This window comes from Triturus cristatus, chromosome 5_1 (genome assembly GCF_964204655.1).
Source record: "Triturus cristatus chromosome 5_1, aTriCri1.1, whole genome shotgun sequence".
Lineage (NCBI taxonomy): Eukaryota > Metazoa > Chordata > Amphibia > Caudata > Salamandridae > Triturus > Triturus cristatus.
Genome location: NC_140587.1, coordinates 917,285,922 through 917,358,010, shown reverse-complemented (window position 1 = coordinate 917,358,010; position 72,089 = coordinate 917,285,922). Strand labels below are relative to the sequence as shown.

Genomic DNA, 72,089 nt, shown 5'->3' with positions numbered 1-72,089 from the left:
AGTTTGTTATTTGGTACTAACTCCCTTAGGTTATTGGAATCATGAATTATTTAATTGATATGTTCTTAACCTATTTATTCTTCTATTTATGGATATTTCTTCTATATATTTATGTATTTATACTATTATTCTTTTTTAATGCCAGTACTGTATGCAGAACTTTGCACATGGGGACATGGTTCCTGTCCCATTCTTCGTGCATTTAACTCTAGCCATTATTCAACGGGGGACTTGGGTTACAACTTCTGCCTCTATTCTTTGTAGTCTTATCTCCTTTTTGCTTAGCTCAACTGTTCTTCTTTTTTAAGTGAGATTTGTACAGGCTTGTACATTTTGATGCCTGAACTGTCCAGTCTTTAGTGACGCGTGTTTATAAATTTAATAATTAATTTTCTTTTTATTTTCACTTTAGCACTTTATATTTATCCACAGTTGGGAGATGTTGATTGTCCGTATGAACCAATATACACACTATATTTACATGGAATTTGATATATGTAGGCTGCTAGTCAACTAGCTATTATGTATACTAGTCATTGTTAAAAGTATTTTATGTTTTTAGATCGAGCATTTAGGCATTGATTGTAATATGGGCAGCTATTTTGCATCCACTTTCTGCCACCACCAGCAGTCTTGAATATCTAATATTCTAATGGTTATTTTCTGAGATTACCAGGCAAATGTTAATATTGACTATATTATTCTGCTTCACATCTTTTATGCTTCTAACATTGCAAAATGTCATTGGTTCATATATGTGATATATAGTATTTCATCAGTTTCACTGACCGTGTCTCCCACATGATGTTCAATCAATTTGATTTGTCACTTTGAAAGCTGCACTCATTGGTAGGTACATTGTCATGTGAGCAAGGCTCAGAGGAGCCGAAACGTTATGGCTGTTTGCTGTCAATAAAATTTAATTTGCACTTACCTGAGGCCCGTGTCCCACGTTCGCTGATGTTTGGAGGATTCCTGTAGTCTCGACGCGGTAAAAAGGAGATGTGTGTATATATATATATATATCAAAGCTCCTGTCTCTCAGTTTAGACAAACAGCACTCACGGGGTACTTTTAAAAGATTTTATTGCGAGGACGCGTTTCGGCATATCTGCCTTCTTCCAGCTCGCTTTAACAACTGGCAGCAACTTCGTGTTGGTACTTTTAAAATCACAGCTTTGTTCCCATTGGGCGCAGCAGGTAAGAGGAGGAAGGGGATTGGTCAGTCCCATATCAATGTCTTTTTTCTCTGTACTTATCAAGAAAAGATGGTAAAAGTACCCCGTGAGTGCTGCTTGTCTAAACTGAGAGACAGGAGCTTTGATATTTTACATGGATCCACCTCCATGCTACTTGTACCCGTCAAAGAAGAGTGCTGATGTTGCCAGAAGGTGGAAAAACGGAGCGAATATGTTATACATGCAACTTGCACCACCATGCTGTATTTTGTGGCAGCAGCGCCGATAGAATCGCCAGTGATACAGACTTGTGGAGATACGGATATTCGCCGGCTCCAGCGCGGACCGCCATGCAGCAGTATGGTTCGACGAGGGGACTATCAGGCAGTGATTAAAACAATGTGTGGAGGTACTTTGGACATTGGTGGCAGACAAGGGGAGAGCGTAAGACTTTGGGAGTGTCCATTATACGGAACAACGAGTAAAGTTTTATGAAGCCATAAAGGCTAAGGATAACTTAGATTTAACTCCCAAAGTATACCATCTTTTCTTGATAAGTACAGAGAAAAAAGACATTGATATGGGACTGACCAATCCCCTTCCTCCCCTTACCTGCTGCGCCCAATGGGAACAAAGCTGTGATTTTAAAAGTACCAACACGAAGTTGCTGCCAGTTGTTAAAGCGAGCTGGAAGAAGGCAGATACGCCGAAACGCGTCCTCGCAATAAAATCTTTTAAAAGTACCCCGTGAGTGCTGTTTGTCTAAACTGAGAGACAGGAGCTTTGATATTTTACATGGATCCACCTCCATGCTACTTGCACCTGTCAAAGAAGAGTGCTGATGTTGCCAGAAGGGGGAAAAACGGAGCGAATATGTTATACATGCAACTTGCACCACCATGCTGTATTTTGTGGCAGCAGCGCCGATAGAATCGCCAATCATACAGACTTGTGGAGATACGGATATTCGCCGGCTCCAGCGCAGACCGCCATGCAGCAGTATGGTTCGACGAGGGGACTATCAGGCAGTGATTAAAACAACGTGTGGAGGTACTTTGGACATTGGTGGCAGACAAGGGGAGAACGTAAGACTTTGGGAGTGTCCATTATACGGAACAACGAGTAAAGTTTTATGAAGCCATCAAGGCTAAGGATAACTTAGATTTAACTCCCAAAGTATACCATCTTTTCTTGATAAGTACAGAGAAAAAAGACATTGATATGGGACTGACCAATCCCCTTCCTCCTCTTACCTGCTGCGCCCAATGGGAACAAAGCTGTGATTTTAAAAGTACCAACACGAAGTTGCTGCCAGTTGTTAAAGCGAGCTGGAAGAAGGGAGATACGCCGAAACGCGTCCTCGCAATAAAATCTTTTAAAAGTACCCCGTGTGTGCTGTTTGTCTAAACTGAGAGACAGGAGCTTTGATTCTTTACATGGATCCACCTCCATGCTACTTGCACCCGTCAAAGAAGAGTGCTGATGTTGCCAGAAGGTGGAAAAACTGAGCGAATATGTTATACATGCAACTTGCACCACCATGCTGTATTTTGTGGCAGCAGCGCCGATAGAATCGCCAGTGATACAGACTTGTGGAGATACGGATATTCGCCGGCTCCAGCGCGGACCGCCATGCAGCAGTATGGTTCGACGAGGGGACTATCAGGCAGTGATTAAAACAACGTGTGGAGGTACTTTGGACATTGGTGGCAGACAAGGGGAGAGCGTAAGACTTTGGGAGTGTCCATTATACAGAACAACGAGTAAAGTTTTATGAAGCCATAAAGGCTAAGGATAACTTAGATTTAACTCCCAAAGTATACCATCTTTTCTTGATAAGTACAGAGAAAAAAGACATTGATATGGGACTGACCAATCCCCTTCCTCCCCTTACCTGCTGCGCCCAATGGGAACAAAGCTGTGATTTTAAAAGTACCAACACGAAGTTGTTGCCAGTTGTTAAAGCGAGCTGGAAGAAGGCAGATACGCCGAAACGCGTCCTCGCAATAAAATCTTTTAAAAGTACCCCGTGAGTGCTGTTTGTCTAAACTGAGAGACAGGAGCTTTGATATTTTACATGGATCCACCTCCATGCTACTTGCACCCGTCAAAGAAGAGTGCTGATGTTGCCAGAAGGTGGAAAAACGGAGCGAATATGTTATACATGCAACTTGCACCACCATGCTGTATTTTGTGGCAGCAGCGCCGATAGAATCGCCAGTCATACAGACTTGTGGAGATACGGATATTCGCCGGCTCCAGCGCAGACCGCCATGCAGCAGTATGGTTCGACGAGGGGACTATCAGGCAGTGATTAAAACAACGTGTGGAGGTACTTTGGACATTGGTGGCAGACAAGGGGAGAGCGTAAGACTTGGGAGTGTCCATTATACGGAACAACGAGTAAAGTTTTATGAAGCCATCAAGGCTAAGGATAACTTAGATTTAACTCCCAAAGTATACCATCTTTTCTTGATAAGTACAGAGAAAAAAGACATTGATATGGGACTGACCAATCCCCTTCCTCCTCTTACCTGCTGCGCCCAATGGGATCAAAGCTGTGATTTTAAAAGTACCAACACGAAGTTGCTGCCAGTTGTTAAAGCGAGCTGGAAGAAGGCAGATACGCCGAAACGCGTCCTCGCAATAAAATCTTTTAAAAGTACCCCGTGAGTGCTGTTTGTCTAAACTGAGAGACAGGAGCTTTGATATTTTACATGGATCCACCTCCATGCTACTTGCACCCGTCAAAGAAGACTGCTGATGTTGCCAGAAGGTGGAAAAACGGAGCGAATATATATATATATATATATATATATATATATATATATATATATATATATATATATACACACACACACACACGTTTCGGGGTGATTCGTCGAGCAGGGGCCGAGAAAAAAGGGGGGGTCCCAAAACTCGTTTTCTCCATGTTAATTTCCATAGGAAACTTTAGACAAAGATACATCAAATTTGGCAAAAAGGTAGGTCTTGGTTCAGAATTTGTGCTTTTTTATAAATGGTTTAACTCCGTTCAGTAGTTCCTGAGAAATTAAAAAAATAAATATATCGATATCTGGTGGCCGGGAAGGATTTGCGAAACCTGCCAGTGTTGGCAGCCATCTTGTGACTCGATTAAACAGAGTCACAAGAAAACAGTAAAAAAAAAGATAAAAAACAAGAAAAGCTGGCAGGGTAGAAACACCCTGACCCCCAGGCCTACTCAGTGGGTCCCATAGGGACCCCCAGGCACCAAAAAAGCATTTTTTTAAAAAAAATTATTAATTAGCAGAAGTCACTTTGGGTGCGTGAATCACGGTGACATTTTTAAAAAAATGAAGAACGGTCTCCTGCGCTTTGTTTAATTAAGCCCCCGAGTGGGCCAGGTCCCAGGGGTAATCACAAAATATAGTGCGGGGGCCTGCGAGGGCCCCCGCAGCTCTGAGGAAAGCCGGGCCATGTATATTACTTGCGGGGTATGCGGCCCTACCCCACAGTCCCGGGGACGGACACCTCTCTGGGTCTTTTTTTTTTAATTAAAGGCATGGAGGGCTCCTGCCCCCACCACACTGTCCCGGGACCGCCACCTCCCTGGGGCTTCAATAATTAAATAAATAAGTGTGGGGGCCTTTATACATTAAGTTTGGGGGTCTATTGCAGACCTCTGGCCCTGGGGACCGCTACCTCTCCGGGGCTTTGCATACGAAAGGAGGGGGGCCGTGTGGCCCCCTCTTGGAGCCCTTCATGGCCCTGGGGACTGCCACCACCCAGGGCCGGCTCCAGCAATGTCCCGGGGTGCCGATCCCAGGGACATTGCAGTTTGCAATGACAAGGTGGGTGCACGGCTCCCGTCCTGTCATTGCAAATTCTGCTTCGCTTCATGGAAGCAAGAACAGAAAACCAGCTCTCGCTTCCATAATGTGAGGCTCCCCTTGACCAAAAGCAATGCCGGCTACTGCAGGAGGCGAGGAGCTGATTGGGACCATGGGGCATTGGGGATCCCTCATGTTCCCCAGAATTGAGGGCCAGCCCCGGTGGAAGGGGTTCCAGGGGCCATACTTGGCCCAGAAAATGGGGGCCACGTGGCCCCCCTCCCTGAATAAAAAAAAAAAATGAAAAAAAAGAAATAGGCAAAGCCCTCCTCCTTAAAAAAAATTATATTTTTAAAATTAAATATGTGGCCATGGGAGGTGGCCCCCTTCCCGTTCCAAAAAAGAAATGTTCAGGCCCTGGGGGATGGAGTGCCCAGGGCCAAAAATAATAAAGGGAAGGGGGGCCAGACAGCCCCCCTTCAAAAAAGCAAATTTTTAAAAAGCCGGCATCTCGCTGGAGGCCCCGCCCCCTTCTTGCATCAGTGTGTAAACGTGCCTCCAGGCGCGTTCTGGATTAGGGTATTAAGCCCCCTTGAATACTATGGGTCCATAGGGGCCAATTAGCCCACCAGGTACCTCCAGTAAGCCCCACACAGTGGGATTGTTGAGAGGTGGCCCGAGGCCATGCCCCTTTTTACACCACTCTGCAAACGCGCCTCTTGGTGTACTGCTGGTGAGGCAATGAGGTCCTTTTGTGTCCTGAGGACTTCAGGACTAAAGTGGACTTCATCCCCAAGCAGCAGTGTGCCAGGAGCTGCGTTTGCAGAGTAGTGTAAAAAAAAGAGGCGTGGCCTTTGACCACCTCTCAGCAATCCCGCTGTGTATGGCTTAGTAGAGATAACAGGAGGGTTAGTTGGCCCCCAGGAACCCTCAGGAGGGAAGGGGACTTCATCCCCTTCCAAGAGCACGCCACGGAGCACGTTTGCAGAGTGCTGGGCAAAGGTGGCATGGCCTGCGATGAGAATTTAGCAATCCTGCTGTGTGGGACTTACTGGAGGTAATAGAAGGGGTAGTTGGCCCCCAAGAATGTCCTTGGGGCGACTACCCGTCCTGTTACCTCCAGTAAGTCCCATAAAGTGGTATTGCTAAGAAGTCTTCGGAGCCCACGTAACCCTTTCTCCACCACTTTGCAAACGCGCCTCCTGGCACACTACTGGTTGGGGGATGAAGTCCACTTTACTCCTGAGGGACTTTAGAGGCAAGAAGCCTTCCTGGTACCTCCTGTAAGTCCTACGCAGTGGAATTCCTGATTCCTGAGCACTGGTCGGAGGCCCAGCCCCCTTTCTCCACCACTCTGCAAATGCGACTACTAGTTAAAGAAGCATTTGAAATGTAATAATTCTCTTATTCGCGAACGTTACGGCTATTGGCATTGTAAATGTAAAAGGTTTTTACTAATGTTTTTGGGAGTGGAGTGGATGTACGTTGTGTGTAGTGGAATTATGCAGTATGTTGTGCTGTGAAATTATGTGGATAGAAAGTATGTGGTATTTAGTGTTTAGGAATTATGTAGAGCGAGATTATGTGTTATGGAGAGTAATTATGTGGTATGTGCAGGGCCACTGGAATTATGCGACTGTTTTGCTGCATCGGCTTTTTCACAGTTATACATTTTCTACATTTGCCACATAATCCATCATCTGCTTCCTAATCTGCAGATTTGAACAAACTGCTCAAACTCTGCCACAACTGCAGCGACAAGTGTTATGGCATGGTGGAAGGACCTTTGCAAACCTAGAATGCTCACCTATTATTGGAAAATATGGGTATGAAATTGGTACTAATGGTCTGCAAACCACTCTTGCTTCTTTCTGTGCCTCCTTTGCCTCTTTCTGCATTTCTGTTGCTTCTTTCTGCACCTTTCTTTTTTCTGCATTTCTTTTGCCTCTTTCTGAACATCTCTTCCACTTTATGCACCTCTCTTGCCTCTTTCTGCACCTCTGTTGCCTCTTTCTGTACCTCACTAGCTTCTTCCTGTATCCCTCTTGCCTCTTTCTGCACCCTTCTTCCCTTTCTGCACATCTCCTGCCTATTTCTGCACCTCTCTGCCTCTTTCTACACTTCTCTTGCCTCTTTCTGCACCTCTGTTGTTTCTTTCTGCACTTCTCTTGCCTCTTTCTGCACCCCTGTTCCCTCTTTCAGCACCTCTTTTGCTTCTTTCTGCACTTCTCTTGCTTCTTTCTGCACCTATCTTGCGTCTTTCTGTACCCCTCTTGCAAATGCCTGCACCCCTCTTGCCTATTTCTGTACCCCTCTTCCCTCTTTGTCCACCTCTCTTGCTTCTTTCTGCACCTCTGTTGCTTCTTTCTGCACGTCTCTTTCCTCTTTCTGCACCCCTCTTGCCTCTTTCAGCCGCTCTTTTGATTCTTTCTGCACTTCTCTTGCTTTTTTCTGCACCTCTCTTGCCTCTTTCTGTACCCCTCTTGCAAAAGTCTGCATCCCTCTTGCCTCTTTCTGCACCCCGATTTCCCCTTTCTGCACCTCTCTTGCCTGTGTCTGCACCCCTGTTCCCTCATTCTGCACCTCTCTCGCCTTTTTCTGCAGTTTTCTTGCTTCTTTTTGCACATCTTTTGCTTCATTCTGCACTGCACTTGCCTCTTTCTGCATCCCTCTTGCCTCTTTCTGCACCTCTGTTGGTGCTTTCTGCACCTCTTTTACAAATTTCTGCATCCCTCTTGCCTCTTTCTGCACCCCTATTCCCTCTTTCTGCACTTCTTTTGCCTGTTTCTGCAACTCTCTTTCCTCTTTTGCTGCAGTTCTCTTGCCTCCTTCTGCACCTCACTTGCCTCTTTCTGCATCTCTTTTGGTTATTTTGCACTGCTCATGCTTCTTTTTGCACCTCTCTTGCAAATGTCTGCATTCTTCTTGCCTCTTTCTGCACCCCTCTTACCTCTTTCTGCACCTCTCTTGCCTTTGTCTGCACCCCTGTTCCCTCTTTCTGTACCTCTTTTGCCTGTTTCTGCAACTCTGTTGCCTCTTTCTGCAGTTCTCTTGCCTCCTTCTGCACCTGTTGCTTCTTTCTGCACATCTCTTGACTCTTTCTGTATCCCTGTTGCTTCATTCAGCACTTCTCATGCTTCTTTCTGCACCTGTCTTGCTTCTTTCAGCACCCCTGTTGTCTCTTTCTGCACTTGTCTTCCCTCTTTCTGCAGCTCCCTTGCCTCTTTCTGCACCTCACCTGCCTCTTTCTGCACTTCTCTAGCTTCTTTCTACACCTCTGTTGCTTCTTTCAGCAATTATCTTGCCTCTTTCCGTACTTCTCTTGCCTGTTTCTGCACTTCTCTTACCTGTTTCTATACCTCTCTTGCCTCTTTCTGCACCTCACTTGCTTTTTTCTGCACCCCTCTCTGCCTCTTTCTGCACCCCTCTTCCCTCTTTGTGCAACTCCCTTGCCTCTTTCTACACCTCTCTTCCCTCTTTCTTTACCACTTTTGCCCCTTTATGTACCTCTGTTGCTTCTTTCCACACTTCCCTTGCCTCTTTCTGCACTCTTTGTGCCTCTTTCAGCACCTCTGTTGCTTCTTTCTGCACTTTTGTTCCTTCTTTCTGCACCCCTCATGCCTCTTTCTGTACCACTTTTGCTTCTTTGTGCACATCTCTTACCCCTTTCTGAACCCCTCTTGCTTCTTTTTGCACCTCTCTTGGTTCTTACTCCACTGCTGGTGCTTCTTTCTTGACCGTTCTTGTATCTTTCTGCACTCCTCTTCTGTCTTTCTGTACCACTCTTGCCTCTTTAGGCACATCTCCTACCCCTTTCTGCAACCCTCTTGCTTCTTTTTGCACCTCTGTTGGTTCTTTCTGCACTGCTCTTGCTTCTTTCTTGACCGCTCTTGCTTCTTTCTGCATTCCTCTTGCCTCTTTCTGTACCCTTCTTGCCTCCTTCTGCACCCCTGTTGCTTCTTTCTGCACTTCTCTTGCTTCTTTCTGCATTTCTATTGCTTCTTTCTGCATTCCTCTTGCCTCTTTCTGCAGCCTTCCTCCTTCTTTCTGCACCTCTCTTGCCTCTTTCTGCCCCCCTGTTCCCTTTTCTGCACCTCTCTTGTCTGTTTCTGCAACTCTTGCCTCTTTCTGCAGTTCTCTTGTCTCCTTCTGCACCTCTGTTACTTCTTTCTGCACTTCTCTTGACTATTTCTGTACCCCTCTTGCCTCCTTCTGCACCTCTGTTCGTTCTTTCTGGACTGCTCTAGCTTATTTCTGCACCTCTCTTGCAAATGTCTGCACCCCTCTTGCCTCTTTCTGTACACCTCTTTCCTCTTTCTGCACCTCTCTTGCCTCTATCTGCACCCCTGATCCCCCATTCTGCACCTCTTTTGCCTGTTTCTGAAACGGTCTTGCTTCTTTCTGAACTTCTCTCGCGTCTTTCTGTACTCAAATGGGAAGTGCAAGCTGTCAAGTTTAAAGGTCTGCATGCTCTTATGACTGAGGTATATGTCTACTTGTATATGTGTCATGCATCTGGAGATTAAAAGCGGGTAACTTCTCCTATAGCTGGTCAAATCTTCTCAGTTCTACTCTGTCATTCGGTTGCACAGGCAGACATGTACTATGTATATATGTGTTATAGAGCCCCTCAAATATACTATTGAATACCCATGTCCCCTGTATCGTGAGCAGAAAGAAGTGCATACACCTTTTTTTACACAAATTTACAGAGTATGCTGTTTGAAACACAGGTATTCAAGTGTTTGTATGTTTAGTTACATTTAACATGTCACTAGGTAAAAGCATAGACACGCATGCATACCTTCACAAACTTGGTCAGACTTACAACAGTGATATGCTTCGGATTCTTGTTTTATATTTGGTAGGCCTAACATTCTGAGCAGTCGATTAATAGTGAACATTCAAGAGAAAAGTGAGGTTTAAGACATCTTTGGAGAAGGATTAGTGATTAGGGTACTTTGTATTAGTCTATTGTTAGGTACAATCAAAGTAGGCCTGTTTCTGCACCTCTGTTGGTTCTTTCTGCATATCTATTGCTTCTTTCTGCACCTCTCTTGCCTCTTTCTGTACTTCTCTTGCTTCTTTATGCACCTTTCTTCCTCTTTCTGCACGTCCTACCTATATAGGCATATTTAGAAATTAGCATTTAAAAAACCTTCGAAATTAACTGAAAAAAAAAACAATTGTTTCAGGGACGTTATAGTTAGAAATTTTCATTTAAAATACCTTTGAAATTCATTGAAAAAAACATAGGTTCCAAGGACGTTATAGTTAGAAATTTGCATTTAAAAAACCTTAGAAATCACTAAAAAACACAGGTTTCAGGGGCGTTATAGTAAGTTGGACATTCCACTCATACAAAACCAGAGAAATTTGGCCATTATAGTTAGTTGAGGAACTATAACTTGTGCTCCCGCAATGCACTACTGATGATGTCACATATTACATCATTCATGACATGGTCTGTGACATCACTGATGACATTACTGATGACATCCCAAATGACATCACTGATGACATCATCCAGTGACTGTGTTTCTGTAAAGTTTAAATATGTTTTACACATATATATATATATATATATATATATATATATATATATATATATATATATATATATATATATATATATCTCAAAAACATGGTAGCCCCATGAGCTGCACTCGAACCAGAGAGAAGGTTACCAGCCTTTGATCACGGTATGGACAGGAAGGTTCGCCAGTGTGATGAACAGCCCTTCCTTCGCCTGACGCGTTTCGATGGACTTTCACCATCTCTTCAGAGGCGTTTAGGAAAGGTACGCGCTTGGCGGGCAACTACTTCCTTTTATGATGTCACAACGAGTGTCTTATGGGAGTCGTAGTGCCGCAATTATTTCCAACCTTAATAACGGTGCGCTGATTCCTGTAAAAAATAGAGCCCAAACGTGAGCCCCAGCTTGCCTGCCAGTCCTTAATCCAGGCTCTCTGTTCCACACTGAGAGTGGTGTATCCTCTCCCGTGGCCCCCTGGGAATCATGGGGTGGTGCAGACTCGGCAGATCGGCGTCCGCCTCAAAATTTCAAAAACATGGTAGCCCCATGAGCTGCACTCGAACCAGAGAGAAGGTTACCAGCCTTTGATCACGGTATGGACAGGAAGGTTCGCCAGTGTGATGAACAGCCCTTCCTTCGCCTGACGCGTTTCGATGGACTTTCACCATCTCTTCAGAGGCGTTTAGGAAAGGTACGCGCTTGGCGGGCAACTACTTCCTTTTATGATGTCACAACGAGTGTCTTATGGGAGTCGTAGTGCCGCAATTATTTCCAACCTTAATAACGGTGCGCTGATTCCTGTAAAAAATAGAGCCCAAACGTGAGCCCCAGCTTGCCTGCCAGTCCTTAATCCAGGCTCTCTGTTCCACACTGAGAGTGGTGTATCCTCTCCCGTGGCCCCCTGGGAATCATGGGGTGGTGCAGACTCGGCAGATGGGCGTCCGCCTCAAAATTTCAAAAACATGGTAGCCCCATGAGCTGCACTCGAACCAGAGAGAAGGTTACCAGCCTTTGATCACGGTATGGACAGGAAGGTTCGCCAGTGTGATGAACAGCCCTTCCTTCGCCTGACGCGTTTCGATGGACTTTCACCATCTCTTCAGAGGCGTTTAGGAAAGGTACGCGCTTGGCGGGCAACTACTTCCTTTTATGATGTCACAACGAGTGTCTTATGGGAGTCGTAGTGCCGCAATTATTTCCAACCTTAATAACGGTGCGCTGATTCCTGTAAAAAATAGAGCCCAAACGTGAGCCCCAGCTTGCCTGCCAGTCCTTAATCCAGGCTCTCTGTTCCACACTGAGAGTGGTGTATCCTCTCCCGTGGCCCCCTGGGAATCATGGGGTGGTGCAGACTCGGCAGATGGGCGTCCGCCTCAAAATTTCAAAAACATGGTAGCCCCATGAGCTGCACTCGAACCAGAGAGAAGGTTACCAGCCTTTGATCACGGTATGGACAGGAAGGTTCGCCAGTGTGATGAACAGCCCTTCCTTCGCCTGACGCGTTTCGATGGACTTTCACCATCTCTTCAGAGGCGTTTAGGAAGGTACGCGCTTGGCGGGCAACTACTTCCTTTTATGATGTCACAACGAGTGTCTTATGGGAGTCGTAGTGCCGCAATTATTTCCAACCTTAATAACGGTGCGCTGATTCCTGTAAAAAATAGAGCCCCAACGTGAGCCCCAGCTTGCCTGCCAGTCCTTAATCCAGGCTCTCTGTTCCACACTGAGAGTGGTGTATCCTCTCCCGTGGCCCCCTGGGAATCATGGGGTGGTGCAGACTCGGCAGATGGGCGTCCGCCTCAAAATTTCAAAAACATGGTAGCCCCATGAGCTGCACTCGAACCAGAGAGAAGGTTACCAGCCTTTGATCACGGTATGGACAGGAAGGTTCGCCAGTGTGATGAACAGCCCTTCCTTCGCCTGACGCGTTTCGATGGACTTTCACCATCTCTTCAGAGGCGTTTAGGAAAGGTACGCGCTTGGCGGGCAACTACTTCCTTTTATGATGTCACAACGAGTGTCTTATGGGAGTCGTAGTGCCGCAATTATTTCCAACCTTAATAACGGTGCGCTGATTCCTGTAAAAAATAGAGCCCAAACGTGAGCCCCAGCTTGCCTGCCAGTCCTTAATCCAGGCTCTCTGTTCCACACTGAGAGTGGTGTATCCTCTCCCGTGGCCCCCTGGGAATCATGGGGTGGTGCAGACTCGGCAGATGGGCGTCCGCCTCAAAATTTCAAAAACATGGTAGCCCCATGAGCTGCACTCGAACCAGAGAGAAGGTTACCAGCCTTTGATCACGGTATGGACAGGAAGGTTCGCCAGTGTGATGAACAGCCCTTCCTTCGCCTGACGCGTTTCGATGGACTTTCACCATCTCTTCAGAGGCGTTTAGGAAAGGTACGCGCTTGGCGGGCAACTACTTCCTTTTATGATGTCACAACGAGTGTCTTATGGGAGTCGTAGTGCCGCAATTATTTCCAACCTTAATAACGGTGCGCTGATTCCTGTAAAAAATAGAGCCCAAACGTGAGCCCCAGCTTGCCTGCCAGTCCTTAATCCAGGCTCTCTGTTCCACACTGAGAGTGGTGTATCCTCTCCCGTGGCCCCCTGGGAATCATGGGGTGGTGCAGACTCGGCAGATGGGCGTCCGCCTCAAAATTTCAAAAACATGGTAGCCCCATGAGCTGCACTCGAACCAGAGAGAAGGTTACCAGCCTTTGAACACGGTATGGACAGGAAGGTTCGCCAGTGTGATGAACAGCCCTTCCTTCGCCTGACGCGTTTCGATGGACTTTCACCATCTCTTTTTTACAGGAATCAGCGCACCGTTATTAAGGTTGGAAATAATTGCGGCACTACGACTCCCATAAGACACTCGTTGTGACATCATAAAAGGAAGTAGTTGCCCGCCAAGCGCGTACCTTTCCTAAACGCCTCTGAAGAGATGGTGAAAGTCCATCGAAACGCGTCAGGCGAAGGAAGGGCTGTTCATCACACTGGCGAACCTTCCTGTCCATACCGTGATCAAAGGCTGGTAACCTTCTCTCTGGTTCGAGTGCAGCTCATGGGGCTACCATGTTTTTGAAATTTTGAGGCGGACGCCCATCTGCCGAGTCTGCACCACCCCATGATTCCCAGGGGGCCACGGGAGAGGATACACCACTCTCAGTGTGGAACAGAGAGCCTGGATTAAGGACTGGCAGGCAAGCTGGGGCTCACGTTTGGGCTCTATTTTTTACAGGAATCAGCGCACCGTTATTAAGGTTGGAAATAATTGCGGCACTACGACTCCCATAAGACACTCGTTGTGACATCATAAAAGGAAGTAGTTGCCCGCCAAGCGCGTACCTTTCCTAAACGCCTCTGAAGAGATGGTGAAAGTCCATCGAAACGCGTCAGGCGAAGGAAGGGCTGTTCATCACACTGGCGAACCTTCCTGTCCATACCGTGATCAAAGGCTGGTAACCTTCTCTCTGGTTCGAGTGCAGCTCATGGGGCTACCATGTTTTTGAAATTTTGAGGCGGACGCCCATCTGCCGAGTCTGCACCACCCCATGATTCCCAGGGGGCCACGGGAGAGGATACACCACTCTCAGTGTGGAACAGAGAGCCTGGATTAAGGACTGGCAGGCAAGCTGGGGCTCACGTTTGGGCTCTATTTTTTACAGGAATCAGCGCACCGTTATTAAGGTTGGAAATAATTGCGGCACTACGACTCCCATAAGACACTCGTTGTGACATCATAAAAGGAAGTAGTTGCCCGCCAAGCGCGTACCTTTCCTAAACGCCTCTGAAGAGATGGTGAAAGTCCATCGAAACGCGTCAGGCGAAGGAAGGGCTGTTCATCACACTGGCGAACCTTCCTGTCCATACCGTGATCAAAGGCTGGTAACCTTCTCTCTGGTTCGAGTGCAGCTCATGGGGCTACCATGTTTTTGAAATTTTGAGGCGGACGCCCATCTGCCGAGTCTGCACCACCCCATGATTCCCAGGGGGCCACGGGAGAGGATACACCACTCTCAGTGTGGAACAGAGAGCCTGGATTAAGGACTGGCAGGCAAGCTGGGGCTCACGTTTGGGCTCTATTTTTTACAGGAATCAGCGCACCGTTATTAAGGTTGGAAATAATTGCGGCACTACGACTCCCATAAGACACTCGTTGTGACATCATAAAAGGAAGTAGTTGCCCGCCAAGCGCGTACCTTTCCTAAACGCCTCTGAAGAGATGGTGAAAGTCCATCGAAACGCGTCAGGCGAAGGAAGGGCTGTTCATCACACTGGCGAACCTTCCTGTCCATACCGTGATCAAAGGCTGGTAACCTTCTCTCTGGTTCGAGTGCAGCTCATGGGGCTACCATGTTTTTGAAATTTTGAGGCGGACGCCCATCTGCCGAGTCTGCACCACCCCATGATTCCCAGGGGGCCACGGGAGAGGATACACCACTCTCAGTGTGGAACAGAGAGCCTGGATTAAGGACTGGCAGGCAAGCTGGGGCTCACGTTTGGGCTCTATTTTTTACAGGAATCAGCGCACCGTTATTAAGGTTGGAAATAATTGCGGCACTACGACTCCCATAAGACACTCGTTGTGACATCATAAAAGGAAGTAGTTGCCCGCCAAGCGCGTACCTTTCCTAAACGCCTCTGAAGAGATGGTGAAAGTCCATCGAAACGCGTCAGGCGAAGGAAGGGCTGTTCATCACACTGGCGAACCTTCCTGTCCATACCGTGATCAAAGGCTGGTAACCTTCTCTCTGGTTCGAGTGCAGCTCATGGGGCTACCATGTTTTTGAAATATATATATATATATATATGTGTGTGTGTCAAGGTTATTGAAGTATGAGTGGGAGTATGAGTGTTTGAATGGATGATTTAATAGGTGCATGACTGACTGTATAAGTGAGTGATTAATCGTGTCTTACTGAATTCATGTGTCAGTGACTAAACCGTGTGAATGTCTGTATCAGTCGGTGAGTTGGTGTGTAAGCGGCTACATGGGTTAGTGAGTAGCTACATGCCTGTCTATATGGGTTATTGTTTGGTTGTTTGTGTATCTGCAAGGGGCATTGAGTGTCTATTGTGTGACTCCGTGCATAGATGTGTGAGTGGGTGATTCACTAGGTGTATGGGTTCAACGGTGTGTCTGTGAAGGGCTGTATGGGTGGGTGAGTGTGTGTATATGTGTGTTGGTGAGTGAATGGATGTCTTAGTGGTACATGTGTGAGTAACTACATATGTGAAAGGCAGTATATGTGAGTGTTGGACTATGTAAATGACTATTTGTGAGAGTGATTGATTGTGAGAGTGGCTGTATGGATGAGTATGTGATTGTGTCAGTGTTTGTATAAGAGAGTAAGTATGTGTTATTATCTATGAATAAGTGAGGTGGTGCATGTATAACTGTGTAGGTTAGTAAATGGGAGTGTGATTGATTCTTTGCATGACTGTCTATGTGTGTGACTAACTCTGGGTGAGTGGTGGTGTGTGAGTGTCTGTATAGATGTAGGAGTACATATGATAGTGCTGTATTGATGAGTGATTGCATGTATGAGTGACTGTACGGCTTAGTGAGTGGATGTGTGTGTAGACCTAGGAATCAGTGAGAGGGTATGTAGTAACTGGTATTGGTGTGTCTATGGTTTCAAGAATGGCAGTCTGTAATTTAGAGTGGGTGTATCAAAGGTTATATTAAGGTGTGAGGAGGTGCATCAAATTATCACTAGGATGATATCATCAGTGATGTCATTTGAAATGTCATCAGTGATGTCACTGACCATGTCATGAGTGATGTAATATGTGACGTCATCAGCAGTGCATTGTGGGGGCGCGAGTTATAGTTAGCTCAACTAACTATAACGGCCGAATTTCTCTGGTTTTGTACGAGTGAAATGTCCAACTAACTATAATGTCCCTGAAACCTATGTTTTTTTAGTGAATATATATATATATATATTTTCTTATATATATATATATATATATTATCTACTGGCGGTCGCCAGTAGATAGTTATAGTTAGGACCCTGTTTCCATAGGAAATCCGCAACATTCTATTTGGAATAACTTTGGCGCCGGTCGATGAATCCTCGCGAAATTTTCAAAATAGGTGGGGCGCTACGCTCCGCTCCTACCCTGAAAGTCTCGGGGGGATTCGTCAAGCGGGGGCTGAGAAAAAAGGGGGGTCCCAAAACGTGTTTTTCCCATGCATTTTTCCATAGGACCTTTAGACACAGCTACAGCCCGAACGGCTGAACAGAGTTACTTGAAATTTGGCAGAGAGGTAGTCCTCAGGTCAAGGAAGTGCCTTTTGTAGGTCTGGTGTAAATCTGTTCAGTAGTTCCTGAGAAAATAGCATTTAAATCAATATATATATGTGGGCGGAGCCTAACCACACATCTCATCCTGAGATCTGATTGGCTGTCAGCACTTCATCCAAGAAGTGTTGGCAGCCATCTTGGGACCAATATACATGATAGCACCTCATTAAAAAGCATTGCAGTTAATAGAAGATTTTAAGACTTTAGTTACATTATAAATCATTTGTTGATGGTACCATACTCATTTTAGGAATTGTGGTATGTTCTAAGGTGATTTCACCATGTGAAAAAGCCTTCTGCTGGGATATCATGATTGAGAGAAAAATATTTTCTCATGCTTTTACCACAGAGGTTTGGAAGGTGATCTATAAGCTAAACTGAGAGCTTATTTTCTGTAAATTCACATTATCTTTCTCAGTCATGTGAGAATGAAGTCTGACATTCTCAGTAAAACATGTACATCCAACAAGGGCAGAGACTGTCAGTTGATTCCTTTGTGTTCTACTGCAGCTTTCCAGAGTGTTCCAAAGAACTACTAGAGAGCTAACCGTCCTACTTATGATAAATGTATGGCACACCTGAAGCCATCTTGCTTGGATTAAAGTGGTAACTCTTAAAACATTTAATTTAAAAAGGAACAAAATGAGGTGGTTCATTTTTCCATAAAAAGTATGATTAGTGCTGCAGAAAGAAAAATTAGGGCACATTTTGAGTGACTTCTCAAATCCTGGCATGCAGACTGAAACATGCACTTTCAATACCAGCAGCAGTTTTCCCTGGTGAGCAGTAGCTTTACTACAGTGATCTAATGAGCAAAAAGAGTGCTAACATTCTGATTTTATGGCAAATGTGTGACACATTTGAATGCCTTCTTGATGGAATCAAAGTAAAAAACTGAAAGTATTTCCTACTGAGGAGACTGCAGTAAATGAGGAAATTAGGAAACTTCATAACAAATAAGTCTCCCAAGATGGCCACCAGAGACAAAAGAGCCCAAATGTAGCCCAAATATCACCCAGATGTAGCCCAAGTATAGCCCAATGACAGAATGTCCAAGAATGTTCTTAAAAACAACTAGAGCACTTACTGTCTTCATTATGACAAAAGTATGGCACACCTGAAGCCATCTTGATTGGAATAAACTGGTAACACTTAAAACATTTAATTTAAAAAGGAACACAATGAGGGGGTTCATTTTGCCATAGAAATTATGATTAATGCTGAAGAAAGAAAATGAGGGCACATTTTGAGTGACTTCTCAAATCCTCTTCTATTTCATTAAAAAATTCTGACATGCAGACTGAAACATGCACTTTTAATACCAGGAGCAGACTTCCATGGTGAACAGTAGTTTTACTACAGTGATCTAATGAGCAACTAGAGTGCTAACATTCAGAATTCATGGCAAATGTGTGACATATCTGAATACCTTCATGATGGAATCAAAGTAAAAAACTGAAAGCATTTCCGACTGAGGAGACTGCAGTACATGAGGAAATTAGGAAACTTCATAACAAATAAATCTCCCAAGATGGCCACCGGAGACAAAAGAGCCCAAATGTAGCCCAAAATCACCCAGATATAGCCCAAATATAGCCCAATGACAGAAGTGTGCAAAACACTTATTATTTTGTGTTTTTGCAGTGTTATATAGTGCAGACTTGTCAGGTATTGGAGTGCTTTACATGAGCATTGGTTACATCACACAAGAACAAATTCATTTTGGTTGTAGACATGGGGAGACTAAGTGATTTGACCAGAATCACAGAATGTCGAGCTGAAGCAGAAACTTCAACCTGGTTCCCCAGTTGCAAAGTCTGCAGTTCTGGAAGTAACACCACATCCTCTCCCCTAAGTGCAACATTTAATCAAGTTGTCAACTAGATAAAAAAACATAAAGATAACAAATAATTTAAAAGTGCTTTGTCGCTATTTGAAAACTCAGAAAATATGTCCTTATTTTAGTCTTTTAGAGCACTAACCATAATTTTGATGCCAATAAGACCCTCTCATATATGTAATTTCTAAAGGAATGCTCTAGGTATTACAGTTTTGATTACATCAAGATGATGTCAGGCGTTCCACACTTTTGTAATAAATATAGAATATTAGCAATCTAGTTGTTCATTAGGATACTGTTGAGAGGCAGAGGCCAGGGGCACGGACTCTGAAAATTGAAGGCAGGTAGGAGGGTGCAAAGGCAACAATTTAACCACACTGAGCAGGCAGGAAGGGCCGTGGAAGCACAACAGACTATGGAGGGCAGTGGAAAGGGGGGCAGGGGCAACAAACCAACAATACAGGACTTGCAAGAGAGGCTGTTGGAGGGAAGATCTATTACGGGTCAAGGAAGCTAGGGGCGGTCCCCAGAGCCCCGGGAGCCACCACAGAACTGAGCAGGAGAGTGAGTCAGGGACAAAAGGGGCACCTTAATTTGAGCCGGGGTGCCTAGGAACGCTTGCTCCAAAAATGAAGAAAACAGACATATGAGACATGGAATTGGAGGCAGAATACAATGGCAGTTTAATGAGAAGATGCAACTTCAAAGAAACCGCAGAATAGAGACATAAAGTACAAAATACAGAATCCAGATAATCATACAGCTGTCATGATATTCTCTGTATCTCAATTAATGGACTGACAGAGAGAGAGAGAAAACACATCTATAAATGCATCATGAGAAACAAGTTACACCAAGGAAAATGTTACCTAGGGACACTCACATTTACTCTTAGAGCAAGCATTCCTGCAATTACAATACAACATCTTTTAAATGCAAAAGTAAAGAGAACAATGGTTAAACATAACATGACATTTCATATAGGTAAAATAGAATAAGATACTTCAAGCAAAGCAGAGCAAGACATTTTAAGCAAAGGAAGACAAGAGCTCCCAGTTCTTGGGGAAAACCTGCACAGCCTGTTAACCTACATACAGACGGCGAGGTTGTCCGTCGATATCTGTGGGTGCTCCCTTTTTATATCATTTTGTGGGCTCCTTTGCACGCTACATCTACCTACGTATGCTACCCAAAAGCTTCGTCTGCAGATTTTACCAGACATTTCGTCATTTACCCACTTAATGCTGACAATGGACTGGGTGAAAAGGTCAGTCTCTCAGGCCAATCGCTTATCGTAAGTTCCATAGAGCAAGCAGAAAATAATGGGTATTGTACAGGAATTCAATATATTCATGTATAAAATCTCCTCAGTTCTCCTAACTTGACGCTCTGCGGTTGCCACTTCCTTAAAAGCGGGAAACCTGCCCAGGAAGCAAGTACCAGTCCAGGATGCAGCCTACTGTATGTCGACAGCTTCAGGGGGATGTTGAACTTTGATACCGAGCACGGAGCACTCGGGTAGGGTGGGGCTACTAGTTTGGAGCAGAAGGCCTCGCAGACCTGCCTTCAGACTGCTATACACTAAAATTGCAGAGCTATGGTCAATTTAACAAAGAGGCCTACATACTGAACAGAAGGGCCTACACAGGGGTTTTATGCTGGCTGAGTGGTAAGGATGTCTCAGGATAATTATATAGCAACACAGGACCCGCTGGTCAATTTAATACGGCCTACAAATGCGGCTGGCAGGGCAAGGACAAGGGTCTCATACTTCAGGTGTGGACAGAACGGGCCAGTGGCCCGCTGTGATACAAAATCTACCCTCCTTCAAGGCTGTGGCAATGTAATAGACCATTGTGGGCAGAAGGAAGAGGCAATGGTAGTACAACCATACATGCCAACAGACCCGATTCAGCCAGGAAACGTCCAATGTTTTTAAGCTCAAATGGGCTTTATTTGATCTGTCTCCTGTCTACAATATCCTCTTTTTCAATGTAACTCAAAGGGGAAAATCAATACCCCAGTTTTTTTTCAAAATCTCCCTCTTACCAAGTTCAAAATGTTCGCAAGTATGGTACATTGGATCATGGAAGGAAATGGGATAGGGACATGGACTTGGATAACAGAGGACAGGAGAGACATGGAGAGGTGCACCAAACTGACCCTGCAGGGCAGGTATCAGGGTTTGCAGCAGCACAATACACCACACAGGGCATGCAGGACGGGAGTGCAGCACAACAATCCATAGAAAGCAAGAGGGAGGGGACAGGACCATGCACCTGGACAACAGAGAACAGAGGGGCAAGAGGCAATGGTAGCTAGCTGACCATAATGGACAGACAGGAGAGAAGGCTGCAGCATAACAGACCATAAAGGGCAGGAGGGACGGATCAGGGGCATTACAATGGAACAGACAAGCCAGGAGGGAGGGAGTAGGGGTCTGCACATGTAAACAGAGGGCTGGGGGCAAGGGGGCAGGGCAGGAGCAGCAAGATGGCCATGGAGGTCAGGCAGGATGGGCACTAGAAGCAAGACACAACATGAAGAGCAACAGTGAGACTGTGATGGCATACACACAGACCATGGAGGGAAGGTGGGAGGGGGTCAGGGGCAGCTAACTGACCACACAGGGAAGGTGGGAGGGGCCATGGCAGCACAGAAGACCATGCATGGCAAGTGGGAGGGTTAGTGGCAGCACAATGGCTATGATGGGCAAGAAGGAGGGTGCAGGGGCATGCACAAAGGACGATGGAGGATAGAAGGGAGGGTCAGGACCTGTGCACAGACAAGAAAGTTCAGGGGAAGGGGCCTCACAACAGACCACACGGGGCAGGCAGGAGGAGCAGTTGCAGCACAACAGACCAGGGAGGGCAGAAGGGTGTGGCAGTACAATGGACCATGTAGGACAGGAGGAAGAGGATAGAGGCATGGCATGTGGACAGGCAGGGTGGAGGTGGCAGGGACAGGTTACAGTCATCTGACAATGCTAGGCAGGTGGGAGGGGAGTGGCAGCTCAACAGAACGCTCAGAGTAGATAGGAGTGGCAGGTCCATGGGACATGGTGGGCAAAAAGGATGGAGCAGGGGCATGCACAAAGACATCGGAGGGCAGGGGGAAGGAGAATAGGGGCAGCAAGCTAAGCACAGAGTTTAAGCAGGAGGTCAATGATGGGGCATAGAATTGGGCAATGGAGGGCAGGAGGAGTGGACTGGTACATCATACTAAATTGAGGGCAGTGGCAGCACATCAGACCATGCATGGCAGGAGGGAGGAGGCTAGTCCATGGATTCACACAACAGAGGATAGGGAGGAGGGGGATGGGGCAGCAAGCTAACTGTTCAGAGAAGGCGGGTATTAGAAACTTTATTGTTTTTAAAACATTTTGTCTGTGCAAACTACTTAAAATATGAACAAGTATGCAGCATAATCTCACTTTTATTCAGGAAGAAGAAGACGTTAGTGACTGTGACTCCGGGCTCACTTGGCAAAAACACCCCCTGACCCTCCACCCCCTATCGCAAAATGTAATGCCCGTGAAAAGGGTAGGTGAACACAGTGTTATATAGAACATAGTCCTGAGAGCACGATTGAAAATGAAAACTAGATATAGTGTATGGTATAAACTATGCACCAAAAAGTGTGATATAAGATGAACCAGGCGTGAAATATAATATGCAATACATTGTGCGGAATGACAGATTCATTGGAGAGCGCGAGATAGCACAGGCACTAGCGCGTGCTATGCGATATGCGCCTTGGAGTGTAATATGCACAGGGCAGTGTTGTGTAACCTAACTAGTCTCTAAAGTTGTAATATAAAATATGTGCTGGGGAGTGTAACGTTGCATATGCACTGTGACAAAGATATGGATCCCAAATTGTAATATGTATGGCATAGCACTGTGCGTTATAACATAGGCATCGAGGAAGGCACGTTAGATGGGGCAATATAACCCGTGCGAAGACAAGTGTGGCATGACATTTTCACGGGGTGGTGTTACAGTGCACATGGGCTAGAGAGTGTCATAGCATATGCACTAGCTAGTGGAATACAATACAGAGGTGTGTGGCACTCGGCAGGCAATGGTGGGGGTAACACAGCATTGGGCTCTGTCAGGAGCGCGCTGTGACTCGCAAGTGATGTTCGTCCCCTTTCCAGAGAGTAAAATAAAAAGTATTACACATCCGGCAGTGGATGTGTGTTTTATTAACTGTGAGGGGGGTTTCTTGCATAGTTTTGGTCGAATTTTTGTCGAATCCCCTTTGAATGGCTTGGTGTGCATGTGTATTAAATGTGCCCGTCAATAGCTACCCATGTTTGTATAAATAAACAACAAGGGTGTCTACCGGGATTAGGCACGGTAGAGCATCAGACATGTCAGAGCTTCACTAGTGGTGTAAATACATTCCACGTGGATTAATTGCATGCATAGTCGCCTTTTAATGAATATCACGCAAATCGTCATGGTGATAGGTACGTACGGTTTGTCCAGCATGTCCTAGGTGTGTCTATAAATATATATTTTTAAAAAATAATAAAAAACAGTGGCCGGCCCTGGGGATTGGGGTCAAAAAAATATAATTAGGAGACAGGCCCTGGGGGATGGGGTCATCAGGGCCAATAAATTAGAATAAGAAGGGGAACCACACAGCCCCCCTTCTTAAAAAAATAAAATAAATAAAAGACTGGCATCGTGCCGGAGGCCATGCCCCCTCCATGCAGCACTCTGCAAACGCGCCCCCAACAGGCATCTCCAGTATGCGCCAGGGAGCTGCGCTGCAGACAGGTGTTCTGAGGCCAAGCCCCTTTTTACACCTCTCTGCAACGCAGCTCTGTGGCGCTTACTGGAGGTACCTAGTGGTCTAGTGTGACCCTAGGGACCCTTAGGATTCAAGGGGACTTAATCTCTCAACTTAGAACAGCCACAGGGCGCGTTTATACAGTGGTGAAGGGAGGGGACGGGGCCTGAGGTGACGTGTGCAAACACGCACCATGGCACGTTTTAAATTGGGGATATAATTTCCCTTCAATACTGAGGGCCCCTGGGGGCTAACTAGCCCACCAAGTGCTTCCAGTAAGCGCCACTGAGCTGCATTGCAGAGAGGTGGTCCAGGCCGTGCCACTTTTTACACCTCTCTGCAACGCAGCTCTGTGGCACTTACTGGAGGTACCTAGTGGGCTAGTTGGACCCTAGGGACCCTCAGGACTCAAATGAACTTAATCTCCCAACTAAAAACGGACACAGGGCGTGTTTACACAATGGTGAAAGGAGGGGCCGTCCTGAGTTAACGTGTGCAAAAACGCCCTGTGGCCTGTTTTAAGAGGTAGTTTTAATCCCCATGCCCTATTATATACTAGGGGCTTATAGAGGAGGTAAGGCTAATCACAGGGGGACCCCAACGCATAATGTTCCCTAGTGTATGTAGGTGTTTTCACTGTATTCTAAGTGTCTTTTAACATAGCACTGGCTCTAGGACTGGTTAGTCAGACTCAGTTACCACCAGTATCCGTCTGAAAAAGTTGAGGGTACAGGATGATTTTGCAACAAGGCTTCTTTCTGCTCTTCTTTTTGTTCTTTCTGCACGTTATCCTTCTTCCTGCACTTATCTTCGTATTTGAGGACTTCTGTTGCTTCTTTCTGCACTTCTTTTGTTTCTTTCTGTGCATTTTTTCTTCTTTCTTCACATGCCCTATCTCTGTAGGCATAGTTAGAAATTAGCATTTAAAAAACCTTTGAAATTAACAGAAAAAACCATAGGTTTCAGGCACGTTATAGTTAGGAATTAGCATTTAAAAAACCTCAGAAATTCACTGAAAAAACCATAGGTTTCAGGGGTGTTATAGTTAGCTGGACTTTTCACTTGTACAAAACCATTGAAATTCCCCCGTTATAGTTAGTTCAGCTAACTATAACTCGCGCGCCCGCAATGCACTGCTGATGACGTCACATATTACATCACTCATGACATGGTCAGTGACATCACTCATGACATCACTGATGACATCTCAAATGACATAACTGTAGTAAGCATCTTCCTGAGTGCTCCGGGTAGTGTGTTTTACATGTATTTTTATCTACAACAAGCAACTATATACGCTGATGTTCCCCATGAGAATAATTACCATATGGGTTGTCCATCTTATTTAGAGTGCAATTAACACGAATTTTCCTGACGCACTTGTTGTCTTTTACTTTTCTTCCTCCTCTTTAGGACACTAACAATTAGTGTGTTCCTACCCTGACCACATTATCTCCACAGCCTAATGGGGTGAGTTTTGTATATAACCAAGAGTACCATGCCTTCCAAGAAATATAGATTTAGTCCTCCCATAAGATTCTGCTGTTTGCCTCGATAAAGTCCTTTTAATACATGCTCACATTCGATGCATGCCACGGTTTCTGGTTTGACATAATACGTAAACTTTAATTGAATCAGATGCCTCGAACAGATGTACAATAACAATGTTTTTTTATTAATTGTGTGTTTTTCTTCACAGGTTGTGTGTTCTTGATTTACACGGCACCACACGTTTTTAGGGTGCTGTACGTGTGGCTACCATTGACGCCTCTTAGAGGTTGTGGCCACCACCAAAAAGGTGCAGGTAGCCGTATCCATTGGTCCTGAAGAATTGCCATTTAATTAATATCCAGGCAAGAAACATGTTGACCTTTTTTTATTGTTGTAGCACATATCACTCATACACCTAATGGTGAGAGATGTGCAGATTGCTTTTAATCAGGGTGGTGACCATACTTTATTAAATTAGTTTGAAGTGGATCACCTACCCTGTTTTAGTACACTTACCTTTCACTCCACTTGCACCTACACTATTTATATCAACTAACTGTTTCCCCACACACCTCACTCACCGGCGTTTGGAAATAAAGATCTCCGATAAGAAGGCCCCCTCGGGGTGCCTGATCGGGCATTGCACCGCCGGCCCGATAAGGAGCAAAGACCCGGTGATGAAGCAAGACACCCGCTTGTTGGGTGTGTGAGGGTCTTCATTTCCAGTAGGAGTAACTTTTACTCCGCTTAACTAGACCGTGTTCACACCATCACCCTGGGACCTAGTGATTCTAACACACACTACATTATTATTAGGAACTGCATACCCTTTTGTTAAAGATTGATTGTTGGGCATGTATGCTGGACCTGCAATATCATTTAGTTAGGTTTTTATTGCAAAAGCCCCGCCTTCCCTCTTTTTGTTTGAGAGTCATTGCACGGGTTTGTCCCGTGGGAAATTTAGGATACCAAGCAGCTGAATGTATTTGTTTGGACCATTTTATTAGTAGGCAGAACTCAATCGTGTCCTTGTCTTCCTTTTTAATAATATTGGTCCTTTCGGACCCCATCTCGCGGTTTGTAGATGGAGGACTTTCAAGGGCTTAGCTTCGATGATGAAGCAGCAGCAGCTATTCTTAGAACACCATCACTGTTGGCTGCCGATGGCAGTGCTGCCTCTGGGAGCCATACAGAAGATTGGACTTCACTGTCTAACCTCAAACATGAGTGGCTCAAAGTAACACTTCATGGAGCCATGATGACGGAATATTTAAGGGCAAATATAGCTCCTAATGGACTCATTGTAAACAATTTTCCTCGCCTGTTTTTGGAAGATGCATTATTTAAGAAGGAGTGGTCCCTGGTAGCATGGAAATGCACCAGGGACTGGCTTATTCTTATCATTAATACAGCAAAAAGAATAGCAGATGCTTTATTAATTAGGATCCAAACAGCAGAGGGAGCTATTAAAGTCATTATTCAAACGACCACATACAAAACCAAATTAGCTGAGATCAACGCCGAACTGGCTGAAAATAGGGAATATCTGATGAAGCAGAAAATAACTAAACTTCAAAAAGACATCAAGAAGTTTTCGCAAGAAAAGGTATATCCCTACTTGAAGGCAGACTATACGTCCACAGTCACTAGTTACTCATCAGATGAAAACTCAGGACCATCTAGACGAGGTTCCTCAACCAACAGTGACTCCAGTACAGGTAGTTGGAATAACAACAACAGGAAGACTAGGCCTTACCAACAATCAGGCTACCCAGCATACAATATGCCTCCTTTTCAGGGACCACCCCCCTTCTGGCAATATCCGATGTACCACCAAGGCCCCCCTCCGCCCTTTTTCCAACCCCGGGATGATCAACCTTTTTTAGACAGAGGCTGGGGCAGAGGAAGAGGGCGCAGAAGAGGGCGACAACAAAAAAGAGTCCAATGGCAGGAACAACCACCGAGGACAGTGGAAACCAGGAGCCAGACCAGGGACAAGAGAGACTGATGCTTAATCTGTCCTCTAGACCACTCAACCCAGTGGAAGTAAGTGTGCTCCAGAAAGGGTTAGGGTTTGTCCCCACACCCAAAACAGATAGATTCCGTGACACGTGTGAGATCCAGAACCTTTTCCGCAAAATCAGGTTAAAGGCATTCTTCCAAGATCATCCACCACTCAATCACGAAGATTCTGGCCTTCATAGACCTTCTACCTTCACGCCCACAAGGAGCATGGTCCCACCAGAAGTACTGACCTTTGAAAAGGCAGTCTTGAAGGATCTCAATACAGAGACTGGTCCCATTCCTTTTCAGAACTTAGCTACGAGTGAGAAGGCAGCCATAAGAGACCTGGCAAACGATAACACCATCATCATAAAACAAGCTGACAAGGGTGGGGCGACTGTTATCATGTCTGCAGTTGACTACGACATTGAATGCCGCAGACAACTTACCAATACTAGTTATTACACACCCATCCAAGAAGACCCCACTCCGCGCCTCACTCGTACCATAGGCTCTATGGTCTCCACGGCTGAGTTAGAAGGGTGGATTACTAAAAAAGAAGCCAATTTTCTTATAGCTAAAGAACCAGTGATCCCCTTCTTTTACTGTCTGCCCAAAATTCATAAGGGAATATCCCCTGTTCCAGGACGTCCGATTGTTTCCGGTATAGGTTCTATTTTGGAACCATTATCACAATTTGTTGACCACTTTATCCAGCCCCTGGTTAAAGCAACCCCCTCCTATATCCAGGATACCTCTGATATTCTTCGTCTTCTGGAAGGGTTCCAATACCCACAGGAAATCAACCTCTTGCTGACACTAGATGTCGAGGCGTTGTATACCAACATACCCCAACAAGCAACCCTCCAAGTTATCGAGGATGCATTAAGCAGCAGTGAGATCAGTTCCAACACACCAGTATCATTCATCATGGAATGTGCTAGCCTGGCTTTGACACAGAATTTTTTCGAGTACAACACACAATTGTACCATCAAACCCAGGGCACTTCCATGGGCAGTACATTCGCGCCGAATCTGGCATGCATGTACATGTCAGCTTTCGAGAGTAGGGTGATACATCATCCCTCCAACCCCTACTCTGCGAATGTACTGCTCTGGAAAAGGTTCATCGACGACATCCTGGTTCTGTGGAAGGGAAACTACACGAATTGCACAGAATTCTGTACATGGATTAACACCCTTAACCCCTATTTGAGATTCACCCATACCATCTCTGATACAGAAGTACCTTTCTTGGATCTTCTTGTCCACCTGGAAGGGGGGACAATCTCCACGAGTCTGTATCGTAAGCCCACAGACAGGAACAGCCTTCTCTTATTCAGCAGCTACCATCCCAAAGCGTTAAGAGAAAATTTACCTTTTGGTCAGTTTCTGCGAATCAGAAGGAACTGCAGTTCTGTAGCTGATTATCAGAAAGAGTCCTTAACGCTTATGCATGACTTAATCAAGCGCGACTACCCCTCACAGGTTGTATCTCGCGCTCGCAAACGAGCGAGAAATAATAACAGAGAGAGTCTGTTAGAAGTTAACATTAAAGAACCTGATCAATCCTTAACCTGTGTCACCACCTTCACCCCTAATTCGAACAGGATTAAGGCTGTCATTAAAAAACACTGGGGTATTCTCAACACTGGAGATCTAGATCTGGAAGTCCCCAGATTTGCGTTTAAACGCACGAGCAACCTTAAGGACCTTTTAATACATACTAGGCCTAAGAAACCAGCAACTGGGTCTCAGAGACTACTATGGAACCTACCCCCAGTGAAGGGTCATTACCCCTGTGGGATGTGCTCGATGTGTCCTCAGACACAAATCAGTAAAGAACTGGCACTCCCTAATGACGTGACATGGCAGATCAATAAACATACGAATTGCAACTCAACAAATTGCGTTTATTTGATGACGTGCCCATGTGGCTTACCATACATAGGTATGACCACACGCGCAGTTAAGACGCGTATGCTGGAACACAAGAGTAATTTCAGATGCGCTAAGACTAATACTAAAATGACGACCCACTACAACTTGGTACGTCATGCACCCACTTCTTTCAAATGGGTGGTTCTGGAATCTCACCCCCACATGTCAAAAAATGCCCTCTTCAGACTTGAACAGCGTTGGGTCCTGAGATTGACAGCTGATACAACTGGCCTGAATGAGGACATTCCGTGGAGTAGTCTAACTTGACTTAGACTCACTTCTTCTTGGAAATGTGGTTTTATCTTGTATATGTAACCTTACTTATATCCTTACTCGATGAGTCTTCTCTCTGCACAGGAATGCATTTTTTTAGGCCATGAATATAATTTTCAACAACCATTGCTGAACATGCCCTTGATTTCGGTTGTTCTTGACTTTCCAAGTCGGTCAGTGGTTACATAATAATTATTGATTTTAGAAATTTTTTTTTTAATATTTAGGACTCACTAACCTCTTCCCGAATATTAGGGTTGCCAGGACTGTGTGCAGATTGCACTCCGCGCTCCTTTAGATTATGTTGCGCGGGATATTTACTGAACACTACAGCGTTCAGGTAGATATCATTTATTCTCACGATCGGGTGCATTGCTTGGTTGTTGTGAGCACGCGTCATCCCATTGCTCACATCAACACCATTACATGAGTAAACACCCTTTGACAATCGTTGAGGGGACCATCGTTTTTGTCAATGGGGCCCCCGCCCTCTCGTGTCTCTCTCACGGGAGAGGGGTAGTCTTCCTTGTATCAATATCCTTTTTTTATCACTTCCGGCATCTCGGACTTTTGATACAGGAAGAACGGGTGGAGGTCTAGTTTTTAGGACGTAGCCACGCCCCCTTCACTGGTTACCGCCCGAGACGTAGTGACGTAACACGTTGCACCGCTCGCTTAATTGGGAGCCTCCCCATGGGAACTTCACCAGACTCGAGCAGCTGGCGGGGTCATAGGTTTACGGTAACGTGAGTCCAACGCAACCGTGAGTACATATTATTCGTTTCTCTGGTCAATTTCGACATGCCCGAGAGAGTTGGCATGCGGCTCATCGAGCCTATTGTTCACCACGCTTCAGAGGCGATAATGTTCGTAGACAGCATGTACAATCTTTGCTCACGGCGGTCTCCCCAGCGCTCTCGTGCCACGCGCTGGGATGAGTCCTTCCTTATTTTTCTATCAACAACTGCGTGTGCAAGTCCTTTGATTCACTGACTGCCACAACCCCTGCACGCCTCCTGGCAACACGCTTAGACCAGTGCTGCCACGTTTCGAGTCCCATACATTGGGGATGCGATATTAGGAGCACTGACAGGGATTGTACCAGCGCTATCAGTACTGAGCGGGCACTGTTCCAACATTTTCAAAGTATATGTCATAACTGTAGTAAGCATCTTCCTGAGTGCTCCGGGTAGTGTGTTTTACATGTATTTTTATCTACAACAAGCAACTATATACGCTGATGTTCCCCATGAGAATAATTACCATATGGGTTGTCCATCTTATTTAGAGTGCAATTAACACGAATTTTCCTGACGCACTTGTTGTCTTTTACTTTTCTTCCTCCTCTTTAGGACACTAACAATTAGTGTGTTCCTACCCTGACCACATTATCTCCACAGCCTAATGGGGTGAGTTTTGTATATAACCAAGAGTACCATGCCTTCCAAGAAATATAGATTTAGTCCTCCCATAAGATTCTGCTGTTTGCCTCGATAAAGTCCTTTTAATACATGCTCACATTCGATGCATGCCACGGTTTCTGGTTTGACATAATACGTAAACTTTAATTGAATCAGATGCCTCGAACAGATGTACAATAACAATGTTTTTTTATTAATTGTGTGTTTTTCTTCACAGGTTGTGTGTTCTTGATTTACACGGCACCACACGTTTTTAGGGTGCTGTACGTGTGGCTACCATTGACGCCTCTTAGAGGTTGTGGCCACCACCAAAAAGGTGCAGGTAGCCGTATCCATTGGTCCTGAAGAATTGCCATTTAATTAATATCCAGGCAAGAAACATGTTGACCTTTTTTTATTGTTGTAGCACATATCACTCATACACCTAATGGTGAGAGATGTGCAGATTGCTTTTAATCAGGGTGGTGACCATACTTTATTAAATTAGTTTGAAGTGGATCACCTACCCTGTTTTAGTACACTTACCTTTCACTCCACTTGCACCTACACTAGTTATATCAACTAACTGTTTCCCCACACACCTCACTCACCGGCGTTTGGAAATAAAGATCTCCGATAAGAAGGCCCCCTCGGGGTGCCTGATCGGGCATTGCACCGCCGGCCCGATAAGGAGCAAAGACCCGGTGATGAAGCAAGACACCCGCTTGTTGGGTGTGTGAGGGTCTTCATTTCTAGTAGGAGTAACTTTTACTCCGCTTAACTAGACCGTGTTCACACCATCACCCTGGGACCTAGTGATTCTAACACACACTACATTATTATTAGGAACTGCATACCCTTTTGTTAAAGATTGATTGTTGGGCATGTATGCTGGACCTGCAATATCATTTAGTTAGGTTTTTATTGCAAAAGCCCCGCCTTCCCTCTTTTTGTTTGAGAATATACATATATAAAACATATTTAATTTTCAGAATAACACACATTCACTGGATGATGTCATCAGTGATGTCATCAGTGATGTCATTTGAGATGTCATCAGTGATGTCATGAGTGATGTCACTGACCATGTCATGAGTGATGTAATATGTGACGTCATCAGCAGTGCATTGCGGGCGCGCGAGTTATAGTTAGCTGAACTAACTATAACGGGGGAATTTCAATGGTTTTGTACAAGTGAAAAGTCCAGCTAACTATAACACCCCTGAAACCTATGGTTTTTTCAGTGAATATATATATATACACACACACACATATATGGTCAATGAAAAAAGCCAAAGGTTTGTGATTAGTTATAGTTTGGTAAATTGAATTTATTATTTTTATACAAAACCAACTTAAATTACACAAACCGCAGAAATTCTAAAGTTATAGTTATAACTTAAAGTTATAATTTGCTCGGGGCGCTAGAGGACGCGGTGCGATATGGCTGCAACTTGAGGCTGCTCCGCGGGTTGGGGACATTCTCCGGCATTAAACTGCTATTCTGAGCGATGCTACATGGGACATTAAAGCAGCCGCTGGCGTCGGAACATCTATATGACACACTGCTGGGGCTTAAAGTGAGAAAGTTGGCGAGACGGCAGAGAAAACTGCTCCCAAAGGTGAACTCGTGCTGCTGCGGATCTGGGGCTCTAAGATGGCAGCTGGGAGAGTCCTGGATCGGGCGGACGAGTAAGACGCACCGCACTTTAACTCAACCCGCGCTGCAGAGTCTGCTGACAGACAACGTACAACGGGGCTCCACTGCGGCCTACTAACAACACATGGGTGAGCTACCTGCTATGAAACGGTCCGCCATGCTGTGACGTGCTCTGGCGCTCAGGGGCTATCAAAATGGCGGAGCGCGATCAGGACTGGGACATCGCGGCGCTCCGCCTGTGTTATGGATATCATTGTATCCCAACGCTTCCACACTGATATCGGGCGTTAATTGCCTCGGAGGAAAAATCTCAGCAACTCACCCCAACTGTGGTGCAACAACTTCAGAGCCAGATGCGATATACCCTGCAGCGGCGCAGCACTGGGCCAGACACATACCGGAGGTTGGCGGGACCCCGCATGGGACACTTTTAACTACTCGGTCAATCGTCGGTGGCGGTGAACCCTTCCACGGCAGTGGCTCCCTGTCTTGGCACCTATGCACGCTCATGTCAGAGGCACCAACTGGAGAGAGGCGCCAGTAGGTGCCCACATCCCCCCACACTGTAATCGCCCTTAATTGAGCGGCAACGTGAGACCCAGTGATTGCATCAGGTGTGACGAGTGCTGTCCACCTTGACCATCATCGGGGGTGCACCTCAGAGAAAATTAGCAATGTATACGAGGAGCCGCCGCTACGTTCCACGCTACTAAAACTCAGCCAGTGGGAAAGAGGTGATGCAGTGTACACTGAGAGAGCCCCCCCAGTACGTTGCGGGACCCACCGGGCCATAGACACTATCCATCCACCCCTACTCAGCCAACATTGGTAACACTGGCCACAACTTACCATCTAGGACATAATCATAGCTCAGCAAGCTACCACCAATGCAAATATACTGAGTAATCAGCGCACATCTCACGCCACTGATCTCCAAAATACTGTTGTGCCGAGTCACTTGAGCCACACTACCCACTCATCCACCAAATACCCCCTAGGACGGCGAAGGAGCAGGCAAACCCCTAACAGCAACGCCTGCACATCTACAGTCATGGGTAAGCCAGATAAAGAACAACCGAAGCTCTCCTTTCACACCAGGCGGAATCCTAAAATCCCAACGGCACACTCAGCCACCGAGCTAGATGCGGAACAGACGGCGAACAAGACCATAGAAACTGCCCTACAAGCCATACAAGAAAGCCTCCAAGCTATAAATGGTAAACTAGACTCACTCACCCAAAGAGTAGATAACATATCTGCCAAACTGGATAAACAGGGAGAGCGCCTTGATGCAGCGGAAGACCGCATAACAGCAGTGGAGGACGAGTCCAGTACCACAACACGCAAATGTGCAGAGATGGAGAAGATCCTGGAGGTCATTAAGAACAGGGAGGAGGATTTGGAGGCGAAATCACGCCGCAATAATGTCCGCATTACCGGAATTCCTGAAAGTACCAATACTGGCAAGCTGGAAACATACGCTGAGGACATGCTACACACTACCTTTGGAACGGACAGCTTCTCCTCGGTACTGATCGTTGAAAGAGCTCATCTGTCCTTGGTACCACCCACTCCACCAGGTGCCCTACCAAGACCCATCATCGCTCGAGTCCTTAACTACAGGGACCGAGACACAATTTTACGATTGGCTCGAGAAAAACAGCGAGTTGCCTATCAAGGCAATAACGTGTCTTTCTACCAAGACTTCACGATGACAGTCCAAGCGACACGCAAAGACTTCCACCCCGCGAAGAAGAAATCGCGAGAACTGGGTATTCAATACGCGATGCTTTACCCTGCTAGACTGCGAGTCACTTGTGACGGAAAAGTGACGATACTACAGACGCCGAAAGCAGCACAAGACTTCCTGAAGAAGATACTCACCAAAAGGAAATCGCAGAACTCTGACTCAGATTGAGATACCTACGAACTAAGATAACATGGCAGAGGTACATGTAGGGGACTCGTCGTTGCTGCTGTGATTACCCTACGTGTCAACCAACTCGCAGACAATGCACCATACGTTTAGAGAGCCGCCGTGCGACTGCTTACTTTGGCGGATGCATACAACGTAGCACAACACCAGATGCTGCATCTAACACCCCTGGGATGACAATCGCCCCTGGGGGCAGGCGCCCGCTTCCACGACGGCTGGTGACTCCTGGGACTTCAGCTGCCGCTTCGGCTGGGGCTACCCATACAAGTGGTAAGACATAAAGACGATGTGGCGCATCCTCACTGACCCTGTAAGTATACCTATCTGTAAATTGCATTCATAGCCAATGGTATGCCTCCCCTTGACGCCCACATAGACTATAACCCTCAGACTTTGGCATAGACTTATGACAATACACCACCTATGGGCAGACCAAAGCTGGAGCAGCACATATTTGTGAAGGAGAACCTAGTTATGCCTTCTATATCAGAGTATATACCACTGTCTCAAGAACACCTAGAACATTGCAGTACGACCACAGCATGAGGGCAATGTATACGCATTTGTACAGCTACTGGCTGATTTGACTGTCAGAAACAGGGACCCTACTGTAACCAGTTGGCTGCACACATCACCTTGCATGAGATAATGTACTCAAGTCGCATAGATACTACCCAATCACATCCACATGAGTGGATGTTGATGCGTGCACCCGGCGGCCCCCTTGAGAGGGAGTTCACCATACAAGTTATTACACTGTTGATGTTGTTACATGGGGTATGTCTTCGGCATAATAGTTGGGGTGTCGAAGTGGGAGGGGATGGGATGGGTTGTTTTTGTTCAAACAGGCGTTTTCATATGCAGTACACCGCCTCCACTAGCGACTACAATGGTCATTCCTATACAACCACGCAACCAACGCTTACCGCACATGATCTCTACATGACAAACAGACGACGCCACGCTATGAGACTATACCACATATCTAGCCATAGATAGACTACAACCACCACACATTAAACTATTATCCTGGAATGTTCGGGGCCTCAACAACCCGAAAAAGATACGTCAGGTTTTTGCTTATCTCAAACGACTTCATGTCGACAAAGCCCTATTGCAAGAATCCCACCTCGCTAAAGCAACTCCATGTACCCTGGGGAGCAAATGGGCCGAAACAGTGGCAACTTCATCTTACTCCACATACTCTAGAGGGGTGATAATTCAGGTGAAAAAAGGGACAAACTTCCAGATAGATCACACCATAACTGATGACCTAGGCAGATATATAATTGTTACTGGGCATATCAGAGGTCATCGCTTAGGACTCATTAATACATATGGTCCAAACGTGGATGATCCGGATTTTGTTATATCAATATGGCAGACATTGAGCGAACTGCCGGACATGGAGTGGCTTTGGGGTGGTGACCTGAACCTAGCGCTCAACGAAAACTTAGATACATCCGGTTTAACTACAGAACCACATTCACGGGCGGTGCGAGTAATGCTAGATAATATGGATGAGTCAAAGATGGTAGACCTCTGGAGGTTGCGACATCTGCATCAAACGGAGTCCACGCACAATTCCACAATACACAACAGCTGGTCACTCATTGACTATTGGCTAGGGACGGAAGGGATCGCATCTTGGACGCACCACATACAACACTTGCCCAAGACACTCTCGGACCACAAACCGGTCTTATTAACAATTGCGCTCCCCCATTTCAAACCCCCGCCGTATATATGGCGATTTAATGCCCAAGCATTACTCGACTCCACATACCATGACACCATTAGACGCACCATTATCGAATATTTTCAAATTAATCAGCCTTTCATCCACGACCCGAGTCTACTTTGGGAAGCGTTCAAAGCCACTATACGGGGAATTTGTAGAAGCACCAATGCTGGAATCCTCAACAATATCAGTGCTCAGCCTTACCCAGCGTGAGGCTAAATTACATGATCTAGAGCAAGACTATGTGCGCACACAAAACGCGGCCCTACTGAGCGACATTCGACACATGCTGACGGAATATCAGGAATTTGCAGAAGACGAACTCAAATATCTCTCGTAACGGCACATTGCACGCAAATATGGTGAGGGAGGCAGACCAGGGCGTGTGTTAGCGCAAAAAATATGCACCGGTCACAAAACGCACTTAGTTCTTAAAATTAAAGACAATACTGATACCCTACATTATGATACTGCGGGCATTCTACAAGCGTTTATGGGAACATACGAGGATCTCTGTGCATCGAGAGATACAGTTCCCCAACCGGAAATTCTCTCGTACCTAGAGGATGTGGCAATAGCTTGGCTGTCAGATGCCCAAAGAGATTATCTCTCACAACCAGTGACAATAGAGGAAGTCACGGAAGTGGTCCGGACCCTTCCAAACGGCAAAGCCCCCCGGGCCCTGATGGCTAAACTTGCGAATTCTATAAAACATATATTGACTTACTAGTACTTCACCTCGGGTGAATAACTATGTGTCAGATCCGATAAGCATAGGGAGAGGTACAAGGCAAGGATGCCCCCTCTCCCCACTGCTCTTTGCAATTGCGCTAGAGCCGTTAGCATGCAAAATAAGGCAGTGACATAAATATGCAGCCCTGCAGTTTCCACAACGTCCACAGACTATATCTCTATACGCAGATGACATGGTCTTATATTTCAGAAAACCCGTGGAAAACCTTTCCCCTTTATTGAGCGAATATATTAAATTCGGTCGTCACTCAGGTCTCCAAATTAACTGGTCTAAATCTATGGTTATCCCCTTAACAGAGAATACGATGCCCTGCACTGTAGTGTTCCCACTGGAATGGCAAACTGACCCGATTAAATACCTAGGAATATGGTACCATCGTGACCCTGAAGTTGTTATCCGTACGAATTACGGGTCAGCAATTAGCAGACTTGAATAGAAAGTAGATCGCTGGATACATTTACCACTCTCCCCAGCAGACCACATGGCTATTGTCAAAATGGTCGTCCTGCCCAAATTCCTTTACCTGTTTAATAACATCCCCATCACTCCACCGAAGGCTGTGTTTCAGAGGCTGATGGCCATAACTACCCGTCTCATATGGACAGGGAAGCAGGGAAGTATCGAATTGCGAGCCTTGACACTACCTTTCGCTAAGGATGGATTTAAGGTGCCAGATTTTCTCCTCTACTATATGTGTGCCCAAGCCCAATATGCACACTACTGGTATCACCCGGTTCCCTTTCTACCTCATATAGCGATTGAAGATGGCGCGGCTCACCAGATCTCACTACCCAATATATTACCACACCACCACACCTGTGCATCCAAGCGTGACATAAACACATTGCACACCACTAGTGTAGCCTGGCAGCGAATGGGGAAGCTGGCACATAAACTACCCTTATACGCTCCTGCGATGCCATTACAATTCCATCCAGATTTATCAGTTAAAAGGTTGGAATGGAGCTATTGCAACAGGTGGGCATAACGACACTGGGGGATCTATTCATCAATGGCAAATTCCTAGAACCTGATGACCTCCAATATATCAGCAATCAGACACTACTTTTCCGGTTTACGTACCATAGATTAAAAGGTGCCATTTAAAAACTGTACCCTACCTTTCCAGATGAACCACCGCAAATGAACACATTGCAAATGATTATCAGTACCCCCCGCAATACACACATGGTAACAAAGTTGTATACACGGCTTCAAGACGAAATTGGGGATAATACATGTAAAGCACGAGATCGCTGGAACGCCATACTCGATACACATCTCACAGAGGAAGAGTGGTCTACCTGCTGCGCCGTAACCGGCATGCTCACCCCTAATGGCAATTTACGCATCCTGCTTTATAAATACTTGCATCAGACCTACCACACCCCCTCTAAATTACACAAATATGGCCTCCGTACGGATGCTAGATGTCAGCGATGTGGGCGGACAATGCTGACTTTGCTCACCTCGCATGGCATTGTTTGCCAATCAGGGAATATTGGGTAAACATTGTTAACATTTTGAGTGAAATATTGGGTACCCCCATTGAATGTACTATTTGGACATGCTTACTAGGATTAGTCCCCAAATTACGATCTACCAAACGTAAACTTTGCCTGATAGCATTACTGCTTGCTAAACAAAGAGTGTCCATGTTCTGGGGGAGCGGGAAAACCCCGCAGGGCAAACAGTGGATAAAAGACATGGCATATTGCAAAGATACATTACATATATATGAGGAGGAACTCCCCACCGGGTCCAAACCCAGGGATTACTGGAAGCCTTTGGAGGACTATCTTCGCTCTCATCAGCTTATGTAGAACTACACAGATGTAGGATATTCGGAAATGTGGTTGACAATAAGAACGTAATGTGGTAATGTACTATGTTGATAAGCTATACATGCTGCAGCCTGTATGTTTTTGTTCAAGCATTGTATGGATAGAATAAAATACTAATTACATTTTTTTTTTTTTTAAAGTTATAATTCTGCCCAAATCTCATTTTAAGTTGCGCACCTCCGTACATAGTGTTGTCAACTTGCTTCTCAGACTAATTTAACTATAACTCGCACCTTCCCCATGCCTTGCTTATACCTTTTTTATATTACATCAGATATAGCAGGTTAAATCGTAGCATTCTACCAACACTCAAGCTATCTGAATTGAAACAATTTATCAGAAGAGTGTGCATGGTAGAGGGCATAGTTATCGTTAATTTCGTCTGTCTAGTGTGTTGAAAATGCTCTGTACGAAGGTGCCCGTGTTCTCTTAAGATTTGAGCGGGCGCAAATTATAACTTTAAAATATAATTATAACTTTAGAATTCATAAGGTTTGTGTAGTTTAAGTTGGTTTTGTATTTAAATAATAAATTAAGTTTTCTTAACTATAATTAATCTTTAACTGTTGTTTTTTTTCATATATTTTTTTTTAATGTATTTCTAATCATAAGGTTGTTTATTATGGTATTATTTCTTTTAATTTTTGTTTTGGTAATGCAGTACTTTTGAGAAACGTTAAAGTTAAAAATGATCGTCAGTGTTATTTGTGTGATTGTTTTGTTCACATTAAACGTTCCTCAATAGTACAGCAGTACCTCCGTAAAATGTTTAAATTATATTTACACCAAGCAGTTATTTTTTATTTAAAATACAGATTCAGGGTTTCATGGCTAGTTATGTTTTTTATTGGTATATGTGTTGGTATCGTACATTTAGGTTGTGTTTGTGATCTATTAGGTACCGCAATAGTGATGCAGTAGTTTTGAGATACTACTGAAGTACTTTCACTTTTGTAAAACATAATTTCATTGGCTTAGAACTCTGTGTGTAGGACACAGGAAGTGTATACTCCTTATCCCTATTCAATTTAATATCTTCAAAGGAGAAAATTGTGCTCTTTGGAAGAGGGAATATCTTTTGTCCAAAAGCCACCTTGGAAGTTTTGGACAACTGTAATGGGTGACGAAGATGACCCTGTGCTATTGTAAGAGGAAGAAGAAGAGGTGGTGCAGAGGCCGAAAGGTAACACCTGAAACTGGTAATGGACCACATCCACTGCAAACCTCAGGAAGTTGGCTTCCTGGATGGACATCGACGTGAAAATAGGTGGCTTCCAAATCCAGGGAAGCCAGACAATTGCCCTGGTGGATGAGGGGAATGATGGACTGCAAGGTGGTCATACAAAAGCGATCCAAGTGCACCAACCTGTTCAGAGCCTTGAGATTCAGAATCAAGCGGGAAGAACCATCTGTTTTTTGAACCAAGAAGAGCGTGGAATAGAAGCCCAGTCCCTGTTCCGTCTTCGGCACCAGTTAAACTGCGCCTTTCGCAAGCAACATGCCCATTCCGGACAACATAGCAGCTCTCTTTACGGGGTCATTTTACAACGGGGTAACTTGATAGTGGGTCTTTGGGGAGAGCCCTGGAACGGAATCTGGTACCCCTGACCGAAGAAAGACAGGACCCACTGGTTGGAAATCAGTCTTGACCACTGATACAGGAACAAACGGAGCCAGGCTCCACCTTGGCGTAGTCACTTCTGCCCAGCACCCTGTGGCTGCTGCACCTGAGTCCCAGACTTGTTATGGAACGCAGCTCCCTGACCACGGGCCCAACCACAAAGGGCTGAGAAGAGGAGAGAACAGCAAAACACACAAGATGATGGACGGAATGTTGCACATTGGCAAAACATTCACCCCCAATCACAGATCTGGGTTTAATCCATCATTATTTTGCTCACCACGCCCCCCCAGTCCCGACATTGCCATATGCAAATCAGTCTTGACCCTGTGCCTCATGGGAACAGTCCAGCCCGAACTGCCAAGCCATGTCTTCCCTGGACCGGAATCAGAGGCGAGAACACCCTAAAAGTTCTGCTTATGGAAAAAGGACTTGCGGCACCATCGTGTTCAGCTTGTCCATAAAAAGCCTGGGACCCTCAAAAGGCAGCTCATGAATCAAGGCCTTCTGAGCAACCTAAAGAAGCCATGGTTTTGTCCACAGGGACCGTCTACCAGCCCCCGCTACCCCGGCAGCTGCGGAGAAGGCCCACAGAATATCATAGTGACATTGGACCAAGATCTCTCTGTGCCAAGATAGGAGTGGGGTCCCGCTGAACCTGAAGACAATCAAATAACTTCTCAAAATCCTTGATAAGGACCTGGGAGGCATAGTAAGTGCGAGCCCGAATCCCAGAATGAGATGCTGCATAGGAATCATTCAAGGCTGTCTCCACCTTCCGTTCAACTAGATCAGAAAGGGAAGCCTCCACTGAAGACAAAGAAGAGGAGAAGCCATTGAGGACAAAATAGAATTGACCTTAGGAACCTGAGGAAACTGAACATCAAACTCTGCCAAGCGGTACCTCTTGCCCAGAAAGCGAGGAATCCCCTGCTTGTCAACCTCAAGCCATTCCTTAGCAGAATATCCTTAATGTAATGGCATGATGCAGGAGTAAATCATCCACCACCGAAGAACTATACTGGTAATAAAAGCCATCATCCACCAAAGACTTATGATCAAATCCCAGGACCTCATGAATATGGGCCAAAATGTTCGAAAAAATGTGGATATATTTCCCCTTTTGGGAATTGTTCAAGTCCACATGTTTATCCCCTTTAGACTTTTTGGCAGACGGCTTTTACAGCGTAGTCTGAGGCTCAGAACTAATCAAATTCTGCAAATCCAACCTGGATATCTGCAACAGGTCATCCTCCCGCAGGTCCTGCACATATTTACGCTTAGAAACAGATTTGGCTGGCACCAGGAGCGACTCCTCATCCCCCATGACACCAAAACAGGGACCAAAAGTCAAAGAGGAAGTGCCCAGCACTCCCTAAACATACCATCTCCTAGCAGCCAAGTCTCAAAACCCACAAGACTTGGATGGCCCAAAGACATCACTGCTGCCTCCCCCACAGCCACATTCAATCAAGACATGGCCACGGGAGCTAGGTGCTGCTGGAAGCCCTCAGCACCGGAATGGCCTGCCCCCCCTACCACAGAGAAAAGCTCCCTATCCCAGCCAAGTACATGTGCGAGGAGTACATCGGGAGCAGAGCAGGGATGCAGCCTACTGGGACAATGGTAAGGCCAGCACATGTACAGAAACAATGCATGGCAGTGGGTGGGAGGGGTGTATGTAATAATAAATAAATTAGTTAGCATTTGAGATAGCCTGTTGGGAGGCGGGATTGCCTCACTTGTGTAACGACTGGGATGAGGAGGACATATAAGGGGGTAATGGGTAAAGAAGATGATCCTGTGCTGTTGCAAGAGGAAGAAGAAAAGGTGATGCAGAGGAAGAAATTGAAAGACTCCATAATATGGTAACTTATTTTCTTTGCCAACTGGAGGGTAAAAAAAAGGTAATTCCAAACTTGTTACATGCAGTCTATGTAACAGAGTTATTTCCAGTGGAACATTAAACAATACTCATTTGGTACCACAGGAATGAGAAAGCACCTGCAGGCAATTCATTCTATCAGATTGGCACATGCAGGAAATGAGGCATCATAGTGAGATAGAAGAGGATGAAGCAGGAAGATCAGCAGTCACCACTTCTCCTGTTACTGCAACACCTTTGACTTCTTCTGCTTCATCAGCACCTCCATCACCACCCTCTGCATCTGCTGTCCTTCCAGTAGCACCTTCTACTTATTCTGCTTCATTGGCACCTCCTCCAATACCCAGTTCATCTATCCCACCATCAGTACCTGCTCCTGGCACCGCTGTACCAACACATCTTTTAGGTAGAATCGCACTATAGTGGAGCAATATGGTAGTACAGCGACATACTGTTTCCTCTGTCATACTGTCATTGTTGTGAGACAGAGTTATGATCATCCATTGTGGACTTGTCATGGCTCGCCCGTTTCCTCCCAAGCAGCCTTAGTTTTTTTTGCTTTTGTTGTCCTGTTTCCTGTTGGGACTATTGTTTTGGTTGGTCGTGAAAAATAATCTAAGAAAAAAGAAGGAACATAAAAGTATCTTTTCAGAACTAACCAAATGTCTCAAAAGATAAAGAGCTTGGAACAGTATTGGCCATTATTTTCAGGTATCAGAAATACTAAATTGTAGTCAATATAGAGATAAATGGTAAGTGTAAGGTCAGTTAAATATGAGCATTATGGTGACTTCATACGTTGATAATAGACTACTATATTGATATCTGACTGTATTTAATAACATAACTCTAAGTCAGAAAGGGGATACGAGCACACTGCTTCACATCCCAGCGGCAGAGTTTGTCCTTTTGCATTATGTGAAATGCAGTTCACAATTAGAGCTTACTTGAATATTAGTAATACTATTTCACCAAAGTTGGTGCAGGTAGTGCTGTTCATCTCTAGACACGTGTTTCTGGATTTTATCCTTTATCTTTAGAGATCCAAATCGAATTTTATGAGGGCTTGCTGAGAATTCTGCCACAGTTCTCTCAGGTCTCAGTACCTCTCACAGGCCTTCAGGTACATCCCCAAAAACTCGTCAGCTAACTGGCTCAAGGGAGCCTTTTAAACAGAAGGGGAATGGGAGCACACTGCCTCACATCCGAGCAAAGTTTGCATCTTTGATTTAGGGTGAATGCAGTTCACAAGTAGCACTTACTTGAATATAGTAGTAGTAGTTCACCAAAGGTGGCGCAGGTAGTGCTGTTCATCTCTAGACACGTGTTTCTGGATTTTATCCTTTATCTTGAGAGAGATCAAAATAGAATTTCATCAGGGGAGGCTGAGAATACTGCCACATCTTCTCAGGTCTCAGTACCTATCACAGGTGCACAAGTGCATCTTTGCACTCTGGAAATCTCAAGAAGCAAACTAAAATGGGCTGCACTTGTTAGAAATAGATTCGTGAAAATTGCAGCGATGCTGAAGGTGGGCAAATTTTGAGTAAGAGAGTCATCCCACTGACTGAAAGGGGAATTGAGAGATACCTGCAAGAGAGAATCTAGGATAACAGACCTCAATTACGTCTTAAGAAAACTAACCCCGGGCATAGTACTCCGCTCCGCCAGCGGAGTTTGCGGAGTTTTACCAACTCCGCGCTCCGCTGGGAACACCACTTAACTTGTCTTCTGCCTTCCTTCCTCCTCTTCGCGGTGTCTCTCTTCTTCCCACGTCGTCCTCCTTGCGTCTCTTAAGGTATTACGTCAGGCTTGAACTGCGTGAACACTGCACATGCGCAGTTCATCGAAGACGTAATTCCTACACGGACCTGAGGAGGATGACGCGGGAAGAAGGGAGACACCGCGGTGAGGAGGAGGGAAGGCAGAAGACAAGGTAAGTGGTGTTTTAAAAACAAATTTGTGGTTTATTTTGCAGTTTTTACTACCCCTTACCTCAAATTTTTACCCACAATGGCAAACAGTAAAAAATGGCCATTCCACTGCCCGCTCTAAATTGGAGAGGCGGTAGAAAGGCCAAACCTCTGATAGCCCTCACTCCATCGAGCTGTCGGAGGAGTATGTCAGTGAGGGAAATGGAGTAGTCTCAGCCGCTGACATAGTTAAGGTCCGCCCATCTGTAAGTCATGGGGGTAAACCTTAAGCTTGGCATCAAGGGTGCTCTGTTGCTACTGTGCTTCTAGCTATTCTTTTCCACTGTTACAATAATAGGGATCAGAAAGCAACATTAATTAGCAGAAGAAAACTAAAAGTTTGCTGATTGCTTTCCGTAACTTCATCGCACTGTTAAACCAGCTCGGGAACTCCACAACCTTGGCCAGCAGCCTCACTATTAGAACATTCAAACGGGGTTTGCACTCAGAAGTGATAATATCTAAAGGCAGCAGAAGCTCAGGAACCAATTTGTGGTGACTGGTGGCACTGAGGAATGAACAAGCAGGGGCACACCACTAGTATCACCATTCTGTTTCTTAATCGGCAAACTATCTGCTGGGTTGCTAGGTCTGGTAGAAAGGAGATACCTATTGTAAACTATACATACCAGAGAAGCTCTCAACTGCTGATCCTATTCAGCCTTCATAAGCACAACCTTTTTTCTGCAAGATGGTGGCCAAAATCCAAAGAGAATTCAATAAATAAAGGATTTTTCATAAAGATTAGTAGGGCCTCAGAAGGGGCTGACAGAGAGGCAGTAATCCCCCAGGGGGCCTAACAAAAAATATAATCCCTACAAACCTAGGATCTGACCTTGATGGAGGCCCTCCCCAACTAGAAAGTCTTGAGGACCTGCAATTGGTACTAACCTCTTTCAGCGCAAGATCCTCTCATTTTCAAGTGCTGAACAAATGACCTCAGAATGCCAGAATTTGCCTAATCCAGAATTTTCTCTATAGGAACCTAATGCTAGATAAGCCTAATTAAACGGAAAAGGAGGTTCATAATAAGATAAAATAAACCATGAGAGAAAACAACCGAAGATCAAATCCCTTCCAGTATAGATGCAATGACACTAGAAAACCTCACACTTGAACATCTGCTTTCACTATCCCCCTCTTTATTCAGAAACATTTGGAGGAAGCTTTGTTTGAATTAATAGGCTCTTCAAAGGCAGAGTACTCAAATGAAGCAAACATGGATTGCCACCAAGGCACTTAATACCATGACTTGGATCAATTTGACATAACCTTGCAAGGAAATTTACATGAGCTCACTAACGCTTCTGTCTGGGACAACCAACATGAAGAATTCTTAACAGTGGCTCCCCCAACTAGAGGCCGTGTTCGTTCTGTTGAAAATGTGCAGAAATTAGACCATCTTCTGTACTCAGCATGTGTTATTCATTGCAGAATGTAGTAGAGACACTGAATCTGATATCTAGATTCTGTTACTTAGCAGATATTTGGTGCTGGTAACCTGCCTTGATCACTGGGAGGCAGACCATGATGTATAATAGAGTGCAAAACATAAATCTACCCAGTACTAGAACCCCATACCCGCCTCTTGCTCACATTTTAAGACAGTCTAAACTAGAGGTTTTCAAAGTGAGAGGCACACCCTTCTGGTGCATAGCTGCAAAGGTTTCAGATTGCTCATGTGAGACATTTTCATAATTTCAGAGAAATTATGAGTGATATCCAACGGCAATGAGTGAAACTTTCTTGCAAGCAAAATCAAGCATTGAAGACGAGGGAAACATAAATATCAGAAATGACACCCATTTGAACAACAAGAAACTCTATGATTGGGATAGCAGCAGGGCCGGATGGCCTTCCAGTGGAAGTCCATAAATCTATGGGTGAAGCCATAATTCCATATATGACTATACTCTTCAATAAAGTCCTAGTAGAGGGGGTTAAACCACCTTCTTCGTGGGGAGAAGCAAACATCACTTTGATCTTGAAACCGGGTAAATCCTCCACAAATTGCGGGTCGTATAGACCCAATTATAAGGTCTTTACTAGAATCCTGGCTGATAGACTAAGAGCAGTTGCAGGAGATCTGCTGCATACAGATCAGAAAGGGTTCTTAAAACGTAGAAACCTTTTTGATCTCACGCACGATTTGATAGGTGCGATTGATTTCTCTTCTGGTTTTGCCCTTCCGTTGGCGGCCATGACCCTTGACGCAACAAAAGCATTCAATAGGGTAAATTGGAACTATCTCGCTGCAGTTTTGGAGAAACTGAATTTTGGCCCAAAGTTTTGTCGAAATATAAAACTCCGATATAGTGACCCGTCGGCAAGGTTAGTAGTTAATGGCAATCTGACAAAGCCTTTTAGCATTAAGAGAGGAACAAGACAGGGCTGCCCTCTCTCTCCCCTCCTCTTTGACCTGTACATAGAGCCATTTGCTCAGAGTATTAGGGAGGAGCCAGCCATAGTACCATTCAAGAGCGGCTCATGGGAGAAAAAGGTAGCCCTGTATGCGGACGATATTTCAATCAGATTTAGATACATCATTTCCCCAAGTCATTAGGTTGGCAGAAGATTTTGGCAGAGTGTCTGGCTACGAAGTCAATGCAGGAAAAACTGAAATTATGTCTTGGAACCTGCCAAAGGGTCTCTATCAAACCAAAGATGAGGTACTTGGGGGTTAAAATTGTTACTAGTATTGAGGAGATAGCAAAGGTGAATCTCTCAAATATTCTTAGAGAGTCAAAATCAAATGAAATCTTGAGCTCATGTCCCCTTGACCATTCTGGGTAGAGTAAACTTGATAAAAATGGTTATCTTACCAAGAGTAACCTTTCTCTTCAATACCATCCCACTACATTTCGACAAACAACTGATCAACAGATTTCAGCAGGCAATTAACTCATTTGTATGGGCTTACAGGGCAACCAGGATCTCCTGGAAAAAACTGAGACGGAGAAGGGAAAAGGGTGGTCTTGCACTCCCGGACGTTCAGTATTATGCGTGGGCATTTCAATTAACCTATTCAAGAATGCTGTTAAAACATCCAAATGACTCGGATAGGGGGAAATTGTTTAAAGCAATGCTCTACCAGTCGGAGCTTCCCCAAGAAGGCTTCCTCTTTAAAGATGGAGATAAATATTTTTTCAAAAATGTCAGGCTGAAAGTTTTATGTGGAGCAGCCCAAATATGGGCCAAAATAAAAACATTAATGGGACTGGAGTATTATTCAAGATTAGCCCCGTGGTGGGACAGCCCAGGGTCTCCTAGTTGCCTTAAAGATGTGCTTGCCACACCATTACAAACAGCAGGTTTAACAACATGGGGAGACTTAACTGAAGATGGTTCTCTACTTCCCTGGGTAACATTAAATCATAAAATGGAAGGGGGCATGTCGAGATTCAAATACATACAGCTAAAAAGTTGGTCCCAAAATCACAAAAAGCTGATTGGATTGGGTAATCATCTTGAAGAACTCCTGGTTAAAAAGCCAGCAGGCGAGAAGGAGGTAGCTTCTTTTTATTGGGCAATTGAGGGTGCAATAGACGGAGATTTCAGATTAGCCGGTGAATTTTGGGAAGAGTTGATTGTGGAAGGGGATAGTACTGAGCTTTGGCAGATCTCATATAACACTTTGTTTCCCGTTGTGAAGCCAGCCTGGCTGAGAAGAAATCACTACTTCACAACGCACAGGGCTTATCTGTCCCCTGCTAGACTCTCCAAGATGTCCAACGATCCACCGGCAAGATGTAAAAAATGTAATATGGAAAGGGCTCCGGACACACATATGTTTTGGACCCGTCCGGCTATCTCGGACTTCTGGCAAAAGGTGTCCTCCACTATTACGTCTATCTTAGGACAGCCATTCCATATCACCCTTAGCCTAATAATCTTTGGTATTCAAATGGAAATCACTGGACATACTAGGAGTTTTCTCTTCTTTGCTATTCTGCTGGCTAGACGAGAAATATGCAAGAAATGGGTTGAGGTTTCGCCTCCCACACATTCTGAATGGCTTTCATCAGTCTATAAAACATCTATAATGGATTTGGCCAGACTGAAAAACAGTAAGAAGAGAGCAATTCGGGACTGTCTGTTAAAATGGCTTCCAGCTCAGACAGTAGAATAAATACATTTGTCCATGTAATTTGTAAAGATCATCTCCTCTTTTTTTTTTGTCCTATGATTAGGCCTCTTGTGAAGCTCTCAGGCCGAGATGGATGGATCCCCCTTGGTATCACTGGGTCATGAGATAATAGTGATCTAAGGAGGGGTCTATTTACAACTCTAGTCCCTGGTTTTTTCAAAATTGGTAGAGAGCATGACCACCCTCTCATAAACAGAGAGAGGTTAGCAACAGGTTGAATGCAGGTGTACCACTGGTAGGTTGGCAATATGGCAATACTCCTAAATAAACCTACCTCTCCATAGCGAGTAACAGTGGAGACCAGCAGATTACCAGTTTGCAGGGGTTAGAGGCAAATGAGGATAAAAAGAAGAAAACAAATTATTTAAAAAAAGAAACTCTATGAAGATCTGAAAACTGCTGTAAAGCACCAGAAATGGAAGAGCTCTAACCAAGTGCCCTTGTAACCTGATCATACTGTTACACAAATGTGTAGCCATGGCATTAAACATTAATTAAATGTCTTTCAGAGGCAGTACTTTATTAATGTTATGTGCACATAGGCAGACAAACGTGCAGTTACATACAAAAGATAATATTTATGGGTTGCAACAGACTTTCACTTGCATTATAAAATAAACAATATACTATTAAAGTCCAAATGTATATAACGTTGAGACTAAGAACAACAAAGCAGCAATTGGGATAACATGCTAAGGCCAGCGCTAACAGTCCAGTCAGATGATTCACAGTTTTGATGTAGGAGAATCAGAGGCTGGGTGATGGTGAAATGTTCCTTACACTAACCTGTATCAGGGTTATGGGCACTTTTAAACTGAGACCAAATTAACACACAGGTGAACATTTTATTTTGTGCTTCCATGCAACTTGTTGTACTGCCATTTACCGTTCTTGCCTGTTGTAGGAAGCTGGCTCTTTATCTGATATATCAATACTGTGCTATACCATATAAAGAGTCCAGGGGTTCCCTTACTAGTGGATAGGGGCTTGCTATGCAATCCCAAAGTGCTCTACTGGGGGCAGTGTGGATGGGCATCCTTAGGCTTAACACAGAGAAATGCTAGACATTTGCAAATACACACAATGTTTAATAAATGGCACACAACTTAAGAAGGAGATCCACACCAATTTATAAAAATACCAAGTACCTTTATATATGTTTATATATGTTTAGGCATCAGGGAAAAATTGCTCAGGTAAGTATGTTTATAAATATAAATTATTTTTTTAGTTTTTTAAACTTTCTTTTAAAAGAGGACACAGCGCAATTTCAGAGTTCTGAAAAATTATCCTGTGGAAGGATTAACACGTTCTACAAACATCCTTTTACAAGACCAATCTCCAGGAGTTAAGGTGAGTGATGGGCAAGGTCCAAGGCAGCACCAACAGAGCACCACCAGCGGCATGAGGGCAGCCAGATGAGGGTGCAAAACAGCGCTGGGGGCCCAGTGCATTTCAATGGAGATCAGTCACTCTAAAAAGAGGATGCAGGCTCTGGGTAGGAAGCCAGTCGGGCTGAACCAGCAAGTGGGCTCAGACTTTGCGATGCTCGGGGATGGGGGGATACCTTTTGTCCTCATCTCCAAGGCTCAAGGGAAAAGGGTGTAAAGGTGTCCTTAGGCGTCGGGTGTTTTTCCTTACAGGAGCAGTTGAGGGGGCGTACAGAGGCTGCAGGCAACATCGGGGTGGGGGGCCCAGGAGGCGTGAAACCAAAATAGACTCAAGCTCTGGAGCTGCAGATAAGTTAACTTTGCCACCGTTTTGACGAGGGATGCAGACAAGCAGGCAGGGTTGGTACCAGGTCAGCTGCTTTTTCTCTCTGCTTGGCTTTTGCGGCTCTTTGGTGTCCTCTCTCATCTTAGGTCATCAGGATTGTTTTTCTGGTACCTGGGGCTCCCCTAAATACTGAATTTAGGTGTGTTAGGGGAGAGTAAGGTAGTAGCCCTTGGGGTCACGCTGCCCCATATATGACCACTTCCTCTGGGAAGTGGGCCTAACCCTGTCCCAGAATTCTTAAGTATGCCATCACAAAGATGGCTACTTCGTAAAAGTCATGTCCACCTCACAGTAGCCCATCTTAGTACTCGTATTAGCCTAGAGGTGACATGCCTATCTGATTAGCTAATTTTTCCACCTGCCCAGGTGTCAAGGTATCTCTGGACAGGGCGGTGGCTTCCACTCCTGTGAGGGGAGCCAGATTCACATCACAACATGCAGCTTTTTTGAAGCTCACCTTGCCCAATGAGGTTAATCAGCAGGTCATCTTGTGGAAAGGGGTGTTACGCCCTCTTCCCAGGCAGGCCTTTGTTCTTGGTCATCCTAGGGGGCTAGAATGGTGTCTTGGTTGGTAGGCTGGCAGAAACCAGTCAGCAAGCATACCAGATGCTGGTAGGTTTTTAGGGGGCACATCTAAGGTGCCCTCTGGGTGCATGTATTGATAAATCCAACACTGGCATCAGTGTGAGTTTATCAATATAAGATGTTTGATACAAACATCCCAATTTTCAGCAAAGCCATCATGTAGCAGGGGAACTTGTTTTCACCAGTGTCCCACAAGCTTTAAAATGGTTTCCCTGGTCACTTGTACTGGGAGTAATAGGACTGACCAGTACAGGGGCATATCTGCTCATGCCCTCACATGTAATATTCAGCACCCTGCCTTAGAGCTGTCATGCCTGCTGTGGAGGGTGGGGAAAATTACATATATTACTTTCAGTGTTAGGGACATGGCAGTCAGGGATGTGTGACATGTCATCTTTTCACTTTTTGTCTGCACCAAGATATGCAGCTTGCGATGGTAGTCTTGCATGTGCTTGGTGAGGGGTCCCGTAGCGTCTACAAAGCAAAACCAAAGGGGATGATGGACGGAGTGTTGAACATTGCAAGCACTCACCCCCTGTCAACTGATCTAGTTTAATCCATCATCATTCTTTAGCTCACTCCGCCACTCCAGTTCAGACATGGCCAAATGCAAATCAGTCTGACCCTGTGCCTCATGGGAACAGTCCAGCCCGAACTGCCAACCCATGTCTTCCCTGGACCGGAAACAAGCATCCTGGGACCGGTTACTGGCTAATCAGCCGTCATCAGCCAGGCTAGCTTGAATCCAGTGGCAAAGTGAGCAAGGGACCCACGTCTGGGCATACCCTGCCAACTTAGGGCGAAAAATGCAAAACCAAAGGGGATGATGGACGGAGTGTTGAATATTGCAAACACTCAACCCCAGTCAACTGATCTGGGTTTAATCCATCATCATTCTTTAACTCACTCCACCACCCCAGTTCAGACATGGCCATATGCAAATCAGTCTGACCCTGTGCCTCATGGGAACAGTCCAGTCTCACATTTCGTGCTGCAGCCTTAGGGACCCTCTTTAGTGCCTCAGACTCTAGGTACCAAGGTACCATTTACTAGGGCGCTAAAGGTTTTGCCAATTGAGGGAACAGTTGTACAGTTTTGGGAAAGAGCTCTGGCACTGGGGACCTGCTGTGCAGGAACCCAGCGACTTTCAGTAAAAATCACATTGTGTATCAGGCAAAAAGTGGGGTAACCATGTCAAAAAGGGGCACTTTCCTACACCTTCTCTCAGATGGACAATATTTATAACGTGTTTCACCTTGAGGCCTGTTTATTTGAAACATTAATATAGTAGTCATTGTTCTATCCAGTGATAAACTGGGGCAGAAAATGGTTGTATTCTTCGTTATTCTTGAGAACACCCTTTCTTCATCAGCATTGCTGTGGGCCAACATAAAGATAAGTTTGGCTACTTTTAAAAGAAGGAAAAACATGCTTCTCTGAGTTCCAACAGCAGCAAATTATGTGTCAAGGGAATGCCAAATGGCATCCATCCTGTAAGTGACCACAGTTTATTTAGATAGCAACCCTTTCTCTGGCATTTCTGGTATGTCCTCAAAGTCGGTGACTTGGTAGTTTGCATAGTCATACTTTACTCCTTTCTTGTGAAAGCTGTGAACTGCTTCACAGAAAGCTTACTGGGTTCCTGGATTAATGTTTGCTTTCTAGCATGTTTCTTAACTTTCCATGCACAATGATGCCAATATACAGACTTGAATCTGGGATCTGGCAATCTTTTGATGTAAAACCAGGTAAACTGGCATCTGAGTTCCTCTTGAAAGACTGTTGACATCTACACAAACACTCTACTCAAGAGCACAGTTAGTTCAATCATGGCATCGTACAGGAGGTGAATGACTGGGCCTTCCCTTTGCAGCAAAAGGTTGAAATTAACAAAAGCAGGTAACACAGCTTGACAAAATAGACAGTAGATCTCAGTCATAGGGTTCTCAAAACTCTGAACAAGTCTCCTTAACCTGGCCTTGCTAGTTCTGTCACTGTCTGGTGTTGACAAGAAGTATGAACGCAGAGCAGCAAACTAAAAAATCAGTCTATCCAAACCTGTGGACATTCCTAACCACCTGACAGAAATGAATTTCAGCATAGGGCGGTAATCAGAATCAACAAATTGACATTTAGCATACACGTTCTTACGTTCTGAAGAATAGCCAAACCAAAAGTAGACATCTACAAGCAATTCTTTTATATCAAAATCTTTTAAGCTGGAACAGAAAGCTGAGGCAGTATAGAAAGCTACATTGTGAGCCATGTGGCATGGGCAAGCCATGAAATAGACATTAGGATTCAGAGACAGTACTCTAGTTTTAATAGAGTCATGCTTTCTCACATTCAAAGAAGCACTATCTACGCCAAAGCCAATCTAATTTTCCCAAGGAATGGAATGTTTTCCCATGACATGAGATACTGCAGTGAATATAGCTTCAGCTATATTTTCCTTGCTTAAACATAAGAAATTCGCAGCATACTAAGCCCTGCTTTATATAAAAAATACGTACAGTGATGGGGTTAATTTTTTTTAATGCAATGATCATTGCTACCATCAACACACAGACTAAAGGCTGAGACTGTCATTTCAACCACTAAGGCAATCGACAACTCTGGTGCAATGGCATCATTTAATACACAGGTTGCTTTTGTTCTGGCATAAATATAAACCTGCATGGTTTTAGAGTCTGGGAAACATGTCTTACGAGGCTGCCCATATGAAACCAAGCAACAACAGAGTAAACTCTACCCCTATAATTGAGAGATGTACAGTGTATCATACATTAAAATAAACAGAGAATGACACTCAAATCGGATTAAGGTAATATGGCATACAAACACTTGAAGTCACCAAACTGAATAATACAACTCTTTTTTTATTTCATTTGTTAATATCACTTTTTATAATACATAAATAGAATTTGTTGGATTGTTTTTTACAAAAATAATCACAATGAATGAATCACATAGTGCATTAAAACAAAAAATGAAAGTATTCAACACACACAGTAAATATCTGAAATTTATACAAAAAGAAATATGCCACAGAATAAAGGAAAAAACAGGTTCCCAATCAGGGGAGAAAAGTGAAGGAATGTTTTTGATCAAAACTACATACACTCAAATTCGAACAGCTCACATTCATACAACATTACATAATTCATTCAACAAAAGACCAAAGACACTCGTGGGCCCAACTCAAAGCAGTGGCATAGGTGATCCATATGATCAGCAGCAGCTAAGAGCACATTGTGCTCTGCCAAAAATCCTGTGCATTTTACTTCTGTCACTGACAAGTTAGCCTTCATCGGAATTTTTCTTTGCCATGTAGCCTGAGATGGGCTTCATTTTAACCTTTGTGCCCTAAAGGGATGTATGAACTTTACCAGTCATATGATGTTTCAGATCAGACTCTCCTTGATGCCCACTGTAGAAAGGTGAATATCTGACTATGGTTACCCCCAACTTTTTGCCTAGTGTTTAGCTGGTTTTTCGACTTAGGTGGCCTGAGATCCTGCCATTCAGGGTCTCAGGCTGTCTGCTCTCTCTTTAAAATGGACTCCATGTACCCTAGGTACATACCCAATTGGTAAGGATCACCTTATTGGACCCTGTACAGTGTACCCTAGGTACCCAGGGCATAGGTGTACCCTAGGCCTCCCAGGGGCTGCAGCATGTATTATGCCACCCCTGGTCTGGCCTTCCAATCCAACACAACTGGCTGATCACTCAGCTGGGGCAAGGTCGTGTAATCACCCCTTGCTTAGATATAGTATACCTATATCTACCCTTAAAATAGACACATGTGAACCTATCAGCCACTCCTATGGCAGGCCGTAACAATCCTGGAGGCAGAGTGCTTGGTAACATGTGAGATGGAGCTCTAGCATGAGCTGAGCCTGTCTGCATCTTTCGGAACCATGTCCATATAGCTGTTCTATGATATAGCCTACCATATACTCTTAAAGTACCTTATAATCTTAAACGGTTATGGTAACTATGGTTTGGCTTTATCAAAACATGTCGTGTAAGGTGTCTAACACTTTGGAATAATACCCCCATACCATTTCTGGTGATGAGGATATTATTCCTCCCTTCTAGAGGGAGAGACATGTTAAAATCCTACTTTGCTGTTTAACTCTCACCAAAGCCTCAGCATCACAAAATGGATGCTGCTGCCACAGACACGAGTCTGACCTCCTGCAGCTGGGAGCCCTCCCAGCCAGGGAGGCCTGGACAATAGGTTTCCTGCTTGGGGAGGTGCTAGCACCTCCCCAGCCAGACTTTAGTGTATTGGGGCAGGGAGGGCTGAAAGGAATGAGACATGCCTGGGGCACACAAGGTGTCCCATGCATAGTCCAGTTCAAACCGGCGCTGGGGCACTCCAGCCCCAGCTCTGGCGCAAAACTGGACAAAGGAAAGGGGGTGTGCCCCAGCTCTGGCGCAAAACTGGACAAAGGAAAGGGGGTGTAACCACTCCCCTTCCTGGTCCCACCCATAGGAGGGACCTTGCAGGTAGCCCAGCCCACTAGCCCAGTATATCAGTAGGTAGCTGAGCCCTGCTAAATTAGATTAACCTGAATCTGCAACTTGAACAGAAACTCTGGACCTTCGACATTCGACCTCAGGAGGAAGAAGACTGAAGAAATCTCCCTTGTGTCCAAGGAGTGACCATCCTGGGCAACCAGGCACCATCCAGCGACTGTTGCTTGCTTTGCGACTGATCCTACGAGGGACGACTGCAGAGACTGACCAGCGCCGAGACTTCCAGACACCTCTGACCCAGATCCACATCTCCAGCGAAGCTGAGACCCGTGGAGGCGACGAGGGACGTGGGACCGGCGACTTGGGAAAAGTGGCTAGTAACTGACTAGCGCGACTTCTGAGGCTTCCTCGAGGCTGTGCTTGGGGAATTGAGAAGCCCCAATCCCGAGCACCATCTGCATAGAAGATCAGCTCCCCACACTTCACGTGTTCTGCGTGAGGCCCTTCTGCGCCTGAGTTGCTCGACGTGTTGTCCGGTTGCTGGCCCGTTGGCTAGTAGCCTCTGCGACGACGAACTTCTTGTTTCATCTTGCTGGTCCGGCTCCTCCAGACTGGCACCCGCTCCTCTGTGAAAGAGAAGCACCCCAGACCGCGTGGGTTCCGCTTGCCAAGGCTTGTTGGGTCCTGACTCGACATCGACGCCGCCGACAGCAAGAGCCTTCGTGGGACAGCTCGCCTCCTGGTCCTGGTCGTCCTCGACGCCTCCTGGTACCCGTGGCTGCTGCGACAAGCTTCACCTCTTCACCTGCATCTTCACGACATCGCCTGGTTCCTTCCTGGTTCACTCCCGGCTCCTGGCTGGTGACCTAGACTCTGTCCCTTCTGCTTGCAGGTATCCTTCCTTCTCGATCCCATCCTTGGGATCCACCGGACACTCTTCACTGACTGCCTGTCAGCAACTTTCCTTCAGGCATCCATAGAAGTCAACGACGAAACCCGACGCAAGTTCACACCTATGCACCCGCAGCCCGTGGGCTAGATAACTTGAGTACTCCGCTGCTCACAAGGGTATTGAGTATCCTAGGGTCTAGTTTCCGAGTCTCGACTTTCTAGCTATTCCAGAAGTGTCCTAAAACTGTTAAATTCTAATACTTACTATTTCTATCGACTTTTACGCATTACGCGTGAGTGTTTCCACTCTGCACCTGAATCCCTGGGCCTCCCACTTCCTAACCTTTGGTAGTATAGTGTAGCCCCAGCGATTCCCTAGGCCTAGGCCTATCCTGTGTTCGTGACAGTGGTTCTTATACCACTTACTTAGTATATGGTTTGCGTGGCCCCTAGGGCCTAACTGTATTACTTACCTGTGTGACTTAATGTATGCTTAAATAAGACTGTGTTGTACTTACCTCAAATCTCATAAAGAGTGCTGAGGGTTTGACTAGAATAAATACATTCTATTTTTATATATATCTGTTGTGGTGTCCTTTCATTTGGTATTCAAGGGATTACATATGGTATAACAGCTGGCTTCACATGCCATTCAGAGTTTAGCCTAAGACTGCTCTTGTCCATGCTACCACTAGGATAGCTGGTCTATAAGGTTGACTTTACAACCAATCACCATAAGGGTTGTTTGGACTGATACAAGGTGTACACTAGAATTAGTGACATCATATATCAGGCCAACTTCTCACATTGGTGAGCAGCGGTTGGGATCTGAGCTTGCTGTTGTAATACCATTGTAATCTTGAGATACTAAATTGAAAGATCACACAGATATTGTTTAGGTACATATAACATAGATTATAAATACTTATGTCCTGCTGGACTTAGTTGTTGTAGGTTGAAGGGCCTAGCACACCCTGACTACAACTACTAGAGAGGTTTAGTAGATACAACTAGTGTAGGTAGGTGCACACACCACACCCTCACTAGAATCACGTCCCTGAATGGAGATCACACTGATACTCCCTCAGGAGAGGAGAATCCTAGACAGATTCCCTCTAGATATGATGCATTCACTTTCCAGGAGATGAGACAACTGTGTACCTCCAGGAGATTAAAACAGGGTTCCAACCCTACCCTTAGACAGCTAGTGGAGCTTCTGGAGGCCTATGCTGAGCTGCCAAGTATGGTGCCATAGCTGTAGATAAGGGCCTCCCCTCCACAGAAGAGACCCCTGACTTAACTGATACAGATGAGTCAGAAGATACCTCAGAGGAAGAGGGAGGTAGCAAGACCCCAGTCAGAAGACTTAGTCAGGCTAACTTAAGGTTGCATGGGAGCTTGCATGGGAGCTTCCCTAACTGGCCCCCAAGTAATCTTAAAAAGAGAGATAGGAGGGGTAGGTCTCCCTCAGGGGACTCTCTCCACTCCTATCACTCAAGAATCTCAAATTCTTCATCCCACAGGGGGATGACTTCCCCCCAGAGGAGAGAGCATAAGGCCAGAATGAAGGAAGCCAAACTGAGGATTGAAAGGGAAGAACTTGCCCTTGCCAAAGAGAAGCTTTCTCTGGCCAGAGAGCAAAAATTGTGTGGGTCAGAACCCACTGGTGGCAGCAACATTCCTAGAGATAGGGATAGGTCGTATGGCCATAGAAACCTAAGCAAGATAGTCCCCCCATATCAGAATGGGGATGACATCCACAAGTGGATGACTGCTTTGGAGAGGGCCTGCAAAGTACAGCAGGTACCCCAGAGTCAGTGGGCAGCTATCTTGTGGCTCTCCTTTTCTGACAAAGGTAGACACAAGCTCCTCACAGTTAGTGATGAGGATGCTAACAATTACAAAGTCCTGAAGAGTGCTCTGATAGATGGGTTTGGCTTAACAACTGAGCAATATAGGTTGTTGTTCAGAGACACCCAGAAGACACAGACACAGGACTGGTCTGATTTTGTGGATTGTGCCACTAAGGCTTTGGAAGGTTGGTTAACTGGCAGCAAGGTGCAGGACTATACAGGATTGTACAACTTGATTATGAGGGAGCAGATCCTTAGTAATTGTCAGAACCAGCTTCTCCATCAACACCTGGTAGACTCAGATTTGACCTCTCCCCAAGAATTGGGAAAGAGGGCAGATAAATGGGTCAGGACCAGGATTAGGCCTAAAAATCAGGGTGGTGACCAAAAGAAAGATACCACCAAGCCTCAAGAGAAGGGTGGGGATAAAACAAAAGAGAAATCTTCCTCAGGGCCCCAAAACTCCACACAGGGGGGTGGGTCCCAAGCTCCCTCCTCTACCACAGTTAAAAAGCCTTACTGCCATGAATGTAAAATTCCTGGGCATTGGAAAACTGACAGCAGTTGCCCAAAGGCTAAAAACAAAACTGTTCCTCCATTTACTCCTGTCACACCACCTATTACTGTCAGCAGTAATCCCCCAGGTGGTGGTAGTGCCCCCAAAAATTTGGTTGGGTTTTCGTGGGGAACACAGGGGGACCCTGGCTTAGCCAAGTCCCCTACAGCAGCTACTCTTGTCTGTGATGGTGGCATGGAGTTTGCCAACTTCACTGCCTGTCCCAACACTTTGGGTAGGTACAGACAGGAGCCCTACATCAATGGTAGAAAAGCTGAGGCCTACAGAGACACTGGAGCTAGCATCACTATGGTGGCCCATAGGCTAGTTCCCTCTGAGCAGCTTTTGCCTGGTTTCTCATACCAGGTAACTAATATTGATGGCAAACAGAACAGTCATCCCATGGCAGAGGTATGTCTCAGCTGGGGAGGTGTCATTGGCCCTAAAAGGGTGGCAGTGTCCCCAACCTTGCCTGTAGACTGCTTATTGGGGAATGACTTAGAACTCTCAGCTTGGGCTGGAGTTGAACAAGACACCCATTCTAAAATGGTAGGCCTTTCACAAAAGGGTAGTGGGGTTGTGCCAGCCACAACCCCTGTCCAAGTAGATTTCCTCCCTGAAAAGGTTGGAAGGGCAGTGGTAACCACAGGCCAGGCAAAGACAGACTTCCCTGTAGAGATTGGCAGAGCTGTGACAGTCACAGCTCAAACCCAAACTGAGTGCCTCCCTGGAAAGGTTGGCAAGGCTGTAATGGTCCCAGCCCATACTCAGACTGACATAGGTGTATTGAAGCCTGAAACTATGGATCACTCCACACAAACAGAGAGTAGTGGAGAGGAAGAAAAGTCTCCCTCTCCCCAGACATTAGGAAAAGGTCAGCCTCCTCAGGGATCTGACCTCACCCCTTGTGAATGAACTGCCCCAGAGGTAGCCAGGCCTGGCCTGGCAGAGCCTCTGATGTCAGTGGACCCTTCCAAGGTGGGACCCAGTCTGGTGCAGGTAGCCTGCCTCTCTCTACCCTGCCTCAGTCAGCCCAGGGCTGCAGAGGTCAGGGAGGCCAGTGGACCCCAAGAGGGCCCCTGTCCACAAGAACCCCCCCATCAAAAGAATGAGGATTGCCTGGCTAGTAGCCCTAGCCAGGTGATGGTTAAAAACATTCCTGAGGGATCTCCTTTACAGGTAGTTAGGGACCTCCCCCAGAGGGATTCTGTTGGGCACAGGCAAACATGGGACCTTAGGGCCCCAAACCTGACCTGTCCCTCCAGTAAGCCCACAAAAGGGACCCAGCCTCCAGCTTTAGGTAGCCAGAGGCTGGCCCTGAGAGCACAGTGCAACTCAGTTAAAGAAAGAATGGCATCCATGGTGGAGGATGATTGGAGGAAGCTGAGGCCTCACTTTGAGGACTCTCACTTCAGTACTCCATCTCAACACCAGCCTTTTACTTTGCAAAGACACACCAAAGGTAGAGATTCCCTATGGTGGAGACCCTATGATACCTTTAGGTTGAGGGATTGCTTAGTAGACCATGAGACAGGGGGTAACCATGCCAGTGCTGGTTCTTCCTTATATGGCCAGTTAGGCAATATAGGCTTACCTTGTCAAGGACAGCCTTATCTCCTTTCGTTTGAGGGGGGGGGGGGGGGTTGTGTAGGAAGGTGAATATCTGACTATGGTTACCCCCAACTTTTTGCCTAGTGTCTAGCTGGTTTTCCGACTTAGTTGGCCTGAGATCCTGCCATTCAGGGTCTCAGGATGTCTGCTCTCTCTTTAAAATGGACTCTATGTACCCTAGGTACATACCCAATTGGTAAGGATCACCTTATTGGGCCCTGTACAGTGTACCCTAGGTACCCAGGGCATAGGCGTACCCTAGGCCTCCCAGGGGCTGCAGCATGTATTATGCCACCCCTGGTCTGGCCTTCCAATCAGACACAACTGGCTGATCACTCAGCTGGGGCAAGGTCGTGTAATCACCCCTTGCTTAGATATAGTATACCTATATCTACCCTTAAAATAGACACATGTGTACCTATCAGCCACTCCTATGGCAGGCCTTAACAATCCTGGAGGCAGAGTGCTTGGTAACATGTGAGATGGTGCTCTAGCATGAGCTGAGCCTGTCTGCAGCTTTCGAAACCATGTCCTTATAGCTGTTCTATGATATAGCCTACCATATACTCTTAAAGTACCTTATAATCTTAAACGGTTATGGTAACTATGGTTTGGCTTTATCAAAACATGTCGTGTAAGGTGTCTAACACTTTGGAATAATACCCCCATACCATTTCCGGTGATGAGGATATTATTCCTCCCTTCTAGAGGGAGAGACATGTTAAAATCCTACTTTGCTGTTTAACTCTCACCAAAGCCTCAGCATCACAAAATGGATGCTGCTGCCACAGACACGACTCTGACCTTCTGCAGCTGGGAGCCCTCCCAGCCAGGGAGGCCTGGACAATAGGTTTCCTGCTTGGGGAGCTGCTAGCACCTCCCCAGACAGACTTTAGTGTATTGGGGCAGGGAGGGCTGAAAGGAATGAGACATGCCTGGGGCACACAAGGTGTCCCATGCATAGTCCAGTTCAAACCGGCGCTGGGGCACTCCAGCCCCAGCTCTGGCGCGAAACTGGACAAAGGAAAGGGGGTGTAACCACTCCCCTTCCTGGTCCCACCCATAGGAGGGACCTTGCAGGTAGCCCAGCCCACTAGCCCAGTATGTCAGTAGGTAGCTGAGCCCTGCTAAATTAGATTAACCTGAATCTGCAACTTGAACAGAAACTCTGGACCTTCGACATTCGACCTCAGGAAGAAGACTGAAGAAATCTCCCTTGTGGACAAGGAGTGACCACCCTGGGCAACCAGGCACCATCCAGCGACCGCTGCTTGCTTTGCGACTGATCCTACGAGGGACGACTGCAGAGACTGACCAGCGCCGAGACTTCCAGACACCTCTGACCCAGATCCACATCTCCAGCGAAGCTGAGACCCGTGGAGGTGACGAGGGACGTGGGACCGATGACTTGGGAAAAGTGGCTAGTAACTGACTAGCGCGACTTCTGAGGCTTCCTCGAGGCTGTGCTTGGGGAATTGAGAAGCCCCAATCCCGAGCACCATCTGCATAGAAGATCAGCTCCCCACACTTCACGTGTTCTGCGTGGGGTCCTTCTGCACCTGAGTTGCTCGACGTGTTGTCCGGTTGCTGGCCCGTTGGCTAGTAGCCTCTGCGACGACGAACCTTTTGTTTCATCTTGCTGGTCCGGCTCCTCCAGACTGGCACCCGCTCCTCTGTGAAAGAGAAGCACCCCAGACCTTCCTGGTCTGCACCAGAAGCAAGTCCTCCATTCTGCGTGGGTTCCGCTTGCTAAGGCTTGTTGGGTCCTGACTCGACATCGATGCCGCCGACAGCAAGAGCCTTCGTGGGACAGCTCGCCTCCTGGTCCTGGTCGTCCTCGACGCCTCCTGGTACCCGTGGCTGCTGCGACAAGCTTCACCTCTTCACCTGCATCTTCACGACATCGCCTGGTTCCTTCCTGGTTCCTTCCCGGCTCCTGGCTGGTGACCTAGACTCTGTCCCTTCTGCTTGCAGGTATCCTTCCTTCTCGATCCCATCCTTGGGATCCACCGGACACTCTTCACTGACTGCCTGTCAGCAACTTTCCTTCAGGCATCCATAGAAGTCAACGACGAAACCCGACGCAAGTTCACACCTATGCACCCGCAGCCCGTGGGCTAGGTAACTTGAGTACTCCGGTGCTCACAAGGGTATTGACTATCCTAGGGTCTAGTATCCGAGTCTCGACTTTCTAGCTATTCCAGAAGTGTCCTAAAACTGTTAAATTCTAATACTTACTATTTCTATCGACTTTTACGCATTACGCGTGAGTGTTTCCACTCTGCACCTGAATCCCGTGGGCCTCCCACTTCCTAACCTTTGGTAGTATAGTGTAGCCCCAGCGATTCCCTAGGCCTATCCTGTGTTCGTGACAGTGGTTCTTATACCACTTACTTAGTATATGGTTTGCGTGGCCCCTAGGGCCTAACTGTATTACTTACCTGTGTGACTTAATGTATGCTTAAATAAGACTGTGTTGTACTTACCTCAAATCTCATAAAGAGTGCTGAGGGTTTGACTAGAATAAATACATTCTATTTTTATATATATCTGTTGTGGTGTCCTTTCATTTGGTATTCAAGGGATTACATATGGTATAACAGCTGGCTTCACATGCCATTCAGAGTTTAGCCTAAGACTGCTCTTGTCCATGCTACCACTAGGATAGCTGGTCTATAAGGTTGACTTTACAACCAATCACCATAAGGGTTGTTTGGACTGATACAAGGTGTACACTAGAATTAGTGACATCATATATCAGGCCAACTTCTCACACCCACAAGGGACATTCTTCTCACAAATGAAGCAGTGGAAGGCATATGAACCAGTCTTAACGGGAACAATGTTTCGTACAGGTAAAAAGAGTTTCCAAATTTATGATTTTCCCCTATAAGTTGTAGCCTAAGAAGATTTTACATTAAAGCACTTGTGCATACAGTGGCTAGGCTGTTCACAAGAATATAGCTCCTTACAACACATGCGATTTGATCACATGCCATTAGAACGCAGTTGTTACAACGACCGCGTTGTTAGTACGCAATACCATTACATCGGATGTCATTACAACAACTTGCAGTAGGGGGTGTGCTGAACTTAGGAATAGTATTATTTACTATTCCTACTCCCGTTTGCGCAATAGCAGGGAAGGTGTTGGATTTTAAATCAAATACCAGTGCGCCCCCTACTGCAAGTTGTAATGACTTGAGATGTAATGTATTGCCTACTAACAATGCAGTCGTTGTAACGACCGCATTGTAATGGCATTGGGTTGTGGAGACAGCGTTGTAGACGCTGTTTTCCGTTCATGAGCACCTACTGACCATGCCTAATGCAGGCTGCTGTAGTACAACACAAAAGGTCTAAGCAGTGCATTATTAGATTTGTTGAGGGCTGGACTAGACATTGTTTAGGAAAGGACACCAAGCAATGAATTGAGCATACTGGGATCTCAATCCCACTGACGTAAAATATAGAAGTCCAATTCATGATAGTGTAGCACTTCCAGATGACTGACTGAAACTTAAACTGTACGTAGAGAGAAAAACTTAAATGCCCAGGAACACATAATGTGTAGAGCCTTTATAATTTTTTTTGTCTCATAAATACCTCATGTATATAGTAGAAAATATACATCTCTTGCAATAATTAAAGGGAAACAAACATATGGTACAACAGTGTGCATTGACTATTAAAACATATCAGTCAACTCAAAACGGATAACACAAAACTTAAGTGGCAGCATAGGGATAGCAAAAAAAACCTACAAGGAAATATATATTCTATTGTCAACACAGTATGTAACCTTATGTAACTAGCTCTGTATTGCTCTGCTTGCATCCAAGACAGGTGGAATTTTCTTTCGATAGTTCAGTGCCCCAAATTTCTTCCCACTATATATCCTTTGGCTAGCACCAGCCTTTCCCTTTTTGGAAGTCATAGATGAAGTGCAGGGCTCACAGTCACCAGTATTAGACATTATTCTGCCAAGACAGGGAAATAAAAGAAAGTAAAATATGTCCAACATTCTACATGTATGACCAGTGGGGATTAGACGTGCTTTAAGCAATCCATGTTGGCATAGTGAAGTGCAGTCCAGCAGGTCTTGCCTCCCAAATGATAGGGCTTAGTACTTCTTGTCAATCTTTTATGCTCCTGAGCTCCCTCTATTTTTATTTTAGGTAAGATCACTCTTTTGACTGTTCACAGCTATCACTGTTACGCATACTTATAGGATTCATGATTGTAGTCAATACAGTGTTATAATCCAGAATGCACTATATCAGTGCAAATAAAATTTCAATGTGGTGTTAGCAAATGGAATTTAAGCACAAGATCAAAAGGAGACAAGGACGAAACACTAGGTTGTAGACTGAGCTATAGTAAGCTTGTACATTGTTGACAGCCACTGCTCCTCCACTTCTCAGCTCCCACTGTGCCACGGATGGGCAATATTGCTCAAAGGAAAAGACAGAAAGAGACCAGTTAGTATGGCACACCTTGGGGAATAACACCACAATATACTGATTCAGCTGGCCAGTATCCCTGTTAATTTGCACACAGTGTGCTTTAAAAACTTGGCACAGGATTGCTGTGTTATTAAAGTGCTGAGCACTGTGAAGTCAGGCTTATCATCATTGCTGCCTTCACCTAGTGCTTTTTTTTAGCCAACAACACACTACCTTCTGGGACTAGTGCTTTATTCGTGATATATAAACAAATACTATTAAGCATTAACAAAACCAGCCAAGCTTAGGGGTGGCAGGCAGGTACTATTGAAACATCTGTGTATCAGCAACATAGAGTAAAATGTATTATTTGTGCAGGCACTCTCTTCTCTCAATTAAAAATGTTTGGAAAAATCCTATCGTACCTTTATCAAATAACACATGTATAAAACACATTCCAGCATAAAAAGTAGACTCTGAAGAGGTTTACCAAGGGAATTTATAGGTTGCAATAGTAAGGCAGCCTGTAACATTAACCACAGCTGTACCACAATAGCTGCTTTTTATGACTTGTTTGCTGGATTAATAGTCTAGTGACACTTAGACAAACCACCCTCCACCTCTTTAGCTCAGGTGCCATGAGCAGAAATTCCACAAGTAACAAACGGATTTTAGTGAGAAAAGCAGTAACTCACAGCTAATCTTCATAAGATACAAATTTACAAACATGCTTGGTTCATGTTTATTTGTGAAAACTGCCACAAGACAAAACGCTCATCTTGCTCCAGCATCTTGCTCTAGTCATCAGAGTTATCATGACATTTTTATTGTTGCATGAAAACACCTGGGCACGCAAAGAATTCAGCCCCACTGCCAGTTCATTTTAAACCCATGTTTTAAACAAAGCACCCTTCACCCATCAGGTGAGCACCAGGTGCAGTGTGCAACAGGAGTTCCACAAGTAAACAAAACGGATCTCATCTGTGTGAAAAAAGCAGTAACTCACAGCTATCCTCATAAAATACACGGTTCTGCGAATATGTGTGGTTCACGTCCTTTGCAGCAGGGATATTAACCTCTGTGAGCTGAAAACTGCCACTAAACAATAAACTGATCTAGCAAGGAATTATATTCACTGAATTATCTTGGTATTTTAATTGTTGTGTGAATAGGTGCTCACCATGCGACAGACGTTCATTGCACAAGTAAATAAAGCAGGGTTTGTGAAAGTGGTAACTTCGCTATCCTCCTCATCATCAGCTTTGGGATTAATACATCGGTACAGTGATGTTCTTTCAACAGGGATATTAACCCCTCTCTGCACCAGAACATGCAGATGAACTGCCAGTAGCCAATGCACTTAAATCACTGCTGTAGCATTATTTTAATGACTTACCTTGTCTCTAACTCAGAGTCAAAACATAATGCTACTGTAACTGCTGCACCTAGGTGGGAAAAGAAAATTGGCAGCTGCCGATGTGTCATTGATGAGAATTGTCTCTGCAAGCCGGTGTCTGTCACACTCACTGGCTCAGCCTGCTGCAGACACTCTGCTATCGCGATCGATGAGACATTGAAGTCAGTCTGTCTCAGTCACAAGGGCAACTGATGAGATGAGCTCTCAGTCGCAGAACCGATGGCACTACAGCTGTTATGAGAGTCTGAGAGGCATGCCTGCTGAGTGCCCTGGCTTTTAAAGATAATAAAGCACCACTTGCCCAGCTCTTCCAGACTCAGAGCATGTCTCAAAGTCAGGCACGTGTTGACGTGTTGTTGCCATTTGGCATCAGCAACAATTGCTAGGGGCCCAGGCTAATGCAAAAACAACAATTGATGAACAGAATGCAGAACAATGTCATACATTCACCCCAGTACAGAGATCTGGGCCTAAATCCATCGTTTTTTTGCTCACCATGCCATTCCAGTTTGAACCCAGCCATATGCAAATCAGTCTTGACCCTGTGCCTCATGGGAACAGTCCAGCCCGAACTGCCAAGCCAGGTCCTCCCTGGACTGGAAACAAGCATCCTAGGACCGGTTTCGGGGTTTCACCCCTCTTCAGCCAGGATAGCTTGATTCCAGTGGCATGGAGAGCACGGGACTCACGTCTGAGCATACCCGTCCCACTCGGGTGACAAATGCAAAAACAACAATTGATGGACAGAATGCAGAACAATAGTTTGAAAAGATTTAGGGGTGCCCCTGAGATTAATTCCTAAATCAGGGTGCTTGTAACATTCAATTGTAAGACAATTTAGGAACAATGTTTAAAAATACAAAAACCTACAATGCGGACAAATTGCGACAATATATCACTGATAGGTACAAAAAGATTGTCAGGTACATTTTATTTGTGTCATATTATATATACATTTTACAGAGATTACGTATCATATTCGTATGCTTTGATATTTTCAAACTCAAGACAAAGAATAGGACATTTGTTTCTTGTTCCTTTTAAAGTGAATAGGAAATTTCAACATAACATAAGAACTCAAATCTGTTTTTACATAAATTACATACAGAATAACAAATTACACTTCTGAATAGTCATGGCAGAATCGATGGTATATCCTACGCGCGTTTCGGCTGTGAAGCCTTCATCAGGATGCCATGTGCCTGTGCTTTCGTTATCCTCAGAGGAATTGCACTGTGCCCAAATGGAAGAAGTAATGCTGACGGTCTGTCTCAGGGTGGGGATCCAAGATTGGTGGAGGGGGATGACCTTATAGACGTTGCTTGATGTTGGGTACAGCCATGTATATATGGAGAGTAAACATCAAGGGCTGGAAGGTAATCTTAGATCGCAAGGGCTAAACAGAGGTCTGGAATACAGAACAGTTCCGTTCATCTACGATGTAGTATCGACGAGCTACTGCTGTGTTTTATGATACTATATTATTGAGTGGGCTACAAGGATGAATGGGTCCTCAGCCATGCGGTAAGGTCCGTTTTGTGAGGCCCAAAGTCTTTGTCCATGTACTGGAACGCCACGTACTCATCGACCGCGAAGCTGGCTGGGTGAAGTGGCAACTGATAAGATGAGCTCTCAGTCGCAGAACCGATGGCACTACAGCTGTTATGAGAGTCTGAGAGGCATGCCTGCTGAGTGCCCTGGCTTTTAAAGATAATAAAGCACCACTTGCCCAGCTCTTCCAGACTCAGAGCATGTCTCAAAGTCAGGCACGTGTTGACGTGTTGTTGCCATTTGGCATCAGCAACAATTGCTAGGGGCCCAGGCTAATGCAAAAACAACAATTGATGAACAGAATGCAGAACAATGTCATACATTCACCCCAGTACAGAGATCTGGGCCTAAATCCATCGTTTTTTTGCTCACCATGCCATTCCAGTTTGAACCCAGCCATATGCAAATCAGTCTTGACCCTGTGCCTCATGGGAACAGTCCAGCCCGAACTGCCAAGCCAGGTCCTCCCTGGACTGGAAACAAGCATCCTAGGACCGGTTTCGGGGTTTCACCCCTCTTCAGCCAGGATAGCTTGATTCCAGTGGCATGGAGAGCACGGGACTCACGTCTGAGCATACCCGTCCCACTCGGGGTGACAAATGCAAAAACAACAATTGATGGACAGAATGCAGAACAATGTCATACATTCACCCCAGTACAGAGATCTGGGCCTAAATCCATCGTTTTTTTGCTCACCATGCCATTCCAGTTTGAACCCAGCCGTATGCAAATCAGTCTTGACCCTGTGCCTCATGGGAACAGTCCAGCCCGAACTGCCAAGCCAGGTCCTCCCTGGACTGGAAACAAGCATCCTAGGACCGGTTTAGGGGTTTCACCCCTCTTCAGCCAGGATAGCTTGATTCCAGTGGCATGGAGAGCACGGGACTCACGTCTGAGCATACCCGTCCCACTCGGGGTGACAAATGCAAAAACAACAATTGATGGACAGAATGCAGAACAATGTCATACATTCACCCCAGTACAGAGATCTGGGCCTAAATCCATCAGGCTAAGGCACAGTCAGAAAATTGAACATCTGACCTGCCACAGCCTAGTCGGGCACCTGTTGCCGTGCGGGGTGGCAGAGAAACAATTAAACAGATCCTGCCTTAGCCAGCCTTCGTCGACCGTGCCTACTGGCTCCTCCCTGGCAATCAATCAAATGAATGCAGAATCATCACCAAGAGTATGTCCAGGCTATCTCTGACCCATGTGGGACCCAACTGAACCAAACAGGATGTGAGAGGTCCCAGCGCAGATCATGATCTCAGCTGCCTGATAGCTTGGCTTCCGCTGTAACTTCACCTACACTTTTAGGCTAATGATGACCCAACAAATCCCCCCTGCTGAAGTCTCGACTGTACTGCAGTGCAGGATGTCTGCTGAGCCGAGCGCCCCAACTCGGCTGCCGACCACAGTCCAGGTTGTGGTTGTCACGTCATTACGGCCAAGCAGCATAATAACACACGCTGCGAACAGCAGAAGGCTGTGCTGACAAACTTAACCTGCCTGCCTCATTGCCCGCTCGGGCCGCCTAATCATGAAGACTGACCTTCTCGAGTAGTCACGTGATGTCAGTGAATCTGAATGCAGCGGATGAATGTTACATTGTCGTCTAAACCAGCCCAGAGCAAGCTGAGCCTGCCCCCAAGCCTGCCACAAGCAGTGCATACTGCTGAGGAAGTGCTATAAATTCATGACTTTGCATTTCAATGGGGTTATGCAGACTGTAGTGTTTGCCAGTGGACCCTACCACTGTCACGGGGGTCCCTGGCAATAGCAAAAGTAATTTCCCCCCTTGAGCGTGCCCACCGTGGACGTGACTTGAGCAAATAAATGGCCCGGAGTGCTGGGCGTGGCAAGCAGTGTTCTAGCCACCACTTGAGAACACATGTGGCGTGGCTACTAATTTCTAGGCTATATAAACAAAGAGGGGGACCCAGGAGCTAATAAAGGTCCAGTATCCATGCTCCATATGCCAATATCAAAACCAAAGGGGGGATACTGTTCCTATTGCATGGTGCAAATAGTCACCATTGCATCAAGGTGCAAAAAGTCACCTATTGATTAAAAAGGAAAAATGAAAGAAGAAAAGGAAAAGGAAAGAAATCCTAGGTAAGAGGGACCCACCAGTGAAGTGAAAGGACACATGTAGTCCTCTGTTGCCCTCACACACCCCAAGGAGTGTCATGCTTCATCATCGGGCGTTTGCTCCTCGTGGGGCCGGCGCTGCAATTCCCCACGGGTCCCCCGAAGGGTCTCTTTGTCGGAGATCTTTTAGGACTGCCGGATGGTGCATGCGGGTGTGTGGGGTGGGGGTCTAATGAGGGTCAAGGTAGTGCGTGCATAGTGATGAGTCGGTGTATAAAGGGTAAACGGGCAGTAGTGGTAAAGATTGTATACCCTTCACAGACTAGACTCCTGTGTAAAATCTTGCCCCTGCAGCGTATTATGCCTGGGTGTGAGCAAGGTCGTAGGTCAACATGTTTCGCGCCTTTGTCGCCCATGTGGTCGTTGGCGCTTCCTCAGGACCAAAACTGTAAAGTGCACGTGAAATAATAATTAAAATGCCCTCTAAATAAGACAGGGCGGGCAGTGAGCCTGTATACCTATAAGCTGGCTGCAACTGCATGATGTATACCGCTCCTGGTCGATGCCTAGGAAAAGAAAACATAATGAATCACAGGAATGAGCATCAGTAACAACTTGATGCTACAGGGTATACCACAGTTGTGTGTATAATAGTTACATAGAAAAACAGAGAGCACATGAGACAACACAGTAAAACATAGATACTCAATGGAACCCGTGTCTAAGGTTGGGTGACTGACCAGGTCCAATTGAGACCCCAGTAGTAATTGGACCGTGTCCTATCACAGTAGTCATAATAAGCAAAGAGTTCTGGTAACGTAGTAAGAGTATGTAACGTGTCCTGGCTGCACACCGTTAAAAACCGGCCAATTTGTGCTCCAATGAAAATAAAGTAACGTGTATGCTCGATATCAAAACACTAATGGAAACTGTTGGGTCTCCACGGGCACATACCTTCCACTGACAAAAGTAGTTCTTCTCTGGCTCGAGCTATGGACGCCCGCGCAATGTCGGGCTGGAAAGCAATTAAAAATGGACATGATAGGAAGTAGAATACATGCTAGCGAGCCAACGCTACTCCCTACTAGGTTAAGGGACTTACATTTTTTGCCGGGATGTTGACTCCTGTCCACCTACCCCGTCCCTGCGTCTGCCAGTTATGAGCCAAAAGGTAGTGGGACGCGGTACTAATAAGGGGGAGTATGGGCGGTAACCCTTTCCTGAATAACCTGACGGAGTGGGGAGAAGTGCGCATGCGTAAGGGGAGGAGTACAGTGCGCATGTGCTGAAATGTGGAAGACTACTTTACATGCCCTGCGCAGAACCTTGCTGAGGAATTAACTAGATGGATGCTGGTGTGGACAATACGTACACATCGATGTATTGCCAGCAAATTCCTCAAATTAAAAGCATGGTGTTCTCGAGGTAATGGGCACCCCATAACTAATCGCTTTTTAATCACTGTGTAAGCGTCCAATTGGACATATTATGTTCTACCTCAGCCTATCCATGTAATAAAGGAGGCTGTGAAGGGGGTGCCAGTACTTGATAATTCAAGGAGGAGATTTTTTACAAATCCTATCATTATAACGTTTAAAAGAAGAGGCGAGGCTCAGTAAAATGTCACTGGAATTGCGAAATCCGCATCCCTCATGCCTCCTACCTTAAAGGTGTCATTGAAAAGATAGCAAATCCCACTATCAATAAAATAGTACCTCATGTGCTCGTTGAAAGGAAAAGCAAGTAAAAAGCGACTATAGAAGGGTCCTCGGCTGAACCGCCGTACATTATCAATATAAACAAAGAGGGGGACCCAGGAGCTAATAAAGGTCCAGTATCCATGCTCCATATGCCAATATCAAAACCAAAGGGGGGATACTGTTCCTATTGCATGGTGCAAATAGTCACCATTGCATCAAGGTGCAAAAAGTCACCTATTGATTAAAAAGGAAAAATGAAAGAAGAAAAGGAAAAGGAAAGAAATCCTAGGTAAGAGGGACCCACCAGTGAAGTGAAAGGACACATGTAGTCCTCTGTTGCCCTCACACACCCCAAGGAGTGTCATGCTTCATCATCGGGCGTTTGCTCCTCGTGGGGCCGGCGCTGCAATTCCCCACGGGTCCCCCGAAGGGTCTCTTTGTCGGAGATCTTTTAGGACTGCCGGATGGTGCATGCGGGTGTGTGGGGTGGGGGTCTAATGAGGGTCAAGGTAGTGCGTGCATAGTGATGAGTCGGTGTATAAAGGGTAAACGGGCAGTAGTGGTAAAGATTGTATACCCTTCACAGACTAGACTCCTGTGTAAAATCTTGCCCCTGCAGCGTATTATGCCTGGGTGTGAGCAAGGTCGTAGGTCAACATGTTTTGCGCCTTTGTCGCCCATGTGGTCGTTGGCGCTTCCTCAGGACCAAAACTGTAAAGTGCACGTGAAATAATAATTAAAATGCCCTCTAAATAAGACAGGGCGGGCAGTGAGCCTGTATACCTATAAGCTGGCTGCAACTGCATGATGTATACCGCTCCTGGTCGATGCCTAGGAAAAGAAAACATAATGAATCACAGGAATGAGCATCAGTAACAACTTGATGCTACAGGGTATACCACAGTTGTGTGTATAATAGTTACATAGAAAAACAGAGAGCACATGAGACAACACAGTAAAACATAGATACTCAA

General features: G+C 45.6%; 1 pseudogene; it reads right to left on the bottom strand.

The window, feature by feature from the left end:
• Positions 1-52,020: 52,020 nt before the first annotated feature.
• LOC146831601 (uncharacterized) lies at positions 52,021-53,191 on the bottom strand (annotated as a pseudogene).
• Positions 53,192-72,089: the final 18,898 nt, after the last annotated feature.